At 43.2% G+C, this 60,948-nt stretch overlaps 2 protein-coding genes across 7 annotated transcripts; one reads left to right on the forward strand and one right to left on the reverse strand.

Moving 5' to 3' along the window:
• Window positions 1-15,933: 15,933 nt before the first annotated feature.
• Window positions 15,934-35,225, reverse strand: CRELD2 (CRELD disulfide isomerase 2). The gene is made up of 10 exons (XM_073328326.1): window positions 34,918-35,225; window positions 33,998-34,080; window positions 32,768-32,878; window positions 27,397-27,488; window positions 25,569-25,745; window positions 24,133-24,231; window positions 21,507-21,590; window positions 20,312-20,407; window positions 18,844-18,984; window positions 15,934-16,533 (listed from the first exon to the last, which is right to left on the reverse strand). Exons 1-10 carry the CDS (start codon window positions 35,065-35,067, stop codon window positions 16,475-16,477), a joined length of 1,092 nt encoding a protein of 363 aa, XP_073184427.1. The 5' UTR covers window positions 35,068-35,225; the 3' UTR covers window positions 15,934-16,474.
• Window positions 35,226-35,380: 155 nt separating this feature from the next.
• Window positions 35,381-60,354, forward strand: ALG12 (ALG12 alpha-1,6-mannosyltransferase). Of its 6 annotated transcripts, none has more exons than XM_073328322.2 (11): window positions 35,383-35,597; window positions 42,007-42,077; window positions 47,506-47,710; window positions 47,891-48,023; window positions 48,982-49,155; window positions 50,541-50,735; window positions 51,894-51,997; window positions 53,647-53,870; window positions 55,369-55,538; window positions 55,741-55,816; window positions 59,561-60,354. In XM_073328322.2, the coding sequence occupies exons 3-11, from the start codon at window positions 47,540-47,542 to the stop codon at window positions 59,790-59,792; spliced, it is 1,479 nt and encodes a 492-aa protein (XP_073184423.2). In that variant the 5' UTR covers window positions 35,383-35,597; window positions 42,007-42,077; window positions 47,506-47,539; the 3' UTR covers window positions 59,793-60,354. The 6 variants fall into 6 exon arrangements, with proteins under 6 accessions (XP_073184426.2, XP_073184423.2, XP_073184421.2 ...); XM_073328323.2 differs by lacking the exon at window positions 35,383-35,597 and adding an exon at window positions 35,613-35,964; XM_073328320.2 differs by lacking the exon at window positions 42,007-42,077.
• The last annotated feature ends 594 nt before the right edge of the window (window positions 60,355-60,948 follow it).

Raw genomic sequence — 60,948 nt, forward strand, 5'->3', positions numbered from 1 at the left:
TTTTAAATCAAGGTACTTCCCATTAACTAGTATTTTAGAAGCCAGTGTTCGCTTCCTCGTGTGAGACTGAAACCTTCTGTTTAGCCACAGCACAGGCAGCAGCAGTTAATTCTTTGACATTCTTCCTACCATAAGTATCAAGTTAGTCTTGAAGGGCCCATCTGGAAGGGGATGGAGTTGTCTGTCATTCTGTCAGTGTCTGTATGGGGACTTGGTAAGGCTATGCGAAGGTGGTTTTTGGACACCTTAGTTAGCATCTCCTTAGAATGCCATCTTGCTTTCAAGAGACAAGATGGGTGAGGTGCTGAAGGTGCCGAGAATGGTGCCAGAGCAGAGAAGCCATCGCCAACATCACCAGGGTTGGTTTCCCTCTGGTTGGTACTGGAGGACCTGGTGCTGTATAGGAGTTGGGGGCAACATGCTCCCTTCTGCTTGACATCCTCATCGGTGCTGGATCTTGCCCCGCCAGAGTAAGTGGTACCAGAAATGCCATGAGGTCCCTCCAGGGTGGGCAGCACCATGATCCCACTGGTGCCACAATGTCCCCCCCGGGGGTACGTGGTTGGTTCTGCACTGGACTCAAGGACACCTGCAAGCATGGAATTGACGGTGCCACTTGTGGGGTGAGGGCAGAGGAGTGGCCCAACTCTCCATGCTTGTCCTTCCTTGGATCCAGGGAATGTCCCCTCTTGGATCATTGCTTTTCTGTGCTTCTTCCTCCGCACCCGTGAAGAGGAATGGTGCCAAGAGACACGTGCCACTAGAGGAGCACTCGGCACCGACATCGGTCTGAGTGCAGCTTCCATCAGGATGGACCTTAGCCTAGCCTCCCTGCATGCCTATCATTATGGGTGGTAAGAAGGAACTGAGAAGGATGGCCGGCCCTCTTTATACCAGTGCCTGAGCACCTGGCCCCAGAGGGCGCTAGAGCTAGCCCAAAGGATACCACTGAGGGAAAAATCTCCAGTGACTGCGCACATGGTGCATGCTCACCTGACGTGGAATGGCCATGAGCAACTCATCTTGAAGAACAATTACGGAAGAACAGTTTTTTTGAGACCCAAAGGAGAGAACAGGAAAAGGAGAAACGGGAAAGGAGGAAAGAACATCCTGCAGCCCGACTTAACAACCCAGATCCGCCCCGTCTATTGGGAAATATCTGCCCCAACTGTGACAAGGTCTGTGGATCCCAGGTAGATCTCATTAGTCACCTGTGGATCCATCAGCGATAATCAGCTATCTTTTTATTGGGAGACAATCATCCTCGAACTCCGAGGGATCGCTGACGATGACTAATGGGTGCTGTGAGACTAATTTCATTTGTTTGTCATACCCTTTGAGATCCTTGGATGGAAGGCTCCAGTGCGAACTGGCTCAAGTGGAGTTTTGTACTAGTCTAGTTCTGAGATGAAAGATTAAATTGGGTTTACTAGCTGTCACTGGGTTCAAGGTGCAAGTCTGACCAGTGAGGAGTCATCACTACGTGCCCTGCTGGTGCCCTACAATGCTTTGCTATTTTAGTTCCCAGTCTGGAATGCTCACAGCAAGCCTAGAAGCATTCAGGTCACACCCTGAGTGTCTGTGTGGCAGACAGTGCTGGTTCAGCAGCTCTGACCCCAGCAGTCTGACTACAGCTCCACTCTGCCTTCTGCCAGCCTTGGGTACAAGCTGCAAAGTGTCCCCAGCACACTCCCTGTTCCAGGTTTCTCCCAAACTATGTGCTCTGCAATGTTCAGCCCTCTCCTGGACCTCACAGAGAAATAATAAGGTTTGTTTGTTTCTTTAAAGAGACAAAAGCATATTCCAGAATCCTAACTTAACTGGGGTAAATATACCCTTTTCTGCAAACACCTCACTGCATTGGTTTATAGAAAAAATAAAACAAAACATTTATTAAAAACCTATTTGAAGTGAGGCCAAGTAAAAGGCATAAATAAAATAGAAATGGTTACCAGCAAATAAAAGTGAAAATGCATCTAAAAATCTAAAACTTGATCTAGCAGGGTACAGGCTTTGTTCAAGATGCTTTCTCCCACTGATCATTCTTCTTTCCACAGAAGTACAAGATATTGACTTCCCTTATCTTCCTAGGTGAAAGATCTTTTCCTAAGTAGGTTTTTCACCTATATTCAGTTTCAAAAAACTTCAACTCCTGGGTTGAAGGATCCACCTTTCTCAGCTTGCAAGAGCTCTGTTCCCTTGTCACTCTCTAGTGATGGATGCCAAAGATGGCTTCTGTCTTTGCTTATGTCTTCCAAAGTTCAGTGACCTTGTTGCAAGAGGCAGGATGACCTCATGCTGTTTTTTCCTTCCTGTGGGCTTCCCATTCCCCTGCTGATTTGAATGTAACTGGGGCTTCCAATGTTTTGGGTCACACCTTGCTTAATTTATTGGAGACAGGTAGAAAGCTGTGACATTCCCTTCTGACAGGGAGAGACCTGTTTCTTCCATTGTTTGGACACAGATTGTGAAGCTTAATATTAATAAAAATGAGAAGTCCTTCTGGCACCTTAGAGACTAACAAATTTATTTGGGCAATTATTAGTCTCTAAGGTGCCACAAGGACGCCTCATTGTTTTTGCTGATACAGACTAACACGGCTACCACTCTGAAACCTTAATATTAATGTAGGGGCAGGATTTTAGAATTACACTATAAGAATGAATGTATAATTTGATTTCATCCTGCTAGCCACCCCATTTGAATAGCAGAAAGGAATGACCCTCTGGGACTATGAGATTCTGTTTTCCCATATGCATTACAAATTGGGCCCTCTTTAGTTCTTTGTTTTAAGGTCTAGTTAGTAAGAGACAGGATTCTGTATTGTGTCTATGTTAAGTAGATTAGAGGAACATTGAAGGCCTGGGTCTCAATGTAAATTGTCTTGCTTATTGATTGTGAAACTTAGCAAGGTTTAATTTGCAATGCCTGTTTGCTCAATATAAAATACTACTGTTTGTATTCTCAAAGTCTCTGTAAAAGACTGTTTGGTATCTGTAAGAGACTGCTTGTGTGAATGAGGAATGCATGCATCAGGAAAAGATAAGGTGTGAAGGCCATTGTTAACCAGATGGTCAAGAAAGGAGGAGCGAAGACACTTATCGAGATTTGTTGATGCCAAAGAACCATCAGTGCGTATCCATGATTGAGGAAGGGCAAACTGACAACTCTGAGGAGAAGGCTGGCTCCCCTAAAGACAATTGATTACATCAAAACTAGGACAGGATGACCCTCTCAGAGGTGTTTTGGAATGTTAACACCAATCAAGGAGTAATCAGTCAGAAACTGACATAGCAAAATCTATAGATTTCAACAGAGAAAAAGGACTATAAGAACAGGGTACTTTGCCATGGGACTTTGGGTTCATCTTGCCACACTCCAGGAGCATCGGATCACAACCGACAGAGCCCTGCTCCCCTCTGCAACCAATCTGGCTGGCCACTAGATTGATCCAGACTCTGAACTGGAAACTATAAACATCAACTGGCAGGACTGTGTGTGTGAGAGAGAGAGATTGAAAAGCATATGCTAACTGTTGTATTCTCAATAAATGTGGCGTGCTGCCTTCTTCCCTATAAAGATCCTGTGTGCTTCTTATACGTATAACACTGAGTATCAATAATTCCTTATATCTGGCTGGCCACTAGATTGATCCAGACTCTGAACTGGAAACTATAAACATCAACTGGCAGGACTGTGTGTGTGAGAGAGAGAGATTGAAAAGCATATGCTAACTGTTGTATTCTCAATAAATGTGGCGTGCTGCCTTCTTCCCTATAAAGATCCTGTGTGCTTCTTATACGTATAACACTGAGTATCAATAATTCCTTATATGTGTTAATACGTACATTTGACTACTATTAATCACCAGTGTGTCATAGGCTTTCCTAAAACACTTCACGCACTAAACTTGTATAATACAGTAATATTATATACAATCAGTTGATTCAATTGCTTATCAGGTTCAGCTCCCCTGTCTTTAAAGTCCAGTTAAACTTTGCAATGCATTCTTTGAAAAGAAAAACCCAGACCAAGATTCTCTGTCCTGCTGGGTGTAGACTGTGATGCTGGTAGACAAAGTGCCAGCTCTTCCCAAGTCTGCAGGTATCAGCTGAGCACTGATAAATTTTTAGCAGGGAGCCAGCCAAGCTCACCTATATATTTGGTATTGTTCAAGATAAGTGTTAGACTTGTAAGAAAGTGTTTAGTCTCTATAAAATGCTTGTAACTTTTTGCATGCATTAATCTTATTTGTAATATCTATATCCCATGCTATAAGGTAATATGAAAATTTTGCTTTACAATTGTAAAAATGCCTGCTCTGTACTTGTGAACTCAGACAGGAGGAGTGGTTCCCCCACTCATCAAGAAGGTCTTTCAAAACTAAATGGACCATTGTAGGACAAAAACTTTGTTGATTACTCTATCCACCTTTGAAGAAGTTCGGTGCAGGAGCTCTGCCTCATTCCATCAGTTTGAACTCTGGGGGAATGGCATATAAAGATGCTCAGAAGAAGAAATAGTTCTCTCTTTGATGTTTGAACTCTCCCAGGGCTACATCTAAGAAACAAAGCAGAGATCCCAAGGGTCAACCTGGGTTAGCCCTAAAGGACATTCAGCACTGACAGGTTTCAGAGTAACAGCTGTGTTAGTCTGTATTCGCAAAAAGAAAATGAGTACTTGTGGCACCTTAGAGACAAACCAATTTATTTGAGCATAAGCTTTTGTGAGCTACAGCTCACTTCATCGGATGAAGTAAGCTGTAGCTCATGAAAGCTTATGCTCAAATAAATTGGTTAGTCTCTAAGGTGCCACAAGTACTCCTTTTCTTTCAGAACTGACAGATTACTACAGCTCTGTCACTTTTTGGAACCATAGGCCTGTAACTCATTTGTGTGTATATGTTGCCTGCTTTAACCAGTAAATAACTCTCTCATTTCTTTTTCCTAGTTAATAAATCTTTAGTTAAATTACTAGAGGACTGGCTACAGTTGTTGTCTTTGGTGTGAGATCTAAGGTTCAAATTGATCTGGGGTAAGTGACTGGTCTCTTGGGGCTTGAGAGTAATCTGACTACTTTGTGACTTTGTCCTCACCCATAACTATTTCACATTTGGGGACAATGTATACCTTCAAATCAGCAGCACTGCTATGGGTACCCGCATGGCCGCACAGTATGCCAACATTTTTATGGCTGACTTAGAACAACGCTTCCTCAGCTCTCATCCCCTAATGCCCCTACTCTACTTGCGCTATATTGATGACATCTTCATCATCTGGACCCATGGAAAAGAAGCCCTTGAGGAATTCCACCATGATTTCAACAATTTCCATCCCACCATCAACCTCAGCCTGGTCCAGTCCACACAAGAGATCCACTTCCTGGACACTACAGTGCTAATAAGCGATGGTCACATAAACACCACCCTATACCGGAAATCTATTCCTACCTACATGCCTCCAGCTTTCATCCAGACCACGCCACACGATCCATCGTCTACAGCCAAGCTCTACGATACAACCGTGTTTGTTCCAACCCCTCAGACAGAGACAAACACCTACAAGATCTCTATCAAGCATTCTTACAACTACAGTACCCACCTGCTGAAGTGAAGAAACAGATTGACGGCGCCAGAAGAGTACCCAGAAGTCACCTACTACAGGACAGGCCCAACAAAGAAAATAACAGAACGCCACTAGCAGTCACCTTCAGCCCCCAACTAAAACCTCTCCAATGCATTATCAAGGATCTACAACCTATCCTGAAGGACAACCCATCACTCTCACAAATCTTGGGAGACAGGCCAGTCCTTGCCTACAGACAGCCCCCAACCTGAAGCAAATACTCACCAGCAACCACACACCACACAACAGAACCATTAACCCAGGAACCTATCCTTGCAACAAAGCTCGTTGCCAACTGTGCCCACAATTCTATTCAGGGGACACCATCATAGGGCCTAGTCACATCAGCCACACTGTCAGAGGCTCGTTCACCTGCACATCTACCAATGTGATATATGCCATCATGTGCCAGCAATGCCCCTCTGCCATGTACATTGGCCAAACCGGACAGTCTCTACGTAAAAGAATAAATGGACATAAATCAGATGTCAAGAATTAGAACATTCATAAACCAGTCGGAGAACACTTCAGTCTCTCTGGTCATTCGATTTCTGATCTAAAAGTGACTATTCTTCAACAAAAAAACTTCGAAAACAGACTCCAACGAGAGACTGCTGAATTGGAATTAATTTGCAAATTGGATACAATTAACTTAGGCTTGAATAGAGACTGGGAGTGGTTGAGCTTGACCCAGAGGCAAGATGAACTGGAGTGCCCAAGGGGCCAGTTTGTGACTCTGTGGTAAGACTGTTATAGTACTTCAGGAGTTCACATTTGATAGTGGATTGGTGAAATCTAATTATAGTATATACCACCAGTTTGAGGTGCCTGCCCTGCTTTTTGACAGTCTGTTCTGAGGTTGAACTCACAGTCATGAGCTGCTCCAGACAGCATGACATAGACACCATGGTGGCTCCTCCCCCACTTGTCAGTATGAGTACTATCTTTACCTAACATGTAAATGGACCTTCATTGTGTCTGCATGATGACCTGGCTGGTCAAAGAAGCAAACACATTCCTTTGTCTAGGGCAGACCGGTTTACCAATTCCCTCTGACATGCCAGGCTTAAACACATTTTAGTTATCATTCTGCATATATCCATAACTCTTAATGCACACTGTGTACAGACATCACACAAAAACATTAATGATCAGTGAATTATTAGTTTTCCAATGACTTATTGCACAATACCATTTTGATACAGATTATAACCCTCGTGAGCTGGGGTACACTGAAATGGTCAAGCCAGCTGAAACTCATTACCTAATACAGTGTTTCCCAAACCGTGTTCCGCACGATGTGAATAGGTGTTCCATGAAAGAATCTAGAATTTAATTTTGACTCTTGCACTTGATTTTTGTAGTACTTTGTACGCGCTTTCCAGTTATAAATTGTTAGTTCAAGTTATTTTAAATTTGTATTTTTGCTTTGTTTTACAAAATAAAATATATTTGAGCACAAATAACACAATTTTTTATTTGAAAACCAAATGACTACAAAATAATATTATAAGTGTTCCATAGTAGGCTAAAAAGTGTTCCGTGGCCAAAAAAGTTTGGGAAACGCGGACCTAATACTAATGAGCCCCTTGCCCTCTGGCACTGGGATGCTCTTATGATCACATTAGCCAAATCCTAAAATACCTACCTTTAATTATATCAAGGCGACATCATCAGGATTCCTCTACATGTTCAGTAAATAAAGAAAAACATGTTGCTTGTGATTGAGTGTCATGTTATACAAACCTTCCTGCTGTAATATACAGGGCTCTTTTCTGCTTTTTGTGCAATATCAGTTTATCCTTTGGTACCCTCTGTTATCTATATTCAGAGACAGGATGCCCCAACCAAGCACATTTATCTTGCGGCAGCAGCAAAAATGGTATCTTTTGTTTATTTTATTACATTATTTGTGTTACAGGAGTATCTAGGAACTCAATCAAGAATCAAACCTCATTATACTTAACTATGGTATGGATAAGTAAAGAAGACATTTCCCGCTCCTGCTTCTAGCAGTAGTGAAGATACGTAAGAATAAGAAATATCTTATTTTGAGGGTTTTTGGTTAATAGTAAATTGGAAAAAAACAAAAACAAAAACCCCTACAAACAACCCACCCACGACCACACAACAAAAAAAAAGACTCTGAGCAGCTTAAAAGTATTTTTGGAAGGTGGGGAAGTAGGCCCCACCCCTCAAAGGGACTTAGACACTTAAGTCCAGCCAGAAGCAGGGTTGTCTGTCTTAGAATCATAGAATCATAGAATATCAGGGTTGGAAGGGACCCCAGAAGGTCATCTAGTCCAACCCCCTGCTCGAAGCAGGACCAATTCCCAGTTAAATCATCCCAGCCAGGGCTTTGTCAAGCCTGACCTTAAAAACCTCTAAGGAAGGAGATTCTACCACCTCCCTAGGTAACGCATTCCAGTGTTTCACCACCCTCTTAGTGAAAAAGTTTTTCCTAATATCTAATCTAAACCTCCCCCACTGCAACTTGAGACCATTACTCCTCGTTCTGTCATCTGCTACCATTGAGAACAGTCTAGAGCCATCCTCTTTGGAACCCCCTTTCAGGTAGTTGAAAGCAGCTATCAAATCCCCCCTCATTCTTCTCTTCTGCAGGCTAAACAATCCCAGCTCCCTCAGCCTCTCCTCATAACTCATGTGTTCTAGACCCCTAATAATTTTTGTTGCCCTTCGCTGGACTCTCTCCAATTTATCCACATCTTTCTTGAAGTGTGGGGCCCAAAACTGGACACAGTACTCCAGATGAGGCCTCACCAATGTCGAATAGAGGGGAACGATCACGTCCCTCGACCTGCTCGCTATGTCCCTACTTATACATCCCAAAATGCCATTGGCTTTCTTGGCAACAAGGGCACACTGCTGACTCATATCCAGCTTCTCGTCCACTGTCACCCCTAGGTCCTTTTCCGCAGAACTGCTGTCTAGCCATTCGGTCCCTAGTCTGTAGCGGTGCATTGGATTCTTCCATCCTAAGTGCAGGACCCTGCACTTATCCTTATTGAACCTCTTCATTTGGGATTCTCAGCCATAAGCCCTTTCCTAGACATAGGTATATAAGCAGGTTCCTGTGAGGTACATTGACAGTAGCCTCACTTATAACCTTTAACCCCGCATCTAGCACACTCACCAGAATATGGGACACCTAGGTTCAATTCCCCACTCTGCCTGCTGTGGAGAAGGGATTTGAACAGAGAGCTGAAATTCTCACCTATTACATGACTGCAGCAGTTGAGGCTTTAAGGAAAACACCCCTTATTGCAACACTGAAATGCTAAGCTGAAGTTTTAAAATGGTTTTAGCGATAACCTCACATTGTTCACTCATTCATTTGCTTTCAAAAAGTTCTCCTGCTGAGCTGAAGTTTTCTGAGTTTGATCTCCCCCAGAGGATTTTTTTAAGCGTTTGAAGAAAACTGTCTATTTTAAATTTAGTGTTCCTGTGGGGGGCCTTAGCAGGGCCTGTGTGCTTTGGCATTTGTACACATACCACTACCCCAGGAGAAGGAGCCCAGGTAGCAAATGAGCATGCACAGTAGTTGTCATAGGTAGGAAAGCATGGAAGCCATTATCCAAAAACAATCTATCCAAGCCCTGAATGTTCCACAGGACATCAGGCCAGGCAATTGCAATACCAGATAGCCAGCCAGGTGCATCCAATTTAGGGAATATAAAGGATAGTAGCCATCTTGGTGCATCCAGTGTAAGGAATATGAAGCGTAGCAACTATCTTGGAAGTTTCAGCTCCATCCTTATTGTCAGTCTAGAGCAGAAGTGGGCAACCTGTGGCCCCTGGGCCACATGCAGCCCATCAGGGCAAGCTGATTGCAGGCTGTGAGACGTTTTGTGGACATTGACCGTCCGCAGGCATGGCCCCCCGCAGCTCCCCACTGGCCACAGTTCACCATTCCCGGCCAATGGGAGCTGCGGGAAGCAGTGGGTTGCAGAGACGTGCTGGCCACTGCTTCCCGCAGCTCCCAGTGGCCAGTGACTGTGAATCGCCGCCACTGGGAGCTGTAGGGGGCTGTGCCTGCAGATGGTCAACGTCCGCAAAATGTCTCACAGCCCGCAATCAGCTTACCCTGATGGGCTGCATGCGGCCCACAGGTCACAGGTTGCCCTCCACTGGTCTAGAGGGAGTTCTTAAGAACAACTTACAGGCGTATTTGCAGGCTTAGGGCATAATATAGTAACAAAGATGGTTCTCCACAGCTATATATACACTGTCATTGTATGATTTGCCTAATGTTGAAACAATCTCCTGTACTTTCTCCAGCATGCCCACATGTTACCATGAAGCTGAAACTAAAGATTTGGTTTTGGTATGTGATATAGAGAGGGGAGAAAGGTGATCAATCAACTCATAAAGTGCAGAGATACACTAAAAAGAGGCAATTAAAACAGAAAATGTTCCAGCTTTCAGCACAAAAACAATTAATTTAACAATTTACTGCATATTGTTCAAACCCAAGGTGACTACAGACAGCATTCCATCTAAAACAAATACTACTTTGTCAGAGCTACTCAGCCAGGTGGTATTTGAAAAAGAAGTTTACAGGACAAGTGTTATAATGGAATGATAACTATGAAATTCTTTTTGTGGAAGGAAAGAGAACTCTAGCAGAAACAGGTTTCAGAGTAGCAGCCGTGTTAGTCTGTATCTGCAAAAAGAAAAGGAGGACTTGTGGCACCTTAGAGACTAACCAATTTATTTGAGCATAAACTTTCGTGAGCTACAGCTCACTTTATCGGATGCATGCAGTGGAAAATACGGGAGGGAGATTTTATATACACAGAAAACATGAAACAATGGGTGTTACCATACACATTGTAAGGAGAGTGATCAGGTAAGGTGAGCTATTACCAGCAGAAGAGAAAAAAAACCTTTTGTAGTGATAATCAAGGTCGGCCGTTTCCAGCAGTTGACAAGAATGTGTGAGGAACAGTGGGAAAATAGTTTCACTTTGTGTAATGACACATCCACTCCTAGTCTTTATTCAAGCCTAATTTAATGGTGTCCAGTTTGCAAATTAATTCCAATTCAGCAGTCTCTCGTTGGAGTCTGTTTTTGAAGTTTTTTCTTGTAATATTGTGACTTTTAGGTCTGGGATATGCTTTTGTCTCTTTAAAGAAACAAACAAACCTTATTATTCCTCTGTGAGGTCCAGGAGAGGGCTGAACATTGCAGAGCACATAGTTTGGGGGAAACCTGGAACCGGGAGTGTGCTGGGGACACTTTGCAGCTTGTACCCAAGACTGGCAGAAGGCAGAGTGGAGCTGTAGTCAGACTGCTGGGGTCAGAGCTGCTGAACCAGCACTGTCTGCCACACAGACACTCAGGGTGTGACCTGAATGCTTCTAGGCTTGCTGTGAGCATTCCAGACTGGGAACTAAAATAGCAAAGCATTGTAGGGCACCAGCAGGGCACGTAGTGACGACTCCTCTCTGGTCTGACTTGCACCTTGAACCCAGTGACAGCTAGTAAACCCAATTTAATTTTTCATCTCAGAACTAGACTAGTACAAAACTCCACTTGAGCCAGTTCGCACTGGAGCCTTCCATCCAAGGATCTCAAAGGGTATGACAAACAAATGAAATTAGTCTCACAGCACCCATTAGTCATTGTCAGCGATCCCTCGGAGTTCGAGGATGATTGTCTCCCAATAAAAAGATAGCTGATTATCGCTGATGGATCCACAGGTGACTAATGAGATCTACCTGGGATCCACAGACCTTGTCACAGTTGGGGCAGATATTTCCCAATGGACGGGGCGGATCTGGGTTGTTAAGTCGGGCTGCAGGATGTTCTTTCCTCCTTTCCCGTTTCTCCTTTTCCTGTTCTCTCCTTTGGGTCTCAAAAAAACTGTTCTTCCGTAATTGTTCTTCAAGATGAGTTGCTCATGGCCATTCCACGTCAGGTGAGCATGCACCATGTGCGCAGTCACTGGAGATTTTTCCCTCAGTGGTATCCTTTGGGCTAGCTCTAGCGCCCTCTGGGGCCAGGTGCTCAGGCACTGGTATAAAGGGGGCCGGCCATCCTTCTCAGTTCCATCTTACAACCCATAATGATAGGCATGCAGGGAGGCTAGGCTAAGGTCCATCCTGATGGAAGCTGCACTCAGACCGATGTCGGTGCCGAGTGCTCCTCTAGTGGCACGTGTCTCTTGGCACCATTCCTCTTCACGGGTGCGGAGGAAGAAGCACAGAAAAGCAATGATCCAAGAGGGGACATTCCCTGGATCCAAGGAAGGACAAGCATGGAGAGTTGGGCCACTCCTCTGCCCTCGCCCCACAAGTGGCACCGTCGATTCCATGCTAGCAGGTGTCCTTGAGTCCAGTGCAGAACCAACCACGTACCCCCGGGGGGGACATTGTGGCACCAGTGGGATCATGGTGCTGCCCACCCTGGAGGGACCTCATGGCATTTCTGGTACCACTTACTCTGGCGGGGCAAGATCCAGCACCGATGAGGATGTCAAGCAGAAGGGAGCATGTTGCCCCCAATATACAGCACCAGGTCCTCCAATACCAACCAGAGGGAAACCAACCCTGGTGATGTTGGCGATGGCTTCTCTGCTCTGGCACCATTCTCGGCACCCTCAGCACCTCACCCATCTTGTCTCTTGAAAGCAAGATGGCATTCTAAGGAGATGCTAACTAAGGTGTCCAAAAACCACCTTCGCATAGCCTTACCAAGTCTCCATACAGACACTGACGGAATGACAGACAACTCCATCCCCTTCCAGATGGGCCCTTCAAGACTAACTTGATACTTATGGTAGGAAGAATGTCAAGGAATTAACTACTGCTGCCGTTGCTGTGGCTAAACAGAAGGTTTCAGTCTCACACGAGGAAGCGAACACTGGCTTCTAAAATACTAGTTAATGGGAAGTACCTTGATTTAAAAGAAATGAGTGCTGCTTTGTCTGTACTGCTCCAGCATAAAGAAAAAATATTTAGGTCAATAAGTCAGTTGCTAGTTTTTTACAAAGAACAAAGACAGCAAGAGCACATACAATGTAAGTAACTGATGAACAGCCATTTATTGACAGAGCTGTGCGGTGAGGAGTAGCTCACCACAAGAGGGCAATCACTTCACAGATTGAGAGCAAGTTCACTGTTAAGTTTGAACAAAGACAGGTTTTTGAAACAGTGCATTTGATAGCTGCAGTAACATGGTTAGATGTTTTAGAGCAGGGGTTCTCAAACTGCAGCTTGTGACCCCCTTGGGGAGTCACGAGGTTATTACTTAGGAGGGGGGGTCACGAGCTATCAGTCTCCACCCCCAAACCTGCTTCACCTCCAGCATTTATAATAAGTGTTATATATATATTTATATATAAATTTATTGGGGGGGTTTACGCTCAAAGGCTTGCTGTGGAAAAGGGGTCACCAATACAAAAGTTTGAGAACCGCTGTTTTAGAGGATGCTAATCACTCAAAGTAGTTTATTCATTCCATCACCTGATCTTTTGCAATGCCACTCTCATCATTTTCGCCTCCACCAACCTTTCAGGCTGTCTGTGACCTCTCTCTGCCACACTCAAACCCCTCCTTTCAGCTTTCCCTTCCACCATCTTTTAGTGGGTTTTACCCCCTTTGTCCGGGGAGGTCCTACAAGGCTCTGATCTTCACCCCCTCTCCTTCCTTTATACTGTTTCTGGGTGCCCTGGCTTCAGCTTCTGTCTCCGCACAGACAGCTTCTGTCTCTGCACTGACTTGTCTTCCTCCATTCAATCCCACCTCAGTTTATCTGACATAACCTTGAACTTAACATAGAATTTGGCTGTGGCATTTTCCCTCCCAAACCCTCTAACCTTCTTTATCACTGTTGACAATCCTCTATCCTGCCTGAAATAAAGCCCAGAGGTTGGGTCATCTTTAGTTCTCTCCCACCCTACTTCCCCCAAAGGCAGGCAATGTCCACTACTATCACTTTTCCTTCATGTTTCTGTGGCTATGTCTACACGGCAGAGTTTTGTCGCCAAAAGTTAAGCTGCTTTAATAAAACCACTGTTGCATATTCACACACTATTCTTCTTGTGTCGGCAGAGCGCATCCACACTAGCAGCTCTTGCCGTGCACAGAGGGCCATGCGCTGTGGGTAGCTATCCCACTGTGCAATTGATCACAGGGTGCTTTGGGAAGGGTTTGCAATGCCTCATGGGGCAAGTAAAGTCACATGATGCAGGTTTCTCAATCCCATCATTCCAAGGGCATCCTACTGTCAACTGCTTTTCAATTGAAGTGTGTAGGGCAAGAGAGGGTGTGACAGGGACCGTGTGTGTGTGTTGGGGGACGAGTGAGTGTGTCAGCATGCTGTCATCCAGCCCGTTGTCCATTTTTATAAGAACATAAGCACAGCGATACTGGGTCGGACCAATGGTCCATCCAGCCCAATATCCTGTTTTCCAACAGTGGCCAACACCAGGTGCTTCAGAGGGAATGAACAGAACAGGTAATCATCAAGTTCAGACAGCAGCCAGAAGCAACTAGTCCTGAGGTGGGGGAGAGGGACACCCCCAACATCAGCCCCTGGCTCCCTCACTTTGCACAGCACAGCAGTCTCTCTCTCTCACACACACACCTGCCCCAGTGTTCATAGTGCAGGAATTCCACATTCATGATTTGCTCAGCTATTAGAACTTCATTGAGCTTTGAAAGAGGAGGGGTGCATGACTACAGGGCAGCTGAGTTCAAAACAGTGAGCAGAGTGGTCATGGTAGGCATTGTGAGATACTAGGGGAGGCCAGCTATGGTGATATAAAGAACAGTCATGTCTACATTGACGCTTTGTTACTTTAAGTTTGTTGGAAAAAACTTTATGCCTCTCACTGTTAGTTTTATTTTGTTGCCAAAAGTGGCACTGTCATGTGTACTCGTTTGGTTGCCAAAAGCTGATTTTAGCAATAAAACTCTGCAGTATAGACGAGGCCTAAGATCCTTTTTCCTTCTGTTGCTGCAGGTAGTGCTCCTATTGAAGCTCTAATTCTCTCCCAGTTTGCTTACTGTAAACATAGAATATCATGGTTGGAAAAGACCTCAGGAGGTCATCTAGTCCAACTCCCTCCTCAAAGCAGGACCCATCCCCAATTTTTGCCCCAGATCCCTAAATGGCCCTTTTGAGGATTGAACTCTCAACCCTGGGTTTAGTAGGCCAACGCTCAAACCACTGAGCTATCCTTCCCCCTTGCTTCTAGACTGACCTAAACATGACCTTGCTTCTCAGATTGCGTGAGAGTAGAGCACCTAAGGTTATCTTCCTTGGTCATTGCTCTAATCATTCTTCTTGCTTTTGTCCAATTTATCAAGTTTTGCAAGGTGGCAGTTTCTGGGGCACATTGCAAACATAAGGTGAGCTCAAAATCCAAGTCTAGTTTATAGTCCAGTTCTACCTTTACTTTTTCCAATCAATCTTTCCCCACTGTTCCCTCCTAAGAACGCAACTTATTTTGTCAATAGGAAGAGACAGTCACTGACGCTTTTCTAGGACTCAGGGAAGAGGGGTTCCGATACTCTAGAAATCCAGTAGTTGAACTGTTTTTTCCCCCAAGAGCAGTCAAGGGTATGCACTACCTCATTTAAAAAACTTCACTTAAGTGTAACCTCCCCCTCCCCCACCAAAATGTAAAGTAACAAGTTTAATTTTCAACACTTAAGCTACCAAGTGCTGAGTGGTAGCATATAAACTCATACCACTATTTTTGAAGATGCTAGCACTGTCAAGCTCATTGTTAAAGATAGTTTTTACATCAATTGGCACATGGAAAAGGTCAGATACTTACATACTAAAACTGTACCTGGTACAATTCACTAAAGACAAGAGTGCCACAGGAAGAATTAATACAAATAGTAATATTAGTTTCAATATGACCCATTGCTTTGTCATTGGCAATATACTAATATACTGTGCACTGTATACACACCAGCAAAGTAGTTACTGGTGTGCCTATGTAGTATCTAGTGAAAACATACATTTCTAGCAACTGCAAAGAGGCAGCTGCTCACAACTATGAGCTCTTTAGTGCAGGGACCATGCCTTGGGTAGAGACACCACCTACTACAATGCAAACATTTAAATGTAACCGCTTTATTTAGGAGAAATTTGAACTCATCTAGTTTTGTAGATAACTTTTGAAGAAACATGCCACTAAGTTTACTCAGATAGTGAGAGCACTTTTCTCCCATTACTGAAACTGCAAAGGAATCTTTCTGCTTTCATCTACTTTCCCCTGTAACTTACATTTAAGGCAGAGCGTGGAGATTGTCTCAAGTTGCAGACTCACACCAGTCAAAATAAATCTTTATTGAATGCAATATTAGGCATTCAGCTTTCATTTAAGACAAGAGTTTTCCAAAAAGACTCCCTTTTACAATTTCTAAAAGCCAAATTCTACTATAGAAAAAATATTCACGTCAGAAGTCCCCAGATGGTCAGTCCATTTTGTTTGAATTATGAAGTTCAGGATAAACTTAAGCCCCTCAAAAAGGATTATCAGTCTTAACAGATGCTAGAATGAGAAATAGGCAGTTTGCTTAAGAATAAACTGTTTTTAAATCAAATATACCAATTCAAACAAATTCTATACTTCATCCATCTAGAGTGAGGTTCGTAGTTTGAGGGTTTTATTAAACCTGTATAAAAGTGGCATTTATTTAAGTGAATGAAGAAATGCAGCTGGGAGGGCAATTAATCACTATCAGTTTCCAAAATAATCATACTGGCAACCTGCATATTCAACACCATTTCCACAGTACATCAGGTAAACAGCACTTCAGTCCAATAATTTAAAGTGTAGATATTAATGTCTTCCTTTGGAATGCAGATCATAAATCCTCATGTCCAGCAGATGGAGGTGCAGTTACCAATGTCTCTACTTCTTCTCCTGTAAAAAGTGTCTCAGTTAGAATAAAGCCTCTAATTATATTTTAGAATAAGTACAACCATATTTGTCACCTTTTGACTCTGGGAACTTACTGTGTTAAGAGAAACTACCCAAGAGTATCCATCAAGAAAGAACCAGCAACATGTGTCTAGTCATACTGGGGAGATGCCTGCTTGCATTAGTCTCCTGTCTTAGCTTTATAAATTGGTTCCAGTCTACAGAGCCTGTGCTTACTTGAGCCAGTGTTTCTATATCATATAAGTTCCAGAGGACTTAATTAGAATACACTTATAGCAGAAGCAATCACAATACCAGCAACAAAAAGAACAGGAGTATTTGTGGCACTTTACAGACTAACAAATTTATTTGAGCATAAGCTTTCGTGAGCTACAGCTCACGCTGTATGCATCTGATGAAGTGAGCTGTCGCTCCGGAAAGCCTATGCTCAAATAAATTTGTTAGTCTCTAAGGTGCCACAAGTCCTCCTGTTTTTTGCAGATACAGACTAACCCGGCTGCTACTCTAATATGAGCAGCATAGCTTTTTCCATTTTAGGCCTTTGTTTTCACTGTATTATAATTTTGACTTAAGTTTAAGAACAATCAATTTAGGTATTTTGATAACAAGGAGAGACACCCTCTTCCAATTAAAATAAAAAACTCTTAATGTACCTATATCCCAAACAGCTGTGTAGGAGACTAACACTTAACAGGGAAATAAGGAGAAGTGCCTTTTGAACATTCTGGTGACATTCAGAGTTATAACCCCATTAATTCACATTGTGAACATGCAATACATCTCTATTCTGTGTTAGACTCAAAATGCCTGATCCAAAGCCCACTAAAGTAAATGGGAATATTTATACTGATTTTAGTGGGCTGTGGGTTGGACCCATAGAACACAGCTAAGGAAGACTGCACATGTGTGGCTAACTTAGCTATTTAGTGAAAATTATACTGAAGGCAAGCATAGCTCAATCCTTCATGACCTTAGGAAGGGTGAAGGAGTTAAGGAGGGCTTCAGCACAGTATGGCCCACCTGGACTAACAGATTAAAAATCAAAAGGGACCATCACCACCTACTGTGACTGTCAGCTCCCCCATATCACTGGTCATAGATTTCCACCCAGTAATGCAGGCATCAAGCTCAATAACTTGGTCAGATTAAAGCATCTTTTCAATGGCTCTCAACCCTTCCAGACTACTGTACCCCTTTCAGGAGTCTGATTTCTTGCGTACCCCAAGTTTCACCTCAATTAAAAACTACTTGCTTACAAAAAGACAAAAAATACAAAAAAGTGCCACAGCACACTATTACTGAAAAATTGCACATTGACTCATTTTTACCATATTATAAATAAATCAATTGGAAGAAAATATTGTACTTATAGTTCAGTGTATCACATATACAGCAGTATAAATGACTCATTGTATGAGATTTCAATTTGTACCGATTTCACTAGTGCTTTTTATGTAGCCTGTAGTAAAACTAGACAAAAAAATATCGAGATGAGTCCATGTACCCACTAGAAGACCTCTGTGTACCCCCAGGGGTACAGGTAACCCTTGTTGAGAATCACTATTGCAAGTGACAGAAAATCTGTCACATCCATTAGTGATCTGTTACAATGGTTAATTTCCCTGACCTAAAAATGCACATCCTATTTCAAATTTGCATTTTCTAGTTTCAACTTCCAACCACTGGATCTATTTATGCCTTTGTCTGCCAAAATAAAGAGCTCTCAGATATCAGGGACCTTCTCCTTGTGTAGGTATTTCCAGACTCTGATTAAGTTCCCCCAGAGCCTTCTCTTTAAACTTCATGGCTTGATCTCCTTAAGTCTCTCATGATAAGGTGTTTTCTCCAGACCACAAATTCTTGTAGCTCTTTTCTGAATCCCCTCCAGTTTAACAATAAGATAGACCCTGGTTTGGATTTTTTTGACCCCTTACACAAGAGGGGCTCTCTCCCAAGGGGAGGACAAAAATAAAAAGTAGTAGAAGGAAAGGTACTAGCAAATAGAAAGCGGACCAATAGGACAATAAGATTAAATACTGACACTTCCTATCTGGGAATGCCTTCTCTACCAACAAACAATTTAATATTAAAGACAGTAAAACAGGAGGCCCAGATTAAGGGCTGATGGATGTGTATAACATGCACCCACAGATGAGAAAATGGAAGTGACTGGATACTCTCAGAACAAATACAGTGTCAAAGCTGTAGAGTATTCACACCTTGTAAGCCTGATATGTTAGGCATGCTGTACTAAAGTACATTTAGTTTCAGGGCCTTTTTTAAGTCACTCACCTGCTTTTACAGTCTGAACACAAATACCATCTTTTTCTTCAAAGCTTTCTGAACAGACACACGTGTAACTGCCTGGGGTATTAATACAGTCTTCATTTTCTCTTACACACACTTTTTCTCCAAGGTTACACTCATCAATATCTAAAAAAAGAAAGTTAACTGCTTTAAAACAAACAACTGTTTAATTTATAGTGAAAACTGCTAGCACCCAGTTCTACGAAAGTGTCCAACAATCAGATACATAGGGGGTTTGCAAAGAACTTTCAAGACACATTTAATTTCAACAAGGGAAGACAAACATTGCTCTCTTCCTTTGTGGATGTCAAGGCACTTCTAGTATATTCATTTACTGCTCTCCTCAGTACTGAAGAAGGCAGAAATCCTGCCCATAGTTTTCAATTCTGTCTCAAGAATGAGCTTGATTCTGACCTGTCTTGATTCTGCTGACTTCAGACAGATGTCAAACTCATTGGGAGGCGTGTGCTGATTCCATGTTTGATTGTAGATCATGGGGTGGGATAAGTTCAGGACTTTGTACTCATCTCAATATACAGCAAATCTCACAGATGTCAGCGGAAGATTTGCACAGACATCAAGGGGAGATCAGAGGCTTTGTGTAGTAAACTATTTTTTCAGTACCATATGGTCACATTCAATAAGAAAATGCTCCTCTTTAGGCCATCGATACATCTGCCTGTTTTAATCTTCCCTCCCCATCTTCCCTTCACTGTTTTGCTCCCTCTTTGTATGTCCTCTGTTCTTCTCTCCAAATTTCCTTCTCCACAGCAACTCCCATTTCCACCCCTTGAGGGGTTCACTCCACCTCTTTTCCCAATGCTAAAGTAACAACCAATGAAAAAATTAACGTAGACACTGAAGTATCATCCTGGGGCTTCAGAGTTGCCACTCTGATGAGATTAACAGGAGAGAGAGTACACGTCTGCTGCATTGTTTCAGGCTGCCTGCTAACTCTGGCAGATATGACAAACTACACTGTTCACATTTGCAAGTTTGCTTTTAATAAAAATTGAAGCTTAGAGTCTGCATAACATGAGCATGTATAGTAATTCAGGTCAGAAATCATGAGGCCATACGTTTGACTCTCCTGAATGAGTTATCTTGTCACTATAATAGATATACCAGGAAAAAACTTTAAGTGTTAAACGCAATACCTTTTTCCCCTGCGTAGGGGTGTCTAGTCTTTTTAGGCCTTGCTGTAGATCAGTTTAGCCATATGAGAGTGCCTGAATATTAGAAGGGATCTTTATTTTTACATAAAACCAATGGACTGCTGAGCTTTTTATTTTATGAAACATTTTGAGCATTTACAAGAGCTGAAGCTCTAACAGACTAACATTTAAAGAGAGACACTCAGCAATAAACCATCTTGTATTCCAGCTTTTGGAACATATGTTGATCCAGCAAGTGCACTACAGTACATTAAGAGTAACTCAAAAATCCAGCTAACCTGTACACTTTTCATCTTCTATTGTGTATCCAGACAAGCAGCTTTTACATTTGCCAGAACCTTCTCCTGTGCAGCCTACACAGCTAGCATCGCATGCTAAAACAAAAACACCATTAATCAATACTGGAATGCAGATGAGATGTAAACAGAAAAGATTGTATCTTGAATCACAAATTTACAAAAGAAAGAGGGGGAAAAATGTGAAAGAAATTATAGTTCCCAAAACAATACTAACTTGTTCACATGTTCAACATGGAACCACCTATAGGCCCCTCCCCATCTCCCCCTAATCAGGACTGGGCACTGTTATAAGGATGTTTAACTGAACAATAGGACAGTCCCTGATGAGCTACAAATTAGTTCCTTCACTGTTGTGCATTTAATTTTGTAATCTTTAATTTGGATTCTGGGGAGGAGGGTAATTCAGCTTCCTTGATTCGAAAATGAAACAAAGAACATGAATAGAAACTGCCTGTGCTGGTTAATATTAACATTTAAACATTCCTTGTGGGCAGTGGAGGGTACCCATTATTAAGCTGAATAGTTTCTACTATTTAGCCAGACAGTTTTCTGCAGTGAGGGTTTAACATGGCAACAATACATTAGTTTACATTGTGAGGACTTTGTGAAATGGAAAAATATATATATATTTAGTTTTCTTCAAGCATTCCAGAAAAGTCCACTTTAAGTTGAAACCAAGCACAGAAAGTTTGGTCAATAAAGAAAGTTTCAGAAAGCTAAGAGCAAGGAAAAGCTGAAAATAATTAATGGTATTCTAGGTGTAACTATATCATCATTTAGTGCTGCAAATAGTATAAGAGGCTTTAAGTGTTTTATAAACAAAGTTGATTTATAATGGTGACGTACACAAGGCTGTAAAAAAATTGCAGTATGTGTCATTACTAATACATTCAGATTCTGAACACCAGCAACAAACTTCAAGACACTCTACAGATGATGTCAACTATACAAACATCCCTCAAATGAAATATGAAAAAAGGAAGAGGGCACAAACAGCAAATTCTCTTATTCCAACTTGTGGTTAGGACAGAAAAAAATTATAGTTAAATTAAAAAAGGGTATTTTTGAAGCAACTGTATTAGTCACGCTTGTCTAGCGGAAGAAAGTAACAGAATTTGTTCCATTCTATATAGATCAAATATTATTCTAAATGTTAAGGTAATTGAAAGGAAACCTTTGCATATAAAAGATCCATTTGTGTTTAGACAGTACTGATCATCTTTGCAAGGAGAGGCTTCTACAGCACATTCATCCACATCTGAAACATAAGAAATGACACAGGTTATCTACAACTGTGGAATGTGGTTAAGTTAACATAATGTTTAAGTGTTAATCTTCAACATCATGTAAGAACTACTTTATACAGGTCATGATCCAAGTCCTCTGAAGTCAACAGAAAGACTACCATCCAATAGGTTTGCATCAGGCCCACAGTGTCCTGAAAGCAAAAAGTAGTCAGTGCCCAGTATTAATTTGCCCAACTTGAAAAGGTATATTTGACACTCAAATACTAATGAAGTTTCATTCCTTTTAGAGCAGCAGTAAGACAGACACTTTGGACTGGAATGATTTCAAGTTAAATAAAAAGCAACTGAGACTGAGAAAACCTCACATCCTGATGTGTTTCCAAGTCTAACACTTGGAGGTATGCATTCTCCTACGCTAATCACATAAATACTACAGTAGAACCTCAGAGTTACGAACCCCTGAGTTATGAACTGATCGGTCAATCACACATCTCATTTGGAACCAGAGTATGCAATCAGGCAGCAACAGAGACTTAAAAAAAAAAACAACAAAAAAACCCCCCGCAAATACAGTATTAAATGTAAATTACTAAAAAATAGGGAAAATTCAAAAAAAGATTTGACAAGGTAAGGAAATTGTTTGTGCTTGTTTCATTTAAATTAAGATGGCTAAAAGCAGCGTTTTCCTCCTACATAGTAAAATTTCAAAGCTGTATTAAGTCAATATGTTCAGTAGTAAACTTTTGAAAGGAGAACCATAATATTTTGTTCAGAGTTACAAACATTAAGTTTTGAACAACCTCCATTCCTGAGGTTCTACTGTATGTAACTTGCAATATTCAGTCAGTCACTTCTACCTCACTAGAACACTTCTGCTTTTGCTGCTCCCATGTTACTAAGCCAGCAAAGTGCTCTAGGTGTTGTTAAAGATACAAGATTGAAGAGGAAAGTGCAACACAGGATTGGAAAAGAAATTAAGTTTGATTAACAAGCCATGTTGAACATTAATGCCACTTTAGGAAGCCAAGTACATGCTCATTTTGGTTGTAAATTCAAGGAAAGGGTGCAAATCCACTCAACTAAAAATCAGACAGAGTAAGGCTACTTGGGTCATCCTTGCTGCCCACTTCTTCCTGCTGCTGCTTACATCATAACTATTATTTCCTTGATGTAACTTGTACAGATGCTTTTCCCTACGGTGTTCTACACTTACCTACACAAGTATAGACAATAGCTGTAATTCTGTTGATTGTATACTAGCTTTCATGCCAGTCACTTCTAAAGGGGCCATATCCACACAAGTTTTCTTCCTTTTTTTGTCCAAAGGCTTGTGGTAATTATATCTGATCCACTTACTACTGCTAAACCTTGGTACTGATGAAGTGTAAATTTGTAGATTTAATTCTGTAGTACTGAGAATTAAGAGACCATCCAGAATGTCCTGATACCACCTACTTCGGGCAGCTACAAGTAGTACTGAAAGACTTGCTCTATACCAGTGGATTGCAAAAAAATTTTTGTGGACCACTTGAAAATTTCTGAGGGTCTTGGTGGACCACTTAATGATCTTTCCAAATGTCATTTGTGCTGTTAGCTAACTATTGTAAAGCAATTTGGATAAAAGCGCTATTAAAAATAAAAAAACAATTTTTTTGTTCTATAAATAAAAGCACACTCATATTTTTAATATCAGTAGTCTTACCTTTTTAATGCAACAGATGTGCCCTCTCTCCCCTGCCATGGCAGCCCCTGAGCTGTGGCTGGGAAGGAGAGGGTCTTTCCCCTGCAGCCACAGCCCTGGAGCTGGGGAAAGTCACCTCTTTCTCTGGCTGCCACAGCCTTCGTGTCCCAAATTCCCGCCCCCTCCCCCACCTCTTCTCACCCCACTTCCCCCTCCCACCTACCCTCTATTCCCCCCCAAGGCGACCACCTCACCTTACATGTGCGTCTTTTCCAGGGTCCAGGCACCTAAGTAGCGAAGCCACGCCTGCGTGGTTCCACTAATTAGGTGGGTGGCCCTTCATTCTCTCATGTCCGGCCACCCAGGTGCACACCTTAGAGGGAACTATCTGCGGACCTGCATAACTTTTCTAAAAGTTCTCTTAGGCAATCCCACAATACATAGTATGATGCCATTCAAGGTATTTCTAAAGCACTAATTAAAAATATTTAGTATTCAAATGTACCCATGTTTATTAGCAACGCGATATTTGATGTATCTACATTTGTGGTTCAGTGGATTACAGATGCAAGCTTTCAGTTCAGATTACTTGGTATATCTCAGACTGAACATTTGTTATGCTGTTGAAAGGCATTTTATTGAGAAAAAGGAAGATATCCTTCTGGTATTGCCATGCATGATGTTACAAGTCAGGAATCAAGAGACCACCATAAATCACAGAACACATCTGAGCTAGTTTTCAGAAGGATACCATAAATGCTCTTATAGTGGAATGGTTTCAGATTGATGTGGTCTAAGCTTATTGATGTTCACTTCAACTATTTTGTATTTTGTGTTTAACTTTGTGTTAGCATGGACAAGACCTTGCTTACCCACACATGTTTCTTCCTCATTTTTGATCCAGCCCTCTTTACAATCTTTGCAGTCTTCGTCAGTTGAGCCAGTGCAAGTTTTACAAGCATCATGGCAAGCTAGAAAAAGATTTTGAGCTGTTAGAGCTACATTAACTTATGCTTTAAACAAATTAGACTCTCTTTCAAACTAAGTCTTCAGGCAACCAAATACTAGGATTGACCAGAAATTACCTGATCACATTAACGTATAAATATGATTCTTTATAAAAAACTCAGATTTATTCTGATCATATATATATTATTTTAGTTTTAACCACACACACTACCAAAATCTGACCACCTACAGAGTGGAAGAGAGCAAGCATTTTAACTAGCAACACTATACAACTAGCTGGGTTTTTTGTTTTTGTATTTTGCATAAGTGTAATGAAGAGGTGGGACAGAATGTAGTTACCCACATTAGAATTTAGTAAGTACAGAGAGGTTGGCACCCTTGTGTTGAGAGGAGAGCCATTAGATTATTTGATCACTGGAAGTGGTTAGAACCAAATTTCACCTCTTATCAGAAATACAGCAACTCCTGCAACCCTTTGTTCACTAGCACAGTGTTGGGGCACTAGATTAGTACTAACCCAGAGCAGTGCTACCTACTGAATCAGCAAACTTCACTTTTTTTAGCACATAATTTTGCTTTAGGATCCAACAACCTGAGATGGTACTGGCCTCAAAAGGCTTGGTGAAACATGCTATGCATCCAGCATTAGGATTTGATACTACTGGATAACATTTCTTTAGATCATAACATGAAGCAAGTCAGATGGAAAAAAAGTGCTTAATAACTGCGTTATAACACTGCCAAATTGTGCTGCTAATAGTTCAGTTAATGCTACGGAACATTTTTAGTTAAATCCTACAATCATGGTTTTTAAGCTACTAAATTAGTCTGCTCTGCACTGAATTGCAAAATTAGACTGTGAGGTTTTTTATGTTTTAGATGGAACTTGAAAGTATTTTTAGCCAAAATCCATTTAAGTGACCAGGACAGACTATCACGCAGGCTATAATGTGGACCATTATATGGTAACCTACGGTCAAAATTTCATAGGATATTTGCTACAGATTTTAATGTATTATTTCTGCCATTAAAATCAATAGTTACATTTAATAATTGAATTCTGCTACAAAGTTACTTAAAGATCATTGTCAGAAGAGATTAACAAAAAACAAAGACCATTCAGAAGAATGATTTGCCAGATCCTCCACCACCATGGAACATGTGCATGACTGATACGTCTCACTGTTAAGACACAGTAATCTAACCACTCTGATTTTTCCCCCCCTCATTTATTGTTAACTATATCCTCTACTTGCACAATTTTCTAAGATATTTTATTTATTAGAATTCTTAACTACTAACAAAGGGTTATACAAAGATGAAAGCAAATGCTAGTTACCTGCACAAACTGAATGTGTATCATTTTTCAGGATGCTGTAATAACCATCAGCGCAGTCTAGACAAAACTCTCCTGTGTACTCCCTGTTACAACTGCATGATCCATCCCCACCTCTAGTGCCATCTCCATCACAGTGACCATTTCCATGACAAGGCCTTTCTGATCCACCAAGACATGCTACAAAGAGAGTTAAAACATTATAACTTAGAACTTTTCATTACTATGGGGTAAAAAAAACCTTGACATTCTAAACAGAAGTATTTTCTATCTTCTTCCCATCTCCTTCCACCCATTCCCAAATTAGCCAATAAAAAGTGAGGGGGGAATTTATTTTTCACACTAGAAGATCACATCATGTGCAGAACCTCCTCATAAGTTGTGTTCTACTCTTGAAACCAAAAAAAAGTCCCATGACAGGGTCTTACTTTTGTACGTCAGTATACAGGTCAATGCCAATAATCAGTGTCTCAGGGACATCGGACATTAAAATAACGTGTTTCAGATAAAGACTGGTTTTCATAAGAATTTTAGAGTTATCTGGAGTTTACCTGTTGTGCTGAATTTCTTTTTAGATCATTTCTTGAAAAATAGATGTAAGAAAATAGATTTGCTGAAAAAAGGTAGCAAAGAGGCTTAGATTGAGGAATGACCCTACCCTTTGCTCACTTGCACATACACATTCAAAAATTCTAACTCCAACCAGCGCCGGTATGAAATAGCTATGTCTGTGCTATCTGCTTACTGGAGTTTTGACTAAGTTAATTCCACGTCTTAAATGAATGTGTGTTTCAGGAAGACAAATTTCATGTACTTTGGAATTCATTTAATTAGGCTTCGTCTATTTAGCAATTAACAAAAAGATAGTCGGATTGTGAAGAGTGATCAGATTGAAACTGCAGACAGGTATTAATGGCACTACTTATAGGAGAGGTCAATTTTTGATCTAACCCACTCCTCTTCCCACCCACTTCTCCTACTCTTTTCCCAGAATCACCTAGCAACTGTGCTTCCTCTGCTGCTGTTCCTAAACCTCTCCAGCTGCCTCCCTCCCATTTCTCCTCCTCTCCATTCCACCCGATCCTCAACTGTGGATTTGCCTGTGTCTTCCCCAGCAGCCTCCAGGATGCTTCGCTGTCTCTGGCCTCTCAACTGGGAAGAATTTTCTGTAGTATCTGGCTAATGAATCTTGCCCATATGCTCAGGGTTTAGCTGATCGCCATATTTGGGGTGGGGAAGGAATTTTCCTCCAGGGCAGATTGGAAGAGGCCCTGGAGGCTTTTCGCCTTCCTCTGTAGCATGGGGCACGGGTCACTTGCTGGAGGATTCTCTGCTCCTTGAAGTCTTTAAACTACAATTTGAGGACTTCAATAGCACAGATATAGGTGTGAGGTTTTTTTTGTAGGACTGGTGGATGAAATTCTGTGGCCTGCGTTGTGCAGGAGGTCAGACTAGATGATCATAATGGTCCCTTCTGACCTAAATATCTATGATATGAATAACTGCTGTTCCACCTTCAGCTACACTAGCTACTGCCATATGTGCACACGCTTCCTGCTATTTACTATACTACTATTGTATATAGATCACCCTGGTATCTGGACACGAACCCTCATTGTTATGATTCTGCCTGCTCAGCTCCACTTCAAGATACCATTTCCCTCTCACCTCTTTTGATCTGGACCCCCATTAAGTCAGATGGAGTCTCCAGCAAAGTTCTATTTTTACAAAGCGGTTCACGATAGACAAGCATTAGGTGACTGGATAAAACAGAGCCAACATACTCATGGGTTTAAAATGACTGTAATATTTTCTAAATTTAAAGAAATACCAAGGCAGTCTGGTCCATATGTTCCAGCAGGGCAGCAAACTTCAGTAGTTTCTATACAAAACCATTTAAACAAGTCAGGATACTTCTTCTTTCTGTAGAATAGACATTACATTTCTTAAAAGGAGGAGTAAAGATTCCTGTATCTAGCACATCACACAACTCAACAAAACTCTGTTTGAAATATACATGTTTAAACACAATTCTCAAGAGTAGTGCATGGGCAAACGTCTCACCTTGGCTGACACTACTATAAAAAAAGTGAAGGGTAGTTTTGGAAGACAGAACAAAAATAAAACATATGGATTAAATGATTTTAAAATGTATCACAATTTTTTTCTGTCAACAATGGAAAGAGCTATCTTAGCTCTTTCTGGAAGGCATCACTGAATTATCTTAATTGGATTCCCAAATGGAAAGATTTCAGAGTAGCAGCCGTGTTGGACTGTATTCGCAAAAAGAAAAGGAGTACTTGTGGCACCTTAGACTAACCAATTTATTAGAGCATAAGCTTAATAATTAGAGCATAAGCATAAGCTTTTGTGAGCTACAGCTCACTTCATCGGCTGTTATACAGCCGATGAAGTGAGCTGTAGCTCACGAAAGCTTATGCTCTAATAAATTGGTTAGTCTCTAAGGTGCCACAAGTACTCCTTTTCTAAATGGAAAGAGCTATCTTAATTCAGTGACACCTTAATTCTGGAAGCCTTCCAGAATCTGATGGTATTCCAAAACCAAATTACTTTAAACCTTTTCTGTTTATTACACACCTTTCATTATTTAAACAGTTTTTGTAGCTCTCATTTCATATCCCCTGACTTTAAAAAATACGGGGAAAGGTAAACAGTGAGGCAACAGTCCAACCAGCTAATTTTTTTCGTAAGGTATGGAATATAGCATAAACCTGGGCAACCTGCGGCACATCAGGGTAAGCTGATTGCGGGCCACGAGACATTTTGCAGACATTGACCTTCTGCAGGCACAGCCCCCTGCAGCTCCCAGTGGCCGCGGTTCACCATTCCCATCCCTGGGCTGTAGGGATGTGCTGGAGTACATGATGAAATAATACAAGCATAATTAGCCTACTAATCCCAGGTTAATTTGGCAAAACTGGCAGTTAGAGGGGCTACTTTTTTACCTGTAAACTGAGAAAATATCTGGAATTATGGAAGAGATATGGAATCCTACAAAGCCATCCTCACTGAGTATGATTATTTATTTATATTACAGTAGTACGTAGAAGTCTTAACCATTGATCAGGATGGGAACAGTAACAAACCATGGGATTGCACCAAAGACTATTAGAAAAATGCTACAAATTCACAAGGGATCAAATCCCTGGACTCACATTAGCATCAACCTTCTATACAGTGAGTTAGTAAGCCAGGAAAACAACCAAAAAGAGGCAGTATGTACACACTGCCTGTGTCTTTAAGGTAATGTTCATATAGGACAAACAACAAGAAACTCCACAGGCTCATAGATCTAGTAACTGATCCATACAAAGGTAAATAGAACAATATGCTATTTATTGTGAATAGTCTTTCAAAATTTAAGAAGAGCTAGGTCTTTTTGCTCAAGGTACTTGAACAGAGATCTCAAGATACTTTTAATAAGAAAAAAGGTTTGCCAGGGTGTCTTAGCTAAATGTCTACCTTTCCTCATTGCTGTACCGCATGCCAATTGGGTACTACCATTCAGTCCAGAGACTGCTGCATTTCATAATACTTTGTGTATAGAGTAATAAAGTGCTTTTAGAGCCTTTGGAATGAGAGGTGCAGTATAAATATAAAATAACCTCAGAATAATTTCATAGCTACACTATGCACTTTCTCCACAGTTTACCTGATTCCATAATCCTAATTGATCAGTGACCACACAGAGAAAAAAGAAAAAGGAGTACTTGTGGCACCTTAGAGACTAACCAATTTATTTGAGCATAAGCTTTCGTGAGCTACAGCTCACTTCATCGGATGCATACTGTGGAAACTGCAGAAGACATTATATACACAGAGACCATGAAACAATACCTCCTCCCACCCCACTCTCCTGCTGGTAATAGCTTATCTAAAGTGATCACTCTCCTTACAATGTGTATGATAATCAAGTTGGGCCATTTCCAGCACAAATCCAGGTTTTCTCACCCTCCAACTCCCACACACAAACTCACTCTCCTGCTGGTAATAGCCCATCCAAAGTGACCACTCTCTTTACAATGTGTATGATAATCAAGGTGGGCCATTTCCAGCATAAATCCAAGTTTAACCAGAATGTCGGGGGGGGGGGGGGTAGGAAAAAAAAAGGGGAAATAGGCTACCTTGCATAATGACTTAGCCACTCCCAGTCTCTATTTAAGCCTAAATTAATAGTATCCAATTTGCAAATGAATTCCAATTCAGCAGTTTCTCGCTGGAGTCTGGATTTGAAGTTTTTTTGTTGTAATATCGCGACCTTCATGTCTGTAATTGCGTGACCAGAGAGATTGAAGTGTTCTCCAACTGGTTTATGAATGTTATAATTCTTGACATCTGATTTGTGTCCATTTATTCTTTTACGTAGAGACTGCCCAGTTTGACCAATGTACATGGCAGAGGGGCATTGCTGGCACATGACGGCATATATCGCATTGGTGGATGTGCAGGTGAACGAGCCTCTGATAGTGTGGCTGATGTTATTAGACCCTTTGATGGTGTCCCCTGAATAGATATGGGTAAGGACAAAGAACACTATCCCCGATAATGTCACGGCTAACCTGGTGGCTGAACTTTGTGACTTTGTCCTTACCCATAACTATTTTACATTTGGGGACAATGTATACCTTCAAATCAGCGGCACTGTTATGGGTACCTGCATGGCCCCACAGTATGCCAACATTTTTATGGCTGACTTAGAACAACGCTTCCTCAGCTCTCGTCCCATAACGCCCCTACTCTACTTTGCACTATATTGATGACATCTTCATCATCTGGACCCATGGAAAAGAAGCCCTTGAGGAATTCCACCATGATTTCAATAATTTCCATCCCATCATCAACCTCAGCCTGGTCCAGTCCACATAAGAGATCCACTTCCTGGACACTACAGTGCTAATAAACAATGGTCACATAAACACCACCCTATACCGGAAACCTACTGACCGCTATTCCTACCTACATGCCTCCAGCTTTCACCCTGACCACACCACACGATCCATCCTCTACAGCCAAGCTCTGCGATACAACCGCATTTGCTCCAACCCCTCAGACAGAGACAAACACCTACAAGATCTCTGTCAAGCATTCTTACCACTACAATACCCACCTGCGGAAGTGAAGAAACAGATTGATAGAGCCAGAAGAGTTCCCAGAAGTCACCTACTACAGGACAGGCCTAACAAAGAAAATAACAGAACGCCACTAGCCATCACCAACCCCCCAACTAAAACCCCTCCAACGCATTATTAAGGATCTACAACCTATCCTGAAGGATGACCCAACACTCTCACAAATCTTGGGAGACAGGCCAGTCCTTGCCTACAGACAGCCCCCCAACCTGAAGCAAATACTCACCAACAACCACATACCACACAACAGAACCACTAACCCAGGAACCTATCCTTGCAACAAAGCCCGTTGCCAACTGTGCCCGCATATCTATTCAGGGGACACCACCACAGGGCCTAATAACATCAGCCACACTATCAGAGGCTCGTTCACCTGCATATCCACCAATGTGATATATGCCATCATGTGCCAGCAATGCCCCTCTGCCATGTACATTGGTCAAACTGGGCAGTCTCTAAGTCATTATGCAAGGTAGCCTATTTCCCCTTGTTTTTTCCTACCACCCCCCCCCCCCCCCCAAGACGTTCTTGTTAAACCCTGGATTTGTGCTGGAAATGGCCCACCTTGATTATCATACACATTGTAAGGAGAGTGATCACTTTAGATAAGCTATTACCAGCAGGAGAGTGGGGTGGGAGGAGGTATTGTTTCATGGTCTCTGTGTATATAATGTCTTCTGCAGTTTCCACATGCATCCGATGAAGTGAGCTATAGCTCATGAAAGCTTATGCTCAAATAAATTGGTTAGTTTCTAAGGTGCCACAAGTACTCCTTTTCTTTTTGCGAATACAGACTAACACGGCTGTTACTCTGAAACCACACAGAGAAAGAAATAGTAGCTTCTTACTGAGTTATTGTAGCGTGGAAGGGGAAAAAAGTGAGGCTGAGCTGTTCTTATTGATCAGACACAGGATTTAGTAAAAATGGACTGTCCTTTTAGATATTTAGATTGTCTAAAGACAATCTCTAGATTGTCGGGCTCAACGGGTAGTGATCAATGGCTCCATGTCTAGTTGGCAGCCGGTATCAAGTGGAGTGCCCCAAGGGTCGGTCCTGGGGCCGGTTTTGTTCAATATCTTCATAAATGATCTGGAGGATGGTGTGGATTGCACTCTCAGAAAATTTGCGGATGATACTAAACTGGGAGGAGTGGTAGAGACGCTGGAGGGGAGGGATACGATACAGAAGGACCTAGGCAAATTGGAGGATTGGGCAAAAGAAATCTGAGGTTCAATAAGGATAAGTGCAGGGTCCTGCACTTAGGATGGAAGAATCCAATGCACCGCTACAGACTAGGGACCGAATGGCTAGGCAGCAGTTCTGCGGAAAAGGACCTAGGGGTGACAGTGGACGAGAAGCTGGATATGAGCCAGCAGTGTGCCCTTGTTGCCAAGAAAGCCAATGGCATTTTGGGATGTATAAGTAGGGGCATAGCGAGCAGATCGAGGGACGTGATCGTTCCCCTCTATTCGACATTGGTGAGGCCTCATCTGGAGTACTCTGTCCAGTTTTGGGCCCCACACTACAAGAAGGATGTGGATAAATTGGAGAGAGTCCAGCGAAGGGCAACAAAAATGATTAGGGGTCTAGAACACATGAGTTATGAGGAGAGGCTGAGGGAGCTGGGATTGTTTAGCCTGCAGAAGAGAAGAATGAGGGGGGATTTGATAGCTGCTTTCAACTACCTGAAAGGGGGTTCCAAAGAGGATGGCTCTAGACTGTTCTCAATGGTAGCAGATGACAGAACGAGGAGTAATGGTCTCAAGTTGCAGTGGGGGAGGTTTAGATTGGATATTAGGAAAAACTTTTTCACTAAGAGGGTGGTGAAACACTGGAATGCGTTACCTAGGGAGGTGGTAGAATCTCCTTCCTTAGAGGTTTTTAAGGTCAGGCTTGACAAAGCCCTGGCTGGGATGATTTAACTGGGAATTGGTCCTGCTTCAAGCAGGGGGTTGGACTAGATGACCTTCTGGGGTCCCTTCCAACCCTGATATTCTATGATTCTATGTTTTATCCACAAATAAAACCTCATTAGAGATTTTGTTACCTACAGTTTGAACCACCAGTTCTCTATATGTTCTTCATGCTCTTCTACCATGTTGTTGCATTCAAAATTACTGCTGTCACACAGGTTCTCTATGATCTCTACAAGACGGATTTCACTAGAAAGGAAAAAAGTTACAAGTTTAAAATTAATTTAAGAATGGTATGCGATCACTGAGTATCTAGACTCCAACCTCTTAACTTTTATTACATGATCACTTTGTGGTGTGATTTGGGCCACTTCCCAAACATAGCAACAAAACAAAACAACTTTTGCAGAAGCATTAAGAGTTAGCTAATATTGCATCATCAACTAAGCAGCCAGCACCATTGAACAAAATCACAAGAACCACTTTAATTTTACCAGTTATATTTATAGATGATAGTGGGTTGCAAAGGCAAAAAAGAAATAATTTTCAACCACAATATTTTTAAATAATCATCAGATACTTATATTTATCAGTAAAATCAGATGCAGGCAAGCAATATAAATCCACAGCTTTGGTAGTTACTCAAATCTAGAAGTTTCACGCTAGCATCTTATTACTCAGAGACCAAAATTCAATACTGAATTTGCAGATTGGGAGAAGAATGCAATTCAAACTGGCAGGTTTTTTTAAATCCTGCATATGCAAGAAATGGGAAGGTGAAGCATTAACTGTTCTAGCACTGAAACAGGGAGAAAGTCTGGACCTTTGGATTACTGTCTGTCAAAGTTGGTCCAATAAATGGTATTACCTCACCCTCTTTATCTCTCCAATATCCGGGGACCAACACTGCTAAAACACCACCACATTCTACAATAGTGCAGGCATTTAGGGACCGATTATTTAACAAACGCTAATGCAACAAATATGACCGCATCTTGGGATTAAAATCAAGCCTATGATAGCTCTGACAGAGAAAAAAAAACCAAACAAACTACTCAATAAATAGCTAAATAACCTCACAAGATTTTCAACAGCGTGAGATAATGGAGCCTAGTTTTTAGTGGTGTTGGTAAAAATCAGATAGAGGGTTAAAACACTGGACTGTAGTCTTCACCAAAAACTGCTAATATCCCTGGAAATATCAAATTGGTTGTATTTGATCAGAAATCATTAAGAACACATAGCTTTATATTATTATTGTACAAAAAATATGTTCAATATTTATGCTTTTGTACACACTGCTACAACATTATGGCAGATGAGAAACATGGCTTGGTCACGAAGTAAAAGTTCATAGATATACTGTACCTGGATTCATACTTGGATAGTGTTTTCTCTTCCCAAGCAGTGTTCCCACCACCAAAATTCTTTTTTGCTGTATCCGCCAATCCCTACAGAAAACAAAATACTTTTTAAAAATAAGTTTTATTGAAATAATTATCCGTGTAGACCTTTACTATTAAAAAGGTAATCACATTTTAAGTGTAATAGGGGAAAAAAGTAATATTTATAACTTTCACAACATGCAAAGTTGTGATAGGTGCCTAACAAACAAGATTTTGAAGCTTACCATCAAATGTTACATGAAACAATGGGACGAAAGGCAATGGGGGCAGGGAGGGGGGTTAGAAGAGAGATTAAAAAAAAAAAGTAAGTTACAATCGTACCTGGTGCCTAGATTGTCATTTGCATAATAAGGTTCTGGAATAGTCTTTATTAAGATTGGTTTCCTGGCTGCCCTATGGGAACGTGAGTGAAGTCCCAGCCTCACTGAAGTCACTGGAAGTTTTGCCATGGAGTTCAATGGGGCCGGAATTTTACCCCAACACTCGGATGAACGTTCCCACATGTAGCGTCTCACACACCCACACGCATCCCATAGAACAGAAGAGCCAAGGTGACAACAAAGAGCCGGCGCAGAGTCGCTCCCGCAGCCGGCGCATCACACCGGGCGGAGAATGAACCACTGCCCGATGTGCTCAAGTCTCAAACCCCATTAGCTCAGCAGCCCCAAGAAGAGATGCGAAGGGAGCCTCTCGCCCCAGCACAGCGTGAGGCACGGACCGCCCCTGCCTCGCCAGCAGCCCCGGACCCCTGGAGCGAGGCTCCGCTCTAGGAGGGCACACCAGGCTGGGCGCCTGCCCCGCTCTCGGGGCCCCGGACGCCTGGGTTCCATCTCCGTGGGCCCCCGTGTCCCTGTGACGCGCGGCTCCCCCGGCCGCGCCCACCTGGTTGAAGCGGTCCGCGATGCCCCGGCAGGTGGCGCAGGCCTGGCGGGGCCGCGGCCCGGCGCCCCGGGCGGGGGGCGGCAGCAGGGCGGCGCACAGCACCAGCGCCGCGGCCACCGGCGCACAGCCGCGACGCGGGCCGGGTTTCATGGCGCGGGGGCAGGGGGAAGCAGGCCACAGCCGCCCCTCGCTCAGGAGCCGGCCACCCTCACAAGCCGCGAACCGAGCCGAGCCACGCCGGCCGGCCGGGCCCAGCCGCTGCCCCCATTCGGATTTCCGCGTCAGCCCCACGCATACTCCAACTGCCGGCGCCCATTGGAGCAGACAGCGAGCCTGTGGGAACGTGGCCCAATCAGAGCTCGCCACGCTCGGGGCCAATGAGAACGGACGTGTAGGCCCGGGGCGGAGATGGGCAGGAAGCCGCAGGAGAAAGAGCAAGGGGCGGGGCCGGCTGCACGCTCAGCGGCCATTTTGAGTCCGGGCAGCCGGGAGCCAGGCAGCGACCTCGTACCTGGCGCCCATTTCTGTTAGAAGCTGCGCGTCCAGGGGCTCCTATGCCTGCTGTGGGTGCTTTGCCCGAATCCACCATGGCCGCCTGGAGCCTCTTGTACGGTCAGGTGATCTGAGGCGGTCACCTGCGCCCTGTGGGAGGCGGCCACGTGGCTGACGGGCTGTAGCTGGTGAGTTCAGGCGGCTGCGGAGGCAGGTTGGCCCCTGGCTGCTAGGGGTGGAGTGTAAGGGGCGGCTGGCCAGCCTGCAACCCCTTCCACACCTCAGTCTTCTCCCCCGGGGGTCCCCCCTCACGCGGGGCGCCGGCGCCTCCAGGGGAGGCGGGAGGGGACTCAGGGAGGATGAGGGGGATTCGTTTGACTTGTCCTATCCACGCGTGACCGGCCTTCGCGTGACCGTGTGGCAGGCACGTCGCTGTGGGACACTGCGCGAGCCCCGCCGACTCCCCTCCCCACAGCGCTGTGCCGTGGACTGAGCGGAGCTGCCCGGCTCGCGAGGCGCCCACGGGGAGAGCTGGGGCTGCCCAGTGGAAGCAGGGTGAGGTTTTCACTAATGCGTGGAAGAGGCCAGGGCTCCCCTACGACAGCACTGGCTGCTGGAGGAATGCACACACCGGGATAATAATGTGCAGGGAGGGGGGCCCATCTGGACATGTCTCACCCCTGCCAGCTGGGAGAGCGACTGAACTGGGTCATGGAGGAGAGTGTAGGGAATCTAAGCTAAAGGCAGGGCCGGTGCAAGGATATTTTGCGCCCTAGGCGAAACTTCCACCTTCGAGCCCCCGCCTCCTACCACCGCACATTGGTTCATTGAGGGGCAAATCCCCACAAGCCTTTACAGACCCTAGGGGCCAGCCATGCCCAGGGGCTGCTCCCCATACCAGGTTTCTCCCTCCCCACCCGCTGAACCCCCCTGCACAGCCCCCCCACGAGCCCTCCCCACCCCACCCCGGCGGCCCCAACCCCGAGTCCACTCACTGGCTTTGCCGGGCTTGGGCCGCTGCAGCAGCTCGGCAGGGAGGAGCCGCCTTCCGGAGGCACTGGAGAGCCAGAGCATCCCGCTTGTGGTGGCGGCGAGCCCTAGCCATGGAGGAGCCGGCGCAGCCAGTGATGAGCTGGAGCCGGTTGGCTGCAACCAGTTGTTAAATTTAGAAGCCCTTTTAGAACTGCTTGTTCTGTGAGGGAGGGCTTCTAAATTTAACAACCGGCCAAAAGTGGCGCCTTAGGCACCAACTCCATGGGGAGCACCCAAGGGGAAAATTTGGTGGGTGCAGAGCACCCACTGGCAGCCCCCCCCAGCCTCATCTTACCTCCGCTCCACCTCCTCCCTTGAATGCACCGCCCTGTTCTGCTTCTCCGCCCCTCCCTAGGCTTTCTGCGAATTAGCTGTTCGCATGGGAAGCTGGGGCGGGCTGAGAAGCAAGTGGAGGTTTCGCACTCAGGCCCAGGGAGGCAGAGGTGAGCTGGGGCGGGGGGGAACGGACATGAGGAGGGTCGCCCACGCCGCAGCGGGTAACCCGGGGGGGCGCTCAGGGAACTGCTCTCGGCCCAGCTAACCTCCGCCACCCTGGCTCTGAGCGTGAAGCCGCCACTTGCTTCTCAGCCCTCCCAGGCTTGCTGCCGAACAGCCGATTCACAGGATGCGGGGGGGGGGGAGAAACAGAGTGGGGCGGCGCGTTCAGGGGAGGCGGTGCAGCGGAGGTGAGGTGAGGTTAGCTGGGGCCGGGTGTGGGGTGGGGAGCTGCCGGTGGGTGCTCTGCACCCACCAAATTTTCCCCATGGGTGCTCCAGCCCCAGAGTATCCACGGAGTCGGCGCCTAAGGTGCCACTTTTGATGTGATCAGTGGGGGGAGTGGCCGCTCCCCCTTCTTCCCCCCTAGCTAGGCTACCCTGCCCCTAGGAGCCAGAGGGACCTGCTGGATGCTTCCTGGGAGCTGCCCCAGGTAAGCACCGCCAGAACTCCCCACCTCGCCCACCGGCAGGTCCCTCTGGCTCTTAGGGGTGGGGTGGGCATCCGCTTCGGTGGCCCACAAGACCCTCCTGCCCGGTTCTGGGGGCAGTCAGGGGGGTGGATGGGGTAGGGGTTCCAGGAGGCAGGGGTGGGCAACGACCCCGTCGTGGGGTGAGGAGGGAACCGATTGTTAAGATTTTGGCAGTTCATCACTGGGCGCGGCACGGGGGTGCAGCAGCCCTGCAAAGGCGGTGGCGCAGCTGCCCCCCCACTCCTCCTGCCCAGGCCGCGGGCCGGCACCCCACTCCTCTGGGGGGCTCCTGCAGGCTGCAGCAGATGCATGAGGGCACCAGCCCCCATGCGCCCCCGGTTCCCCTCTCACCTAGGGTTACCATATTTCAACAACCAAAAAAGAGGACGGGGGGGAGAGCCCTGCCCTAGCCCCACCCCCATCCACTCCCTCCCACTTCCTACCCCCTGACTACCCCCCTCAGAACCCCCAACACCCCTCCACTGCTCCTTGTCCCCTGACTGCCCCCTCCTGATACCCCCACCCACCCTAACTGCCCCCCTAGGACTCTACCCCCTACCTGTCCCCTGACTGCCCCAACCCTTATCCACAGCCCCGTACCCAGACAGACCCCTGGAACTCCCATGCCACATCCAACCACTTCCCTCCCCCTGACATGCCCCCAGAACTCCCGACCCATCTAACCCCCCGCTACTCCCTGTCTGCTCCGAGTCTCCCTTCCCCCACCCCCCGAACTCCCGACTCATCCAACCTTCCCCCTGCTCCCTGACTGCCCCCTGGCTGGGACTCCCCTTACCATGCCCATGCCGGTCAGACACTGGCTCCACGTGGAGGCAGAACATGCTGCCCCGCGCACAGCCCCTCCCCCACAGAGTGCTGAGGCAGTGGGAGGGGCAGTGGCTCACACTCCCGGGAGCCGCAGAGCTCAAGTATGGTGACGGGGGATGCCTGGGGGCCGCCGCCCGTAAGCATCTGCTGTAGCCTGCAGGTGCCCCCGAGGAAGAGGGGGTGCTGGGCCGCAGCCTGGGCAGGAGGGGTGGGGGACGCGGCTACTACCCGCTAGTGGCGCCACCGCGTTTGCAGGGCTGCTGCCCCCCTGCGCCGCGCTGGCTCCTCCATGGCTGGGGCTCGCAGCCCCCACAAGCCAACACTCTGGCTCTCCAGTGCTTCCGGAAGGCAGCTCCTCCCTGCCGAGCCAGGGCACCGCTTTTTGGCACCCCTAACCATTTGGCACCCTAGGCAATCGTCTAGTTCACCTAGTGGTTGCACCAGCCCTGCGTTTAAAATTAAACCAGGGTAAAAATTTGACAAAAGTTTGTCTTTTGACAACATAGGTATAAATATTCACATCATGCATCTCATAGCGTTAAACTATAAACAGTGTATTTGTAATCATATTTCTGAAGCCATTCATTCTGTCAAACACCCTTCCTTTAAAGGAAAACTGCACTGATTGGCTCTAACACCTTCTGGAAAGCATTCCCAAAAGGTTATGAAATGACATAATAATCGTGGATTGTGTTAATGTTTATTAGAAATAACAAAATATTTCAGGATATTTTTTAGGGCTGTCAAGCGATTAAAAAAATTAGTCATGCAATTAATCGTGCTGTTAAACAATAACATGATACCGTTTATTTAAATTTTTTGATGTTTCCTACATCTTCAAATAAATTGATTTCTATTACAACACAGAATGCAAAATGTACAGTCTCACTTTATATTTATTTTGGTTGCAAATATTTGCAGTGTAAAAAACAAAAGAAATAGTATTTTTCAGTTCACCTAATACAAGTACTGTAGTGCAGTCTCTTTATCGGGAAAGTTGAACTTACAAATGTCGAATTATGTACAAAATATAAACTGCATTAAAAAACAAAACAATGTAAAACTTTAGAGCCTACAAGTCCACTCAGTCCTAATTCTTTTTCAGCCAATTGCTCAGACAAACAAGTTTGGTTACAATTTGCAGGAGATAATGCTGCCCGCTTCTTGTTTACAATGTCACCTGATAGAGAGAACAGGTGTTCTCATGGCACTATTGTAGCTGCGTCACAAGATATTTACGTGGCAGCTGCAAATGAAGATTCATATGTCCCTTCATGCTTCAACCACCGTTGCAGAGGACATGCGTCCATGCTGATGTCGGGTTCTGCTCGATAACTATCCAAAGCAGAGTGGACCAATGCATGTTAATTTTCATCATCTGAGTCAGATGCTGAAGGACATAAATCCACACCGTGTAGAAGTCAAGCACAGGAGTTTATTACTTAACAGCACTGACGGAGTGTCACCTTGCTTATTAGGCTCAGAGACACTGTCAATCAATTGATTACAATGGAATAAATGGATTTTCCATGGGCAGGGGAAAGTGACAGGGTAGGCAGTCCCACACCCCCAGATAGGTCTAGCAACAAGACATAATAGCACAGTAACCAATGGTCAAAGGTTACATAATGGTCTGCCCATGGTCTTAAATTGACAAATTAACATTTAACATTTAATTAGTACTTTAATAAATGTATTAGTATAAAATATATATATTGAATTCTGATTTGGAGTCCGTAGGAATGAAGTAGCTTCTTTGATTGTCCAATGGATACATATCCAAGGGTAAAAGCAAAGAAACAGTGAAAGTATATGGCAATAAAGTTTGTCTTTCAAGTTATTCATTTGTGTTTTAAGGCAGGCATTGGTCCCTGGGAAAGGGAGATGGGAGGAGGCCATATCTTATACTGAAATGCTTGAACCTTTCATAAACTCAAGGTTGGATGTGTGGGAAGAACATCTTCCTACAGAAGAAACTAACACAACAGAAACAGGGCTTTGTTCTATTTGCAACTTTGAATAAGGCACAATTATTGCCCCCAACATCTGGCGTTTTGCTGACCAGGCATATCTTAGCAAAAGCAAAGTTATCTTTGGTTATTCTACTTTCTCTTAACTAATCCCTATTTGCTAGGCCTCTGACCTCTTGACCAAACTCTGGACTTTGGGCCTGTACACAAATCCATATGCCAGGTTATTACATCAGCAATGGATTTTAACCCTTCAGTCCCTCCTCTTGACCTTAGGGGTTCCCTAACCCGCCAGGTCAAATATACCAATTTTAATTTACCCAGTCTATTTTGGAGTCGCTGGTAAAGCACCAATACCATCAGGAATGTCAGGTTAGACACTCCCCACATAACTTGACAAAATAGCACCCAGATCCATCCCCAGGGGACCTTATTACCTGAAAGCATGCTCCACAACTCGTCCCTCTCAGACTTTCATATTCTTAAACCTTGGGTTGAGTCCTGTAGCTATTTTTAGAAATCTCACATTGATACCTTCTTTGCATTTTGTCAAATCTGCTGATAAAGTGTTCTAAAAAAGAACATGCTGAGTCATCATCTGAGACTGCTATAACATGAAATATATGGCAGAATGCGGGTAAAACAGAACAGGAGTCATACAATTCTCCCCCAAGGAGTTCAGTCACACATTTAATTGACACATCATTTTTTTAATGAGCATCATCGGCATGGAAGCATGAAGGGGCATATGAACATTTAGCATAGCTGGCACATAAATATCTTGCAACGCTGGCTACAAAAGTGCCATGCGAATGGCTGTTCTTACTTTCATGTGAGATTGTTAATAAAAAGCCGGCAACAGTATTTCCTGTAAATGTAAACAAGCTTGTTTGTCTTAGCAACTGGCTGAACAAGAAGTAGGACTGAGTGGACTTGTAGGCTCTAAAGTTTTACATTGTTTTGTTTTTGAGTGAAGTTATGTAACAAAAAAACCTGCGTTTGTAAGTTACACTTTCACGATAAGGAGATTGCACTACAGTACTTGTATGAGGTGAATTGAAAAATACTATTTCTTTTATCATTTTTTACAGTGCAAATATTTGTAATAAAAGATAATATAAAGTGAGAACTGTACACCTTGTATTCTGTGTTGTAATACAAATCAATATATTTAAAAATATTTAATAAATTTCAATTGGTATTCTGTTGTTTAACAGTGCAGTTAATTGTGATTAAATTTTTGAGTTAATCGTGTGAGTTAACTGCGATTAATCAACAGCCCTAATATTTTGATAACCTGGTTACCACCATTTTCTATAGAAATCTTAAGTTTTCTCCTCAGATTTGCAGTCCAGAATTACAGCCTTCTTCCTTTGATTGCCCCGAACTCAAGAGATGTTAAAATCTAGAAAGACTACTATGATGTGCACTACATCACCTCACTTTGTAATGAAACCATCCCCTCCCTGAAGGAAAAAAAAAGCCTGGTATAGGCCTTCTAAGTTTAAAAATACTTTTAAGGCCACCTTCAAAACACATTGTCAAAGCAGCTGACACAGCTCAAGGAATTAAGGATTTGCCTTATTGTGGCAAATCCCAAAGGGATGTACCTTCCTTGCAGCCTCCTAATTCTGAACGCACTTAGAGTCAAATAAAAAAGAAAAGAAAATCTTTTTGTTAAAATTTTAATGTTGCAAAACCAAGCACTCAAAAGTTAAGATTGTATAGGCAGTCCTAACTCAGGTCACTGATGGGTATGCAATCTTTAATTACATGATCACTGTCTATTTTTTTCTACAGGACCTCTGCTCCCATCCAGTGCATTGTGGACAGTGCTTTGAGTAGAAATCAAGGTTACGTAGTGAATGAAGGTCTGTAGGACCACTGACTCATTTGTTTTAGAAGTTGGAAGGCTTGTAGTGAATAAGGCAGGGGACTGCAGGAAGAGAAAGGATGGTCTCATGGTTAAGGCAGTTGAACAGAACCCTGGATAATTTGATTCTCTCCCTGCCTCTGCCACAGAGCTCCTATGTGATGCCAGGCAGGTCACTTAAAGCAAACTTTTCAAAGGTAGTCACTAATTGTGTGTTCCTCATTGTTTTTGGTGTCCTGTGGGAAAAAAAAGTAGTGTATGATCAGTAATTAAAGGCTGTATTATAATGCACATGCATCCGGGGGGGGGGGAGGGGGGATTTAGGATTCATAAGCAATCTTAATACTGGCATTTCCTAACTTTTAAGTGCTTAAGTTTGCAACTTTTGACACAACTATGGTAAAAGAATGTTAATTTCTTAAGTTTTAAACAAACCTTACCTTAGTTCCTCCTGTGCCTATGACACATCGGGCTGTCCAGTTCCTCCATTCATTACAGTCACTCACTAGCTGTGGTACTTCTCCTCAAGTGATGCCAGCGCATTCAGTATCCTCTGTCACTGTCTTCTGCCAGTTCTTCCTTGGTCTTCTTTGCTTTCTCTTTCCTCCCTTGGGTACTCTTGGTTAGCTTGTCTCCTATCTTTCAGAGCTGTGTCTATCTGGCTCTTCCTGAGATGTCTTTCACTATTCTATAGAGCTACTTGAAATCTCCCCTCTGTGCTGTTATTGCTGCCTTATAGTCTTCTCCTGAACCCAGGCAATTCTATCTTATCTGCATCTGTTCTTTAATTTTTAAATTTTTTTTTTATCCTTTTCTCTGTATCTTGCATCCACCTCTAAGAGTTCTGCCTGTGAATTGCACTGTTCCTTTTTGGCCTTCAGAGCTTTTAGCTCATCAGTTGCTTCCCATGTTCCAGATGTAATCCAGGCATCTTTCTTCTGCCCCCTTCGCTGGCCTGCTACTTTCTCTGTTGTCTCAACTACCATCTTCTTCCAGTTTGGCCATGTGTCTTCCAGACTTTCATCAGTCTGGTCCTGTAAAACAGTAGAACAGTTAAGTGCAATCTGGAAATTGATCTTTGTTTTTTTGTCCTGGAACTTCTTTATTGCTATAACATTCTTGTTTCCATTTTTGTGGGGTTTTTGAGTCTAAGTTGTAATGTGGCCATTCAAAGATAATGATCTGAGCCAACATCTGCTTCTCTGCTGACTTTGACATCCCTCCAGGAAGTTGCCCATCTCTTAGATATACACACATGGTCTGTCTGTTTGATAGTTGCATTCTCTGATGATCTGAGTGTGAGCTTTTGAATTCTCTTCTGCTGGAAGAGGTTTTTATGGTTTCTGTGCCACAGAGATTCAAGAGCCATTCACCATTATCAGTTTGGATGCCTGCCACTGCTGTGCCCATTACTTCTTTCCATCCAGTACAGGTGTTGCTGATTTGTGCACTGAAGTTGCCTATCATTAGCTTGATGTCATGAATAGGCATGTCATCCGATACTTGGTGCAGCTTGCAGATGGTGGGAGACCCTGGTGATGCCCAGTTATCTATGCTGCGTGGCTTATACACAGGTTCCAGTTTCCTAATCCTTGCAAAGGGGGACCCTACCCTTTGTGGGCTTTCTTAAATTTCTTCTGATGGGGGATCAAAATGAAAATTAAATGTCTCAGCAGTACACCCGAGAATATCTTCTTCACTGACCCAACTCACAGGGAAAAAGGCAGACAATACCATCTTATTGCAGGACAGTCTACTTAGCAGTTTTTGACAAGTTCGTCTGGCTGGGCTACTGAAATCAGGATCACTCTGTCAGGCTTACCCTGAGAGTTCACTGTACTCCCCCTAGAACTGGGGATGGATATCTCCTGGATGGGAGTTCCCCTTGTGTCTTCAGGAGTTGTTCCAGCAGTTTTCTGTTCAGGATGATCTTACCCCCACAGCTGCTTGCAGTTTCCTCCTTTTTATTGGCCTCCTCCTTATCATTCAGGATTGACAGGGGTGGCGAGGGAGGGGGGGGGTTAATCCTGCACATAGGGTGTGCCTTCCTTATCAGTGTGGGGCAGAGGTGGGCAAACTATGGCCCGCAGGCCACATCCGGCCTACGGGACCGTCCTGCCTGGCCCCTGAGCTCCTGGCATGGGAGGCTCGTCCCCGGCCCCTCCCCCACTGTTCCCCTCCCCCGCAGCCTCAGCTCACTGCGCCACCCACCGCCACCCACCGGTGCAATGCTCTGGGCGACGGGGCTGCGAGCTCCTGGGGCAGCGCAGCTGCAGAGCCTGGCCTGACCCAGTGCTTTGTGCTGCATGGCGTGGCTGCTTGTCCTGGTGCAGCCGCGCCACCAGCCAGCGGTGCTCTGGGCAACGCAGTAAGGGGGCAGGGAGCAGGGGGGTTGCATAGAGGGCAGGAGAGTTCGGGGGGTGGTCAGAGATGTGGTCAGGGATGTGGATAGGGGTCGGTGCAGTCAGAGGGCAGGGAACAGGGGGGTTGAATGAGGGCAGGAGTCCCAGGGGGCAGTCAGGAAGGAGAGGAGGGGTTGGATGGGGTGGCGGGGGGCAGTCAGGGGCTGGGCTTCCGGGGGTGGTCAGGGGACAGGGAGCAGGGGTGGGGGATGGAGCAGGAGTCCTGGGCGGGGGCGGGGGGGGGAGTCAGGAAGGAGAGTGGAGGTTGGATGGAGTGGTAGAGGGCAATTAGGGGCGGGGGGGGTCCAGGGGCGATCAGGGAGAAGGGGTGGTTGGATGGGGCAGGGAAGTTCTGGGGGGGCAGCCAGGAAGGAGGGGGAGTTGGATGGGGTGCGGGGGCAGTTAGGGGCGGGAGTCTGGGGGCTGTCAGGGAGAAGGGGTGGTTGGATGGGGCAGGGGTACCTGGGGGGCAGTCAGAAAGGAGGGGGGATTGGATGGGGCGGTGGGGGCAGTTAGGGGCGGGAGTCTGGGGGCGTTAAGGGGATAGAGAGCAGGGGGGCCGTCAGGGAGCAGGGGTCCCTGGGGGGCCATCAGGGAACAGGGTGGGTTGGATGGGGCAGGAGTCCTGGGAGGGCCGTCAGGGGGCGAGAAGCATAGGATAGGGGGCGGGGGCCGGGCCATACCTGGCTGTTTGGGGAGGCACAGCCTCCCTTAACTGGCCCTCTGTACAATTTCAGAAACCCAATGAGGCCCTCAGGCCAAAAAGTTTGCCCGTCCCTGGTGTGGGGTCTATACAGCCCACCACACACCTGCTCATAGAATGAGTACTTTTCGCTGCCACCTGCTGTGTTTGTTTGTGCATACTTCGATTATTGTACATTTGCTATGTTTTATTTATAGTCTAGCTTTTGTTAATCTGTTGTTCACTGGCTCACAAACCACAGGGTCTTCACTGTGATGTTATCCAGCATAATTTATACACCTCTTTTGTGCATTCATCTTCCTGAATATAACATTGTAGCTCCAGACACTATCTTGCCACTCCCTGGCCATCTTGTCTCACTGACACTGTGTTCACATGGTACTTTTTCATTTCTTGTGTGACCTGTGCCAACTTTCCTGTACTATATAAAGTATATACATGCCTATTCGGGTTACAGATTTGGTTATGAGGATTCAATATCTTGAGATCTCAGCTTTCTTTTGGCTTTCACTGATAACTCTCATACGTGGGTTTTGACCTCCATCTCTACTTACTCAAATTTCTGTTGGACTGAATTGTTTCAGTTGCGTTAAGGTTTTACCTGAATGGGTAGCAAACCTAACTGCAGAACCCTCCTTTTTTACCCAGGCTTCGGACTGGCATTGTTGCTTATATTTGGCAGTGCCAAAAGTTACAAACCAAGAAAAATGGAAAAAAATTCCTTTTTGTAAAACCAAACTGACGTCTGGATGTATTATCAACGGTGTTGGAACCTTTAGTTTTCCAGTACAGACCTCTGGGGGTAACACAGTAATTGGTAGTAGGTTGTCATTCTCTCCATGGGCCAAACAGTAGAGGTAGATGAGACACATACTTTGCCAGTGGGTTTCACAGGTATTTGCTGACAGCAGGGGAATGGTGAGCCTCAAGAATCCTGGGATCAACTTTAGGTTCTCAAGGTGTACATATTCTAGTAGTTACAGACCATTATACCTCTGATCCCTTCTATTTCTGCCCTTCGTTCTGTCTGGTCCCTGTCCCAGTCTTCCTTTTGGCTTGTGTGTTGGTCTCCCCTCTGCTCTTCACCCTTCTACATTCCAGTTAAGTTACCTCCTTCTCTATACTGCCTGGGTGCTATCGGGGTGGGGGGGGGGAGGGCATTGAGAGCACATAATAGAGAGACTCCTTGCTCACAGTTCCAGTGTATGGTACCACAGTGGCCCATGGCAACCAGGGGGAGCAATTACAAAGAAAATTGTGCTCAGCACTCACATTCCGAGTGTCATCACCAACAGTGTAGTCCTAAACTGCCGTGTCTCCGCACCAGCCTGATCCTTTAACCCCGCCTCATGCTGCTCTAACTCTGCCCCCACTCTGTAAGGGGTGGTGCACTGAGCCAGAACACCATGCTGGTGCATTCCAGTTCCACTACGCCACTGTTCCTCAGTTGCGCTGTGGGGATGGAACATATGCAGCCTAGCCAGCATGTAGAATGTGTTTGGGGGGAGGAACATGATGTCTGCCGACAGAATTTGCAGAGAATTTAACTATCACCCTCTAACATCTCCCTACTGAGCATGGGTGAATTATGATTTTTAGAGCTGCATAACTTGGTAAATTTGGGTGGATTTTCATGGGAACAGCAAAAGGCACATTCCTGGCACCAGGATGAGCTTCAGTTGTAAGAATTTTTTAAACATGGGGAAAATATATTGTTTTGCCCAAAGTTTGTTCTTGTAAACATCTGGACTGTTTTTACGGAAACTGCCTCAGAAATCAGCTGGTCTCTGTCACCAACAGAAGTTGGTCCAATAAAAGATATGACCTCACCCACCTTGTCTCTCTAATATCCTAGGACCGACATGGCTACAACAACACTGCATACAATTATTAAAGTCAGGCTATTTCACACCACAGGGAGGGGCAAGTTACAAAGATATGGGACCCGCACAGAAAACACTGTGCCACCAGCTCCTTCTCTTTTATGTTTGTGGTGGCAGTATGCTATGTGGAGAGAGGTTGTCTTTTACGGTAAAGCATAAGACATTAAGGCTTTATAGAGTAAAGCCAAAACCTTAAACTTCAGGCAGTCAGTGCAAATCATGGAACACTGGCTGAGTATGCTCTTGGCAAGATACTTCACTTTGTTAGTATATATGAAAACCTGATTGATTACTTGATCTGTTAGTCATGCAGTAGGCTACATGTACAGTAGCATTGTCTTTCCCTTCATATTTTATTAAAATGCATTAGTCTCTCCTTTTCCCTTTGTAGGCACGTTGTCATGATGTTAATATAATTTCATTTTTCCCCTCTGTCAGTTTTGATCTCTTTAATAGACGATATGTGGATTTCATGTCCAGCATGGCTGAGAAGAGGAGCTCAAGTGGACAATCACTCCTGCTGTTGCTGATCATTGCTGTGGCCTTTGCATATTTAACTGTCTGTCCATTTACAAAAGTGGAGGAGAGCTTCAACCTCCAAGCCATCCATGACATTGTGTACCACAGACTGGACTTGGAGAAGGTGAATAGGAAAGAGGACATTATTATTTATGGTCTGTCCAAGATAACCCACCTCTCTCTTGACCAGCACAAATGCAACATGAAGCATAAGAGCATTATTTGTCTAGTTCTGCTACATTCATCTGTTCTTAGACATTATTTCTAGCTTGCCTGTCACACTGAGCCTTTCTTTTCTTTGCAGTACGACCATCATGAGTTTCCTGGAGTTGTCCCAAGAACGTTTCTTGGACCAGTCTTTATTGCTGCGCTTTCCAGCCCAGCTATATTCGTGCTGTCTAGCTTGCAAATGTCCAAGTTTTACTCACAACTGATAGGTATGAACTTTAAATCAGGTCTGAAAGGAGATCTTGAATAGTGATGTATTCTGCAGTACTGGTCTGTAACACTGTTCTAAGGTATAGGATTTTGGATCAATGCTGGAGAATATGGTAGTATGTTTATTTTACAAATGAACTTGCAAGACTTGAGTTATTTAACTTAATGCTAACTTAAAAGTTCCACCATCCTTTTTTTACCAGGTAACCAACACAAAGAAAGTTATACTAAAGTAACAGAGTTCTAACAGAAAACTGAGGGGATGGTGGAAGGGAATTCAGAATTCACATCCAAGTTTTTATGGACACAATGTGTTTTATTTAGACATACTATTATCTACCGGTAGTCTGGTGGGTCTGTCTAACTGCTTGGGGACAAAACAGTCAGCCACGCCTACACACATACACACACACACCCTGAGGGCTGGGGACCAGGGAAGTGTTTGTCTCTCCTGGCTCTCCTTCTCTGACAGAGCTGGCTATTCACTTATATCTTCCTGCTGGGAATCAGCACCAATCATTGGCTGCTTCTTAGCTGGATTTGGTCATTCTCAGCACCTGTCTTCTGGGCTTCTCCTTTGGCCAGGGCTTGCTGCTCCTTGGCTCCGCAGGCCCTTAAAGGGGCAGACCACCCTGCTACACCACCCCACGTAACATCATTCAGAGAACTCAGCCCCTGCGATACTGAGTCACAACCAAACAAGGATGGATTGCACTGAAAACACTACCTTGGATACTTTATTCTTTTAAGTCTGATCTAAAATATTGTATTGTAACATAATTTGCCTGTTTCTTTATACACTCCTTACCCCATCTTTTAAATATTGCACTGCTTAATATTTTCTTTGTATTTGTGCAATAGTAATTTAATATTTCTTAACATTCCTCTTTGTTGTTGCCTACATCAATAAGCAACCTGACATTGCTTTCTTATCTTAATTTTTTTTCTTCACAAAAGTCCGAGGAAGTCTGGGGCTTAGTGTGATTTATGCACTATGGAAGTTAAAGAAAGAAGTCAGAAAGCAGTTTGGATCAACTGTATCGACGATCTTCTGTCTAATAACTGTTACTCAGTTTCATCTAATGTTTTATTGCACTCGAACACTTCCCAATATGTTCGCACTTCCTGTTGGTAAGCATTTATTTTGAGGATGTCATATACATTTTGAAATTATTTCTAATGTTATTGATAGTGAGTGCACATGGACAAATAAATGTAGTCAGACCAAGTTAATGTATATATGCTTGATGGCTGGACTGTGTGGCAAGGAGACTGGAGAACTGTGGTTGTATGTTTTATAGCATATGTGTTAAAATAATTCGCTAAACTGAAGTTGTATTAAAGCTGAATATATAGGGAGTTTACCTAGTAGTGACTTTGATTAGGTAGAGATTTGACTACATTTATTTTATTTATGAAACACGTGGCCATTGCACAGCCTCTGGACATTCTTACGATTTAAAAATCTATAGTAAAGGTAAAGCTAGTCTGTGCAGGAGACAGAGCTACCTCAGAGGACAGTCTGAGACTATGCAATGAACTCCCTTCCGAAATAAGGACCGTCAGAAACCTCACCACCTCCCTCTCTAAGTGCAATATGCTCTTCTTTGACCTGATCTAAACGCATCTGAAAAATAAAAAATCCCCCAAACCAGAAGATTCCACTGCACACACAGTTCTCCCCCTGGAGAGAGGATGGGAGAAACAACCAGTCACATTGGCAGATATTAGTTGTGTCCCTTAATGCACTACTGGAAGGTACTCAGATGAGGGCAGTATAAGAACCTATATAGAACAGAATAAAAACACATTGAATCATCAAGTGACTGTTGCACAGCGATAACCTTTTCAAAGCACTGTACAAGGTATTGAGACTACTAAAATACTTTTCTACTATTACTCTTTCATATAAGCAATTGCTGTAATTTCCACATGGATGCTTTGTGATCGCGACTGGTGCTCAATATGATCTTTGTTAGGATGTGGCCAACACTATGAAAAAAACTAGAGAACCCATAGTATATAGAGATGTGACACATGTGCAACTAGCCACCCAAATGTGTTCATATTTTTTTGTTCTTAGGAGACGCAGGGTACATTTTCTTCTTGATGCTTGGATCTGAGTGCCATTAGCATTAATGCAAGGTACACACAGGTCATGAGAATAACAAGCACACTGGCTGTCACAGAATAAATTATAATAGTAATAACCATACCACTTAGATTCAGAAAAGCTTTCAGTACCAGGTCACAAGTAGAGTTGTTCATGTCACTCATTAAATATACTCCCGGGGGAGGGATTCCAGACTCTTTCCTTTGTGATACACCTGTTCCTAGTTAGCTAGGGCATCAAACTAGAGTACTTTACAAAGGGCCCTATTCTGCATACCTTTCTCTGGCAAAGCTTTGCTGCAGTAGGAATACTGAATAGGGCCCAAAATAGAGGAGATACTTGAATTAAAAAAAACCTTAAAGATGTCCGGTGGTTAATACAGTGTTTTTATATCTTTTTACAGTTCTCTTGGCACTTACATCTTGGATACAGCAAAAGCACGGACCATTTATTTGGTTCTCAGCACTGGCAATTATTGTCTTCAGATCAGAGCTCTGTATCTTCTTGGGCCTCATGCTTCTGGTGACATTATTAAGTAAAAGAATCCCCATTTTAAAGATGCTTTCCCATGCTGTTGCTGCTGGCGTTGTTTGGTTGGGTAAGTGCTCCTTTTTTTCATTGAATTTAATATCTACTATTTCCTCTTTTTTCTAAGGTCTTCTTTTATTTAAAAATATGCCTGCAGTAAAACTTACTCAATAAAAAGTGAAAATTAAGAATAAATTTCCTCTGTTTTCACCACAAGAAAGCTAATGTATTCATTAAACTGGTGAAATTTTACTCTGGGAGAAATGCAGGATATTTAGCAAAAACCTTAGGACCATATTGTCTTCTACACAGAAAGAACTTGTGTAGGGGCTGGAAAATGCTGCATGTTTCAACTAGCAACGTTTCCTAGAGTGCACTATTATGGTAAGATGAGATGGAGTTTCCCACTCCCAATGTTCAGGGGGGTTGGCCATTATTACCATCAAATGGCCTGAGATCTGCACCCTGAGTAGCGAACTCAGACCGGGAATGAGATGTAATGTGATGTGACACAAGATGATATTGAGGAAGATGGAAGGAGGGAGGTTTACACAAATCAGGTTCTAGGGATACTTGAGTTGCCTGGTACATGCTATGTTCCCATCTTTTATTATTTCATTTCTTTAACTTTAATAGATTAGGTGTTGGTCACTGCAGAAAAACTGTGAAATCGCCTGGGTCTCAAGCCATCTGTGGAGGCCTGGAGCATATGTAGACCCACTGAGCCTCCTCATGGACAACACGACTCTCTTAAAAAGCATGCTCTCAGAGTCTGCCTGATGGTGGTTGCATCAATACATTTGCTATTTATGGGCAGGGGGGAGGGTGTTACAACATTGAGAGGAGAAGCAGTGGAAGATAATTCTGAGCACATCAGCATTCACTTACTCCGGCACTGTGAGGTGGAGGATGCTAACAGAGAGAAGCCACTCCCTGCTTCACATCCTTCCTGATCGACAGTCCAGACTATTGTTCACACTGGACATAGAGCAAGACCACAGTATGAGTCTCTCTCTAATAGTGCCTGTGATTTCTACAATGAAATGCAAACTGTGCAATTACCTGTCACATTTCTATGTCAGCACAAGACCCAGAGCATGATCTGGCTCCCATTGGTTTAACTGGCATTAGATCAGGCTCATAGGGTGTCCCAGTCTATGTTCATCTCTTAGGCAAATGTTCAGCTTGGATAAGCTCCTCAGTCTTAGATATTTTTTTTTTCTTCTAGGACTAACAGTTGCTGTGGACTCCGTATTTTGGAGGCAGCTTCTATGGCCGGAGGGGAAAGTGCTTTGGTATAATACAGTTTTAAATAAAAGTTCAAACTGGGGAGTATCCTTTAAATATATATAGGAAAATAAGGACATGGCCTTATGTCAGCTAAGCCAAATATTTGTACTGATTTATTCATGGGACTCAGCTGTGACATGATTGAAATGTTTGGCATCAATGACAGAATTCAGTTGAAATTTACCTTGTGGGGTCCAGTTCCAAGACATACCTCTCTCCTGTCCTCCTCTTGGTGCCTGCTCCTGCCCCATTAAAGTCAAAGGAAGTTTTTCCATTGACTTCCAGGGGCACAGGATCAAGCTCCTTGTGCAATCCTGCATTGTCCTTCAGTCTCTTCACTGCCTTATCGTTCACTCTTCTCTCCCTCTTGGTTGTGAATTCCACTGTCCTCCCTATCACCAAGGCCTTGGTGCTGCATCTACAGTGGCAAAAACAGAATTCATCGTTCCCCATTAGTGCAGTGGTGGCAACAGCGGTTGCAGCTGTAATACAGGCAGTGGCTAAGAGTAGGGTTAGATGATCCAGTTGCAAAAATGTCTGAATCCCATCTACGCTGTAGCTTCTGCTGCTGGTGGCACCAGTGGAACAACCCGGATGTATATATATTTTAAGGGTTCAACTTTTCCTATGTAGTCACAGCCTTGGTGCTATATTCAACTCACCACCACCCCTGGCAGTTATTCCTTTACAAAACCTCTACAATTTGCCCTTTCCTTTTTGTATTTACTGCTAAGGGCCCGATTTCAAAATCACCCCTTGACTCCTCCTCTCTTACCTCATTGCCTCTAACCTTGAAAAGAGAAGAGGGCTTTTCATGAGAGTGCATTTTATCTCTCTGTCCCCTTGAATCCAGCTCCCTTTTTCGGCAACAGTTTGACTTGCTACCCACTTCTTAATTCTCTTTGTCTAACTGTTTAACATTCCCAGCATAGTGTTTGCAATAGGAAGAGAGTGGGAAAAGACCAGTGGATCACCGACTGCAATTGCAAGGGCAGCTGAGCACAAAGGGTGAGGGAGAAGGGAAGCTGTAAAGTCCAGGAAACTTTAAAAAAAAGAAAAAAGATGTTTTCAAATTACCAAATTAATGTTTTTCCCAGTACCCTTCCTTTCTTCTCTTATTTTTCTTATAATCCTTAAAAAAAGACTTTAAATTCAGGATCCCTGTTGTAATTGCATTTAGCTGTGTATTTGTGCACAGTGGTTCATTAATATATGCCTATATGCTGCTTTATAGGTTTTTGTACCATGTTCATTGTCTTGATAACTGAATGCTTGAGGGGAATGAAGGCCCATAGCATTTCCAAGGATATATTAATGGACCACTGAAACATGCCTTCATTTGCTTATTTCTTTACATGGAAGCTGGTAAAAAAAAAAATCAAGTTCCTCAACATTTTGGGAAAAAAACGTTTCTACAACATTTTTCATTACCCTTTTTTTTCCTATTTTTCAACCAGCTCTGTAGATGACTGCAAAACTTAAGTGAAGAAAACAAAATCTTCAGAAATGACTAAACTGTCTTATTTAGAAGTTCAATATATGAGTAATTTGGAACAATGTGATAGCTGTAAACTAAATAAATTTATTGCATACTTAAAAAAGTTTTGCAGAACATCTGAAAGGATAAAGTTACTTTAACCCAAACATTTGCTGATAACAATAACATCCTTAACTCCCTTTTCATCTTAAAGACTTCTCCTTTCTTGTGGTATTTCTATTCAGCCCTGCCTCGTGCTTTGGGATGCAGCATTATATTTGTGCCTCTAGGTGCAGCAGACAAAAGGACTCGGGTATTAATTCTACCAGCGCTGGGTTTTATTTTTTTGTATTCTTTTCTCCCACATAAAGAGCTGCGGTTTATCATATACACTTTCCCCGTCTTCAACATAGGGGCTGCCAAAGGTTGTACACGAATGTAAGTTCAGAGTAATGCTTCTTGAACAGATTATTCTCAGTTCAAACTTGATAGTAGCTTACAAGATGCTGGTCAGTTCTTTTATCGCTTAGAGGAGAAAGAGATTAAATGTAATGTGCTAGCCAAAGGAGTGCACGTACGCAGGTGGTGATTGAGCCAGATTCTATACCTGAACTGCTGTGGCCAGCAGTGGCAGCACAGGTTGCAAGTTGGCTGCCCTATACTAGCTCAGCACAAAGCTCTGAAGGTTCTCCATAGCAAGAGTCACAGTGGGGTGCATGAGGATTGGACTATGGGGCATGGGCCACTCTTTTATGAGCATGCTTCTTCTAACCTAGCAATGCCCCAGGAACATGTTATTTGGGCACCCAGCAGGAGTAAGGTGGGGGGCAGGGCTGTGCTTTGGGTTGCTTGCTGCCAGCCGAAAATGGAAGTAGTTTAGCACAATGGTTCTCAACCTGCTGTCCATGGACCCCTGGGGGTCTGCGGACTATGTTTAAGGGGTCCGCAAAAGACTTGGACTGAAAACTGATGGAACAGAATTCAGCTATATATACAGGCAATAGATCTCTATACATGTCCGCACCTCCATTCAAAATTTCCAAAGGGTTCTGCACCTCCATTCGAAAATTTGTAGGGGTCCGCAAATGAAAAAAGTTTGAGAGCCACTAGCACTCTCTTTGCAATACATATGTGCACCTGTTTGGGAAAGGTTTGTTACAGTTCCAGAATTTGGCCCATAGTCCTAGCCTTATAACCAGATAGTTAAAAGTTTATTTATTAAATAAGTCATCAGTTAAGGCCAGAACTGTTACAACACTATAAATAAAGTGGGATCGCTATTGTCTGACTATCATTAAAATGATTTATTAGAAATCTTATTGTATATGCTGTATAAATACAGGTTTTTGTTCTCCTTGATGAATGTGTGACTCCAATTAATGAAATTTATAAGTAGATATCTGCAGCAAGTTGTACCCCAGCGTAGTGGTATAATTCAGTTAATTTCACCCACAAGAGAAAGGGGCACATTCCAGTGAATAGCTGTACTGTTTATTACTTTACTCAGGAAACTCCTTAGTGCTAATTAATTAGGTACATTTAACTATAATGTTTATCTTAAAGAACTAAATTAGTTGTTTAAATAAACAAATTAAAGTGAAATTCCAAAGTGCTTTTGAGAATTGTATGTTTATTTCTATAGCTAAAGGTTAAAAACACGGAAGTGTTAAAGTGTTATATTATGAATATTTTATTATTTGTTGTAATTGTAACTATTAATTTGTCATTCAAAATAATTCCTTTAGAATTAAGGGAAAGAAATACAGTGTTATAATTTTTTAGTTAATATAATAGAACTTGCAGTCATCCTCACTCTTGCTTTTGTCCAACAGTGAAACCTTTTATTTTTAAAATGTTCTGCCCCAATAACTACTTACAGAATGTAAAGGCAAGATCAACAGCGAATTTTCATTCTGGTTTTTTTACCCCTTAACAGTTTGCATAACTACAAAAAATCCTGGCTATATAAACTCGGATCGCTGTTGGTTATGACACATCTCCTAATTAATGCTGCTTATTCAGGAACATCGTTATATGTTTCACATTTCAACTACCCTGGAGGAGTTGCAATACAGAAATTACATGAGTTGCTGCCTTCAACAGCAGGTATGTAAAGTTGGTTTGAATGTTAAGTAGTGTTCATCTAACTTCAGTTTTGAGGATTCTTTGCTGTACATTTCTCATAAATACATTAGATATTGTTTATTTTGGAATATTTACACGTATCTTTATGGTCACATAGCTTATTCTTCACTTACAGGTGTACTGTAGTTACAAGCATTTTGAAATAGTATTGTTTTTGTTGTAGATGTCTCTGTCCATATTGATGTGGCTGCTGCACAGACTGGAGTTTCTCGATTTTTGGAAGTCAACTCGAATTGGAGGTATGCCATGAGCAAGTGGTTTTTGTCAAGACAGTAAACATTGTTTTTCCCTCTTGTGTGCATGCATGCTGGCAAACCGGATGGACACTGATTCTTACACAGTGTGTGTGTTAAGTCATGATCAGGGGCAATCAAATCTTCAGGGAATTTTGGTGAAGTCTGTAAGAATTCTCTACCAAACATGGAACGTCCGTGAAGCTTTTTGTTTTCTGTTTTTCTTGGCCCATTTATTGTTTAAGTACCAGAGATAATTTAAAGACACAAGAGGGAAAATCAAAAAATCTCTTAGCTTATTAAACTCAACTACCTTTGTTGTGACTGGATAAAAATGTGTCCTGGATAACCCTCAAAATCCATTTTTACTTCACTGGATCTTTCAAAACACGTTGTAGTAGTCCATCACTTTTCAACTGATGACAGTAGAGTGTATCCTAATTTATCCTAATTTTTAAGAACAGTGGCAAATATCTTAAATTGAAAAAATGTGACAAAATGTTCCGGTATTTGCATGTTCAAATATAGCCTTAGTTATGTGGAATATCCCTTCCACCATATAGAGTAGGGATCGGCAACCTTTGGCACGCAGCTCATAGGGAAATCCGCTGGCAGGCCGGGATGGTTTGTTTACCTGCAGCGTCCGCAGGTTCAGCTGATCGCAGCTCCCACTGGCCGCGGTTCACCGTTCCAGGCTAATGGGGGCTGCGGGAGTTGTAATTTAGTTCTTGAGGTGATCTGAGAACTCATGGTTTTTGGAGTCAGGGAGGAGGGAAAATGAGAAGGAAGAACCAATTAGCTTTTGTCAGGAGTGCAGAAGTTAGCCAGTTTGGCACCACTTATTGTTGCTACTTTTTCTCAATCTAATTACAATACTGAATATGTTAGTGGGGACATTTCCTCACAACTGTTCAACTCTCATGTCAGACTACTCTTCACATGTTGGAATCTGGAGGAAACTCTAAATCATGAACTGTCAGAAATAATTGTACAATGTCGTCGTCCCCCATGTGGTAAGACAGATATGGTAGCTAGAGTGCCCCAATTCTAGTTTATTCAGCAAGCTACTTTACTGAACGTACTTTGGACTATTTTACATTTTCTGTATATGATGCCTAATTTTGATGGCTTTTAACCAGTTTTTGCTTCCCATTGGTGGTGCAGCATAGAATGTGAGGCCGTAATGTGATGGAAAAAAGAAAGTAATAGCATTTTGTCACTCTGACAGATGTTCCGTGGTCTTGCAGCCTGATATGGAGGGGCAGTTTGTCACTCACTGTTATCTTTGCTCATCAGAAAGGTGCATCAAGGAAAGGCTGATTCATCATAAGGATCAACATAAGAGAGGTCAAGGATAAACAGCAGCTGACGATCATACACACAGGCACCAGGTTCTCATCACACAGCACAATAATGCAAAGAATCAGGGTAGTACCAGACCTTCCCTCTGGCATGAGGAAGCAAGAGCCCTGCAGATGGGTAGAAAATAATTTGCTGTCTTCACAGACTGTACACATAAAGGGATAATCAGATTTATGGATGGAGTGGCTAAGCAGACTAATGATTCATCAGGATAACTGCAGTGTATAACTAGAAGTGTTTTGAAGTGGCATGCCCAGATATTCTATTTGCCCCAAGACAAATGCAGGAATTCCATTATCTGCCTTCAAAGAGCGACTGTAGATTCTAAAACTGGATGGGTCTATAATCTTGTTTGCCTTTCCTCCATTAGCATGAACTCTTTGAAACAGGATGAAAGGTGCTGTATGAGCATAAGGTATTATTTTAAAATACTGTAATAATATTCAGGAAAGCTTGCATCCTAATGATAGCTCCTTTACTAGCCCAGAGGGAGACTATGGGATTGGAACTGGCAAGGCTGTTGGCCAGATGTCACGTTCTCTCCACCAGCCTGACCAGATGTGCCATCTCAAATGGTAGCTGGATCTGATAGTCCTTAAACTGCTTAGTCCCAAAAAGGTGGTTTCTTAGGAGAGACGATAAATATGTAGTTTGCATACATTAGTGTACCATTACACAGTATATTTACAGGCTTCTTGAGATTCTGCGGAATGTGCTTCATGCTGTGGCACCATCTTTGAAATTAGTGTTCTTAATGGGATTTTGCTGGAATGAAGGTTCTGTTTCTATTAACTTTTGTTATCCTTGTCCCTCTTGACTTCTCCATCACTGTGAGTTGCATCTCAGAGGTGAATACTGAGGGACAAGCAGTTGCTAGAGGACAAATGTATTTCCTGTCAGTTTTTCTCATCAGCTCAATGTTCATTAATTTGATTCAGCCTCAGCAAAGATGAGGCTGGTTATTTCATGTCAAAACTAACTTAGATTGATCAGAGCTGAGTTTTAGTGTTAAAGAGTTTTGGAAGCTTTTGTTCTGGAATTAAGGCCCTTCCTCTTGCTGGCAACTTTAGAGTAACCTTCGGATCCCACCAGGGAAGAAATTGCTTAGATGTGAAGGATTGGTGGACATACAAGTTGAAATGTAAGGAAGTTTCTTCATTCCGTCTTCCTTGCCCCATTGTTGCAAGGTATAGAAGTGGGAACTCTAATTACAGAAGGGAAGCAAATTGATAACTTAAACATAACTTTAGAAATTAGCTAAAAGGATTTATCTTTATGAATCATTTATGTACAATGGAAAATATACACATATAATGTGAAAATATAAATATTTCTTATCTTCCCACTATGTGGAACCTAATGCAACATGGTACATAGTCTCATGAAGGCTATGATTTAACCTGACTCATTTACTTAAGAAAATAGCATTCCCTTAGAGCTATTATATTTTCATGGGCATGCTATGTTTCTATCTATCCCCCTTTAATGTATTTATCTTCCCAATAGCCCTGTGCAGTTGGGCTGTCATCTCTGTTTTACAGATGGGGAACTGAGGGACGAAGCAACAAGTGGCCAGATGGCCAAAGGTATTTAGGTGTCTAAAGATGCAGATAGGTGCCTACATACTGCCTAACTCCTGTTGATTTCACTGAGAGTTAGGTATCTAAATGTCTTTGAAGATCTGGGCCCTAGTGTAATTTACAGAAGTATCTTGGCAGGTTAGGCATTTTGCATGCATAGGCATTTCTATAAACCATGCCAAGTACCGATCTGCATCTTCAGGCACCTAAGTACCTCTGTAACTCTGGTCCCACGGTCACACAGGAAGCCTGTGGCAGAGCAGGGAATGGAACCCAGGGACTCCCAAGTTCTACACTAGAGCCCTAACCAGTAGGAAATCCTACTTGTTTTATCGGTGGGGGGAGAAGAGATGATGACTCAGCACCATCATGATGTTGGACCCCCACTGCAACTGCCTGCCAGCAATGGGGGACTGCCCCTTCTGCAGCCTAATAAGTCAAACCCACATAATCAGATCCTAATGAAAGCCAGTCCACTCCCCCTCCCCTGCAAATCACAGGCCTCACAGTAAATCTTTTCTCCACAGCTTTCAAATAGAGGGGCAGAGAGGAAATATGCTATGAGCAGCTCACAGATCTCTATGGACTACCAAAGTAGCAGCAGGAAGAGTTGCTAATGCAATGTTTGACTTCCTTTGAACAGCACTTGTTTCTGTGGCTCACATAATGAAGTATGATGAGAATTAGACTGAGAATCTTTTTATTCCTTTTATGTTGTTTTTGATAGTACATGTCTGTGCAGATAACTAGCAGAAGTTTAGTATGTTCTGAAAAGAATGCAAATAAATCCACTGCATACTCCTTACAGGTATGATAAAAGGGAAGATGTTAAACCTGGGGACCAGATGATGATGTCTTATACACACATTCTAATGGAAATGGATCCCATTCAAGTATCTCGTTACAAGATGACCCATCGGCCACTTGCACATATATCAGGCATTGACAGAATTGGGTTGAACCTTACCACACTACCTCCTTTTACTTTAAGCTTAAAAACAAAATTAATACTGTTGGAAAAGCTTACTCGCTCTTCTTGACCATAAGGAAGTTTTCTGACATAACTTCACTGATGACTTGATAATCTCCAAAATAATTGCAATTTGCCTAACAATGCAATTCAGCAGCTATGGAAAAAATACAATCTTTGTACTGATTAACTTATTTACCTATACAGCTGTTTCTTACATAAATTACAGAAAGCTTTCTAATGTTATGTAAATCCAATCCACATCATGATTGAACTGTATATTGTATGTATCTTCTTTGAAACATTTTCAAGGTCAGCATTATTAAATAATTTGATTTTTTTTGGCCTGTTTACCAATGCAATATATACATGGTTTTTAAATGCCTGGTATGAAAAATATAATGGAGCAGGCGTATGCTATTCTGTGGTATTTAATCCTTGGGCATTACAGATGTACTGCTTGCTGGTTCTACTGTATAAATTGTGATTTTTTTTCCCACTAAATTGCTATGTGAAACTTTAATAATCTCATTTTGTATCATAGCAAAGCCACATTCATTGTAGCTTTGTCACTATATATAATTGTGCTTTGTAAGCTGTTAAATAATTAAAGTTACAAGAACCCATCTGAAGCACAATTGTACTTTTTGGCAAGCACCACCTTGAGACAGAGTTGGGAATTAGAAGAGGGTTCATCACATTTTTATATTGAACATGGAGAAAGGACAATTTAGATTTCAGAGAAAAATATTTAGGCTTTTGTTCAATAATCCTTCCTCCACAACCAAACTATCTTGACACGTAACAAAGACATGTACCTATAAAAACATTCATTTCTATAAATTTCAGAGAGTTAAGTTGTCCTGGAAGACTTTGCAAAGGGATAGGGCTAGAACATATTTAGGAGACAAATGTACTGTATAGTATAGGTTTGGTGATATGCCCTTGTGTTTAGAGATCATACTTTGAGACTGATTCACTCAGCTTTCACGCAGTTTAGACCATCAGCTTTCACACAGATACATGATCAAAATCAGCACTGGGAATCCACCCTTGGGAATCCATCACCTCTCACCAGTAATTCCTGCTAAGTAAACCTGCACAGTCTACTCAAATAAACAAGGGATGTGGTGTATCAATTTAAATCTTGTGACATCTTGTTTTCTTAACCATACTAGATCTGGTGTGGTGAGAGGTCCAGCAGCATATGAAAATTCAATGCCAGT

The sequence above is a fragment of the Lepidochelys kempii genome, chromosome 1 (genome assembly GCF_965140285.1).
Source record: "Lepidochelys kempii isolate rLepKem1 chromosome 1, rLepKem1.hap1, whole genome shotgun sequence".
Taxonomy (NCBI): domain Eukaryota; kingdom Metazoa; phylum Chordata; order Testudines; family Cheloniidae; genus Lepidochelys; species Lepidochelys kempii.

What these genes read in the sequence shown, in the direction of transcription:
- CRELD2 (XM_073328326.1), bottom strand. Translation starts at nt 35,067, where the DNA reads ATGAAACCCGGCCCGCGTCGCGGCTGTGCGCCGGTGGCCGCGGCGCTG. An exon ending in CTATCCAAGTATGAATCCAG is followed by an intron (nt 32,879 to 33,997) that starts GTACAGTATATC and finishes TTTCCTTTCTAG; the next exon opens with TGAAATCCGTCTTGTAGAGA. An exon ending in ATATGGACCAGACTGCCTTG is followed by an intron (nt 25,746 to 27,396) that starts GTATTTCTTTAA and finishes CTCTCTTTGTAG; the next exon opens with CATGTCTTGGTGGATCAGAA.
- ALG12 (XM_073328322.2), top strand. Translation starts at nt 47,540, where the DNA reads ATGTCCAGCATGGCTGAGAAGAGGAGCTCAAGTGGACAATCACTCCTG. An exon ending in GCCAAAGGTTGTACACGAAT is followed by an intron (nt 53,871 to 55,368) that starts GTAAGTTCAGAG and finishes ACCCCTTAACAG; the next exon opens with TTTGCATAACTACAAAAAAT. An exon ending in GAAGTCAACTCGAATTGGAG is followed by an intron (nt 55,817 to 59,560) that starts GTATGCCATGAG and finishes TACTCCTTACAG; the next exon opens with GTATGATAAAAGGGAAGATG.